Here is a 70,544-nt window from a genome sequence, read left to right on the forward strand (position 1 = left end):
GACTTCGGTGATACTGCTACCTGGAACAAAGAGTTTACTGCTGCTTGTTCAGAGAAGAATTGCCAGGACCAGTGTGTTACAAGAAAGCATCGGCAAAGGTCAGTTTGGAAATGTTTGGCAAGACAAATGCTGGGGAGAAATTGCTGTGAAGATTTTCTCTTCTAGGGAAGAACGTTCATGGTCCCGAGAGACAGATATTTATCAGACTGTGATTGCTCCAAACCACAGAGGAGGCACAAAAAAAAAAAAAAAAAAAAAAAAAAAAAAAAATCTAAAGGGAACACCATGATCATGACTAACAGTGACTTTGAAATCTTCAAAAGGATGATGGAACTCCACAATGATGATGCCACATGGACTATGGTAAAGCCATTAACACCATGGAAAGATCGACTTTGGACTACAAACTGCTCAGGACAATTTCGAGATGACTGGCTGAGATGATACAGCCTGCCAGACTACTTGAACAAGGACTTGAAACAAGCCCTGCACTTTATCATTATGCAGCGGCTGGACAAATGATACAGGACTTGACAATTAACCCAAAAATTTTCTTTTCAGGATCCCCTAAAGATGGAAGTAATTTTAAAAAAACAACACCCACATCCCAAAAAGGTGGGATGGGAGGTTTTTGGTTGTTTAATGAGTTTTGGATATTGTCATTGTTTATGATGATTGGTTACAAGTTGTTAATTGTTAATGGTCAGGAAAAAAGCTGAACATGAAGATTAGATTCAGAGGTTTTATTTAAAAAAGAAAAGGAAAAAGGAAAAAGGAGAATATAGGTATGAGGTAGATCACTGAATCTACTCTGAGAAAAAAGATGAAGAAATAATAGGATAAATGGGTAGATCACTGAATCTACTCTAAAAAGAAAAAGAAGATATAAAAATGACAAAAGGTAGATTACTGAATCTGTTATGAAAACAAATACATTTAAAAAGGAACCACTTGTTTTAAATAGGGTAAGTACTGAAATTTTTTTTGTCTGAGTTTATCAAATGTTACTGGACTGGACATTGTTTTATATATAATGGAGTTTTTCTCCTGAATCTGTTAAATGTTAATGGACTAGACATCATTAATGTAATCTTGACTGTGTATATTGTATATACTTATTGGATACGATTTTTCTTGTGTTAGTTATAAGCTTTTTAAAATTTTAGACAAAAACAGGGAAATGTGGTGGGTATTGTGTTCCCTGAAATATTGTGTGTTCCCCGAAATAAACATATCTGGGGTCAGAGAACAGACAGCCACTAGAACAAAGCCAAAAATGGTGGCTAGAAAATAGGAAGAGTAAGCCCTAACAGAAGTTGGGCGGTGGTGGTATACACCTTTAATCCCAGCACTTGGGAGGCAGAGCCAGGTGGATCTCTGAGTTCAAGGCCACTTTAGAAACAGCTAAGCATGGTGACCCACGCCTTTAATCCCAGAAACCCAACCTTTAATCCCAAGGAGTGGGGGCAGAAAGAGAAAAGTATATAAGGCATGAGGACCAGGAATTAGAGGAGAGAAAAGCATGTATTTAGTTAAGCATTTGGCTAGAGAAGCGTTCAGGCTTGGGAGCAACACAGTTCAGCTGAGAGCCATTGGGAGGAGGACTCAGAAGCCTCCAGTCTGACCAAACAAAACCAGCTGAGGGACTGGCGAGGTGAGGAAACTGTGGCTTGTTCTGTGTCTCTGATCTTCCAGCATTCACCCCAATAACTGGCCTCGGGTTTTTGTTCTTTATTAATAAGAACGCTTTAAGATTCATGTCACAGGAGAGACGAGAGGCGCTATGATGAAGCAGGAGAGAAAGAATGTGTGGCCACCACCAGGGCCCCGTGATCGGTTATTCCAGGGTTCCTTTCTCTAATCAGTCTCCCATGTCCAGACCAGGCAGGTGGTCACTCTGAAAGTTTCCGCTTCAGGGACATGCTTTGGAACCATGCAGGGGAGGCAAATTAAACAGGATAGCAAATACCACCTTCCTCTGCCAACGTGCAATAAGGGCTAAAAGGTTCCCTTCAAGTTGTTACTTGGAGAAGGAATTAAGTCATAAAGAAGCACCATAGATGCCAGACAGGATGGTACATGTCTGTAATCCCAGCCTTCAGCAGGCTGAGGAAGGATGGCCAGAGCTTCCGGGCCAGCCTGGCATACACAGCAAGTTCAGTGACCACCTGGATTACACAGTGAGACTCGGTCTCTGAAAAATAAACAGACAAATAGAAATGTGTCTGTAAGCATGGGGTGGGGGGAGAAAGCCCTGCTGATGCACCCGTGCCCACTAAAGAGGATAAAAATCCCACCTAGGTAAACAGAATCAGGGTCTGAATGCAAAGGTACACGAGACCATTAAAGGGTGCCAGGTCAGAAACACGTTCCCAAGAAAAGCAGTTCTGGGATCGATGCCCTGGAGGTGGAGGCCAGATATTTCCTTTTCAAATTTTTTAAATTGATTTATTGTGTGTTTAAATGTGTGTAGGGGTGTGTGTGTGTGTGTGTGTGTGTGTGTGTGTGTGTGTGTGTGTGTGTACGTACAAGGCATGGTGCATGCAAGAAGGTCAGAGGACAATGTGTGGAATTTGGTTCTCTTCACCATGTGAGTCCAGGGTATCAAACTCAGGTCATTAGGCTTGGTGGCAAGCTCCTTTTAACCACTGAGCCATCTCCGTGCCCCATAGATATTTCTTGACTACAAGATGCATTTTAAAAATCCACAAGTGAATGAATAAGACTGTGACAATGTGCTAAAAAATAGACCTCAAAAGGAAAACTAGTCTTTGCCCTTCAAATTCTGCGGAGGGACCTGGAGGGCATGCTGAAATGCAGCCTGACCCACTGGAAGCAATATTTGGAATGAGCGGAGTGCGTCTTCCAGCAAACCAGGTCTATCTCTGCAGCTTGGGAAAGATGCACTTCACAAATGTACCCCAATGGTCTCTAGACCGGAACCAAGCTCCCTCCCGCCTTTCGGGATCTCTTCAGGGAAAAAAATAATAATTTCCCTGCCCATGAGGCCAGCATAGGAAAACAAGGCTATATAAAACATGCCTGTGAGGGAAAGAGCAAGCCAAAAACAATAAGCTCACCTCTCATGTACCTCAGCTTTCCTCTCAATGGTGTTGGGGGGAGGGGAGGAGCGGGACCAGCCTAGCAACCCTCTGGCCCTTGCCAGACCAGAGGCCCTCACAGGCATGGAGTCAAAAAAGGAAAAGAAAAAAATAAAAAAAAAAAACTTTGCTGAAGCTGATTACCAAGAATGGAACGAAGTACATGGAGCACATGTGAGCAGCTCCTCGTTCCCAATTCAGGACTGTCAGATGGGTGATTAATGACTAACAGCCACAGAGCAGCCTTGATTGCCAAGTGCCGTATTGTTAAGTCTGACATTTAATGAGGCCGGACACAACTCCAGCACAATTCCACACCATCATCTGCAAATAGTGCTCGACGGACTTAATTGGTTAAGTATTTGTGTGTGTGTGTGTGTGTGTGTGTGTGTGTGTGTGTGTGTGTGTGTGTGTAGCGTATGTGCGTAGCGGGGGCAAGCTGTCACAGTGTGAAGTTGCCTTCTGTGGGCAGTGTGTTTCTCTATTTTACTGTGCAGGGCTGGGGTTATCACTGTAAGGGTTGGTGTTGGATTGGCCTATCTATACACTTTAACCTTTGACCCCAGATGGGATGAAACCTTCTGTGAGCTGCTCCCCACCACACTGCTCTCCCTGCCTGCAGTCTCTGATGCGGGCAGCTGGGAGCTGGCGTGTTTGGGAAGTCTAACACATGAAAAGAAATTGAAAGGAGTCGCCCAGAAGCCGGCCAGGATCCAGGGTTCCTGAGGAGCCACTTGTCACTGACTCAGATCAATGGTGCCTTGGCCTGCCTCACTGGGCAGTTCCTCCTTTGCCAAAAGAAAACTATGTCACCCCCATTCCGGAACTCGGGGCTCTCTTGGGAGACGGGTTGAATCCATCTTATTGTTCTAGAAACAATATCCCAGTAAAGCGGGGGGGGGGGGGGGGGGGGGGGGGGGGGGGAGACGAGCCTGGCATAGATTCTTGGGGCCAATTGAGCAAGGTGGCATGGGGCTTAGGAGAGAAGATGTTGGCTCCCAAGGGCGGATCAAATCTGGGAACCAACGTCTACAAAGTGCTGGCTCTCCCTCCAGTCTCATGTCTTACAAGGACAGATGGAAATTAGTGGCCCACGAGGAACTAGCCATCTTTGGGGGGAGGGATAACAAGCAGACATGTGGAACAGTCTAGACAAAGAACACTAAGGAGCACAAAGATGGTAAGAGCCACAAGGGTGTTCACAGAGGCCAGCCGGTAAGGGCTGGAAAAAAATCCAGAAAAGCAGAGTGTGTGTAAGCAATCTGCAAGGTTGGAGCATCAGGAGAGCATTGAGAAGGCCATCTTCCAGGGGATGACTTGGGGAGCACTAATCCCTATTCATTCATCCCCGTTCACTACCTTCCAGGCTTGTGCCCCCCCCCCCCCCCCCCCCCGATTTTAGAAAATCTCCGGCATCCACACGGCCTGGGAGCTTGTTGTAATACGGACCCTAGGACACTACTCTAGAGCTACAGGTGTAATTTCACTTGAACCCCTAAGTAACCCTGAGCACATGGCAGATGAGAGATGTTCTCAGAGTGCTGGCCAAGAAGCTGCGCTGAACAGCTAGCCTGGTGCAAAGACACGATGCCTGGCAGTCCCCTGATAGGAACTCACTGTTCTTCTACATTGAAACAACAACAAAAACAAACACCACCTCTGTGGACCAGATGTGGCGGTGCTTGCCTGTAACCCCAGCCTTGGTGGGGCTGAAGCTAGAGGAATGCCGGTTACGGGATAGCCTGAGCTACATGGGAAAGGAAAGGAAAAGGGGGAGAAGAAGGGAGGTGAGTGGAAGGGAGGGAGGCTGGGAGAAAAGAGTTGGAGAGGAGGAGAGAAAACTTGGTCCCCGTCCTCTGGCTACAGTGAGAATACACTGAGAAACTTTGTAAGGCACCCGTCACCCTGCACACCGAAGGGCTCAGGTCAGGAGCAGGGGCAGATGACCTTCTCCGGTAGGTGTCCCAGCTCTGGTCTTTGTTCCTGTCCAGTGGTTGGGACCTAAGGACCCCACGCTGAGGAATTCAGCTCATTACTGAGGCCTGGTGTAATTACTGCCAGCTAATGTTCAGCCTGTTAGGCATTCCTGGCCTCCCTGATTGCCCTGCTCCTGCCCTTCCAACTGTGGGAGGGCTGTGCGCCTCAGAAAACAAGAATTAGCAGTTAGCATTTTTCCAACTGTGGCTTGCCTAGGGGTGCCCCTGCCGGGGCTCAAGCCCCGCCCCGCCGCCATGCCTTCTCACCTCAGCCTCTGCTCTCAGAAACAACCGCACATGCACTGTTAGCGCCTCTACCCACTTGGCACCTGCTTGTCTCCCTGCGATCCAGAATGTTCCTATAACTTCCGTCCTACAGCGTGAAATCAAGAGTCCTGGGTTCTAGTTCTGACTGCGTTCCAAGTGAGCAGGCCCCATTACTGGCCTCCCTCCTTGTAGAACGTTGTGATTTGATCGAAATGTCCCCCATAGACTCATGGTTCGAGTGGCAGGATTTGGGGAGGCTGCCTGCCCCCTTTAGGAAGTGAGCCCTAGGAGGTCACACCGAATAGGCCCCTGAGAGATACGGCCCGGGCGCCTACTTCTGGCTAGTTTCGGTTTCTTGATCAGCTAGTATGTGAACAGTCTGGCCACACACTCCTGCTGCAACGCTTTCCCTGCCAAATCCTTAGCCAAAAGAAGTCTCTCTTCCCTTAGGTGGTTCCCATCAGGTGTTTGGGTCACAGCTACACAAAAGTAGCTAATCCTTATATGTAGGCCACGGGATTGCATGTGACGGTGAATTTTCAACATCCTTTCAACAGTGACACGGATTTTATTAGAGAACGGTTTTAAGGACGACAGAAACGAGAGATGGCAAAATCCACTAAAGCGTCTGTTCTTTTTCACGCTTCATTTTCATTTTATGAGGAGTGGTGTTTTGCCTGCATGTGTGTCTATTGGATCCTCTAGAACTGGAGTTACAACTACTGTGAGCAGCTGTGTGGGTGCTGGGGATTGAACCCATGTCCTCCGGGTGCTCTTAACTGCTGAGCCATCTGTCCAGCCCCCACTAAAGCACTTTAAAGATTATTAGCACCTGGACCTACAGAGATGCTGCTGCTCGCTGGAGTCCCCTCCAGCACATGGCTAGAAGGGTCCTGTTGTTTGCACAGACCTATTTCCCTTCCCAGAAGGGAGGGAACATGGGAGGGAAGATGGAAGTTTCCATGTGACTAACACCCCCAGGAGCCACCCTCCAGCCTTTTATTCACTTAAATGGAGTTTTTAGAGGCTTAACAGAAAAGTGGTTACAAAGTAAAACCACTCTCGTGAGTGTGTGTGTGTGTGTGTGTGTGTGTGTGTGTGTGTGTGTGTGTGGCATCTCTGGAAGAAGACAAAATTAGTTTAGCCCTCAGCATTAGCTGGAGTTGAGCCAGGCTGGTGTGTGTGCACACTGGCAATCACACTACTTGGAACTGGTGCTGGAAAAATACAAACTCAAAGCCCGCCGGAGTGAGATCCTGTCATTAGAAAGGGCGGTGTGATGCCTCGGTGGCTAAATTGTTCGCCTGCCGTAAACTGGCAAACTAAGTTTGATTCCCACTTAGAAAGGAGGAAGGAGCCGGGAGTTGGTGGCGCATGCCTTTGCTCCCAGCACTCGGGAGGCAGAGGCAGGCGGATCTCTGTGAGTTCGAGGCCAGCCTGGTCTACAGAGTGAGATCCAGGAAAGGCGCAAAGCTACGCAGAGAAACCCTGTCTTGAAAAACAAAGAAAGGGGGAAGGAGAGGACCAGTCCTGCAAAGTTGGCCTCTGACTTACACAACACGCAAATACATACACTAGCAATACACTAAAATAAATGTTTTTAAAATTATCTTTCAAACCCATAGACTGGTGATACTCACCCTTGGCCAGGGAGGGCATCTTTCCGAAGTTGCTGAGAATTCGGTATTGAGCACTCAGCTCTAAAGAGGACATGTATATCAACCCCGGAAAGGCTCAGGGGATATGGTAGCAGAATGGAAATGTGCCACGAAATGCTATCTTCTAGACATCACGTGGCCGGTGCTGTCACAGACCCACTGCACTATAGTTACCTGCACGAGGGCAGGCCAGTGAGATCAGTGAACATCCCTGTACACAAAACCAACTGGACCCAAGAGAGTTACAAAATGAAAGGGAGGACTCCTGAAATTGGGTGAGGGGTGTGTTGAGAGGTTCCTGAAGGAGAGCTGGGAGGGAAGAGTTGGGGGCAAATATGATCAAAATACATTTTGTGCATGCATGAGATTGTAAAATAATAAATAAAAGGCATTAAAAATATTTTGGCTCGCAGAAACAATTTTAAAGCTTTATTCAGACATCCAAATGGAATTTCTAATACTGCCTTGCAAATTACCACCACACTAACATGCCCACAGTTTAACTCCACTCCCCAGGTTCTTATTGAGTGTGCTATGTGCCAAGCTCTGGCTCAGCAGTAAGGGGAACACAGAAGCGACAATGTCACATGACAGTTTGTTTGCGACAAGGTCTCACTCTGAAGTCCAGGCTGGCCTCCAATGTACTGTATAGCTGAGGTTGGCCTTGAACTCTCTCCACCCTCCTCCTCCCCGCACCTCCCAAAGGCTGCCCTTACAGGTGTGCACAGCAGGATTTAGCAAAATAAATGCTGCCCATTCCAAACGGCCACTTTGAAGGCCGTGTGTTTATTGCACTGTGTTGCCTTGCTCAAATGCATCTTTGAAAGCTTGTGGCTTTCTGTGTTGACTGTGACAAATCTTTGTGTACTGATGTAGGTTTGGGGGGTGGGGGTTAGTCAGTTTTCAATCACTGTGATAAAATACTTAACATAAATTAGCTTATGAAGAAGAAGGATTTGGCCCCTAGTTTCAGAGGCTCTAGTCCTGTCGCTTAGGTCTGTGGTGCATAGTATATCATTGCAGGAATGTACGACAGAGGCAGCCTGGTTACTGTGTCAGCTGTGAAACAGAGGAAAGAGGCTAGTTTCTCAGCATCCCCTCACAGGGCATACCCTCAGTGACATAAGTTCTTCCTACTGGGTCCCACCTCAGTGTTTCAGCCACCTCCTCGTAGCCCCACAGGCTGAAGACCAAGGCCTCAACACGTGGGATTTTAGGGAGCATGTCAGGTCCAAACTATAGCAAATGGGAGTATCTGCTGAAAACAACCCTAGATGTTGAGATTTTCCTAGTCAGACCCAAATCTAAACCAAGGGTCAGAGAGATGGCTCAGTGGATAAGAGCAGCCTGGCAAGCAGCACACAACTGCCTGTAACTCCAGGTCCAGGGGACCCAACACCCTCTTTTGAGCCCCACTGGGTACCTGACTATACAAGGTGCAGATACACTCACAGAGATGTACACACACACACACACACACACACACACACACACACACACAACTTTTTTTTTTAAATCTAAGTGACATGTATCTTATAATGGAGCCCTGATGAACATGTAGTTCATACCTGTAACCTCAATACTGAGGAGGCTGAGGCAGGAGCATTCCAAGAGTTCTAGGCCAGCCTGTGCTACACAAGGAGCTCTGGGTAAGCATGAGCCACAAAGTAAAAACCACACCTCAAAAAAAGAGAATATGAGTGCTCCAAAAGTCAGATTTCATTGAGTTGCCTAAGTTCTGCATGTTTGCAAAACAAAACAAAACAAAAACATAGGGACTGGGGTACAACTCAGCGGTAGAGCACTTGCCTAGCATGCATGAGTCCCTGGCAACAGTTTCTAGCATAAACATGCATGCATGCACACACACACACACACACACACACGTGCGCACGCATGCACGCGCACACACACACACACAATCAGCCTCTGTCTTGGTCTTATTCTATACCTCCAAACCCCTTTTCGTCTATCATCAATTTAATAGCCAAAGAGCGCTTTGAATACCACAAGTGAGATCATGCCACTCACTGGTTAGAAACCTCAGAGTAAAGGCCAAGGTCCCCATAGTGGCTTCTGAGGCCACGCATGACTCAACACCCTGTCCCTTCTCCAATTTCTCTCCCTTGGTCTTCTCCGTTGGCTTGGCTACCAGCCACATGGTCTCCTTGCTGTTCCTCAAACATGCTAGGCACGCTCAGACTCGGGGCCTTCTCTTCTGAGTATCCACTTGACCACTTCTTTATTTCCTAGGCTGACCTCCTATTTACTACCTTGAGGAACGATTGCTTCTACTTCATACATTCCATTAATTACTATGCCAACACACACACACACACACACACACACACACACACACCCTCACCTACACGCTCACATTATACTATATAATTTGTCTCCGTGTTAGCCATCATGGTCCTGTTGCCCATGTCTCCCTCCCTATAAGAATCTATGCTCAGCTCGGGGGGGGGGGGGGGGGGGGTCCTGCACAGGAGGGGGGAGGAAGGATCAGAGGAACCAGAGGGGTCAGGTACACCAAGAGAACATGGCCCACGGAATCAATTGACCGGCACTCATGGGGGCCTGAAAAGATCAGGGAGCCTGTAGGGGTCTGACGTAGGTCCTCTGCATGTATGTTATGACTGCATAGCTTGGTGTTCTTGTAGGATTCCTAACAGAGCGAGCAGGGACAGTCACTGATTCTTTTGCCTATTAATGAGACCCTTTTCCTCTTACTGAGCTGCCTCATCCAGCCTTGACATGATGGTATGTAGCTGGTCTTATCATAACGTATTATGCTATGTTTGGTGGATGTCCCTGGGAGGCCTACTCTTTTCTGAGGGAAGATGGAGGGGGCTTGGATCTGGGGGGAGAAAGGAGATGGGAGATAACGAATGTGGAGAGAAGAGAAAATGCAGTTGGGATGTAATATATGACAGAAAATTAAAAAAAAAATACTTTATGCTCAGAAGGGCCAATATCTTTGTCCATTTAGTAGACTCACAAAAGCCTAGAACTGGCACATAATAGGCACTTAATAAGTATATGCCAAATTGGACTGGATTGGATTACATCAGATTGATTTGCATTGTATTGAATTGTGTAACACAGTGGACAGCCCCTGCTTTTCCGTTTTTACACAGTTGATTAAGAGACCTAGAGACACCCATTAGTTTCAAGCCCTGAAGGGGCTCCTGGACAGCCTATAGCACTTGGCTAGGGAGATTCACGGTGCCGCTGCGCGTACCTAGGAAGGATCGGTTCAGGATGAAGGAGGACAGAGGACTTAAGCTAACTTCATCAATCATGCTCCGGTCCCTAGCACATGCCCGAACATCCCAGCTCCTGCTCACTCCCACTGCTGTTCCGTGGGCTGTGGCACCTATCCTAACTCTTCTCATCCGCCAGTGCTCAGCCCCAACTGCCTCTCTCCATGTGATATTCCTGGTTCGCTCGTTACTTCTTTCCTCTCCCAGCTCTGTAGCACCTACACAGTTTCAAACCAAGCCCTAAAGTAAAAGTCACATGGGAAAAAAATGAGTATATGGGGGCTGGAAGGTGGCTCAGAAATTAAGAGCACATACTACTCTTTCAGAGGACCTGAGTTCTAATCCCAGCATGCTCACGAGGTGACTCACTACTGCCTGTCACTCTTGCTCCAAAAGGATTTGACATCTCGGGCCTCTGCAGTCATTGATGCTCATGTACGCAACCCCACGCACAACCCACATACATATATATTATTTAAAATAATAAACAAGTCTCTTTAAGATGTGTGTGTTGTGCGCATTATTTACCCAGCTAAGAACCATACTTTTTGTTTCTTCTTTTCTGTAAATAGAAACAAGAACGCTGTGGGCAGTGGCTTTAATGAGTTACCAGGCAAAGAAAAAGAGGAGATATTCCAGGGGAGGTGATCCCTAGCATGAGAGGACAGAGAGAAGGTAAGGGAAAGGGAGAGAGAATTAAAGTATGTATGGTATGTATGTATGTATGTGGGAATGGAAATAAGATCCAGACATCAGTATATTTTCCAACTTCCCCAAAGTGGCTTTGATGTGTAGCTGGGGTTAAGAACAACCAAAGGTTTAGAGGAAATGAGAAAACATAAGGGGCGAAAGAAATGAGAGTGGGCAAGGAATGGGGAAGTGGGCCTGAAGTACTACAGTCCACCTCACCTGCCTCTCCATTTTACTCTTGGCAGAGGAAGCTCTAGGGGGTCAACGGTGGACAGAAGCCACAGTCCTCTTCCTAATGCTCTGAGGAGTAGCAAGAAGTCAGTTCAGAACAGAGCAGAGGCTGGGCGGTGGCGGCGCACACCTTTAATCCCAGCCCTCGGGAGGCAGAGGCAGGCGGATCTCTGTGAGTTCGAGGCCAGCCTGGGCTACAAAGTGAGTTCCAGGAAAAGGTGCAAAGCTACACAGAGAAACCCTGTCTCGAAACCCCCACCCCCCAAAAAAAAAACCAGAGCAGACCAACTAACGCAGCCAAGGCCCCAGTCAGTGAGGAACTCCAGGCCACAGGAAAGTGTGGGGAAGTGGAGGGCTATTTCCAGCCACTGGAAACTGTGTCGCAATCTCTCATCTTGGCATTACCTATCAGTTTACTCTCCAGTGCCTGCCAGCAGAGCCCGAGCGTGGTAGCTACATGAGGCCGCTGTTTCAGAACATCTTGGCTAACCCCCGAACCCCTCTTTCCCGCTACCTGCTGTGAAACTGAGCAGAATGTCCAATGTCCTCCTTCCTAGTGGCAACTTGGTCCAAGTGCCCTGAAGCTCCTGCAAGGAACCGTAAGAACCAGGCAGTCTCCTAGATGACCCACAAGGATTCTCTGCACTCTGCTTTCCTCCTCTGGTCCCTTTCTCTGTGAGTATAACCCAGAGGGACAGAGCATGTAGCCAAGCTGCTTTCCTTGTGAGACTTCAGGGGCCCTACACACCTCCATTCCCCCTCCACCACCACTCCCCCACACACTTTCCCCTCTCACACACCAAACATCACTTTTCACCATATGCCCCTACCCAGAATGAAGTTGGAAACAACAGGGCCTCTGGGGATGGAAAAGATGGAGATGAAGGTTTTCTGAGAACAGATTCTGCTTATTTGGGAGTGGCGGGTCTAGGAAAGGAACATCAAAGAAAGTATGCTGGCATTCGGTGGCCAAAGACCAGGAGAAGGTGTGCCAGAGGACCAGGGGGGTATGGAAAGGTGGCCTAGAGAACTGATGACAATCTGCCAGATCTCATGGCTGCCAAGGGCACAAGGCAGGCTCTGGAGGCCACCCCCTTTCAACTTCCTCCTTCCCCTCTGATCCTTGTGTGCAGAGTCACCGTCGGGCTTAAAGACGCTGACCATCCTGTGGCTTCACTACGCTGAAAGGGACCCTGGAAAAGCCACGGGAGAAGAGGCCAGGGTGTAACAGGGAACACGCATCTACCCAGAGGTAACTCTAAACTCCAGTGGGCCAGAGGAGGGGGGTAAGGGAGAGGGGGGTGAAGTTTTTCCACTTCCATTCGCAACTGTCAGGCGGGTGATTAATGACCAACAGGTTTGGAATCGCCTTTATTGCCAGATCAGTATTGTTGCCCGTGACAGCTAATGAGGTTGGACAGGCTTCTCCACACTGAGCTTTATGGAGCCCGCTCCCTCCCCTGCAGAGCTCACGAGCCTTGCCAGCTTTTGTGCACTGGAATGTTCAAGACCTACCCCCTCCACACACACTTCATTCCTCCAACACTACCTCCCCCAACTGCCCAACCACCATCTCATTCAGAACCTCACCCATCTACAAAGGAAGCTGGGTGATGGAGAGCTGGCTTGTCCTGCTGGAGATACCCATCTGGGGGGCGTCAATCCCCAAGGCCCCTTCCCCACTCACCCAGGAGCTTGAGCAGTCAGACTAGAAGGAGGAAGAGGGATGGAGACAAGCATCATAGCCTAGGCGGCGGAGACAAGGCAAACGATTGTCTGAAGGCTCGCTCTCGACAGCTGCATCCGGGTCCATCACCCTTGACAACCACTCCTGTCAGCTGTAAATCTCAAGACTGATTTTACATACTTACCGCCGTGTCAGTCTGCGATGTGTTAGGGGGGGGGGGTGATGGGGGGGATGGAGAAGCAATTGGAGAAAGAAAGCTTAAAACCATTAATAAAGATTTCTGAAGTAGGAGGCCTGCTTCAGCTAGTACGTTGGGTACTGGCTTAGTAACATGAACAAGTCCTTGGGTACCACCCCAAGAACTGATGAGGGGGGAGGGGGTGATCAAAAACCTATTTTAACCCTCGCCTTAATGTAGGTCCACAAAGCCAAGCTTAAGTTCAGAAATCAAGATGGCCCTCGTCTGAGGGTTAAGACGTTAAGGAAACACTGGTTCTGTTTTCTTTGCTCTTACAAATAATATTTACCTTTGTGCTAGTCCACATCTTGATACGGTTAAGCACATGCTTGCCTGTGGTTTAATATTTGAAGGAGTTGGAGCAATGTAATAAGCAAACAGCTTAAGAGGGCCAGAAAGACCCCCTCAGCTTAGAAATCTATTACTTTTCAGTGTGATATAAATGCATTTTGCTTCTGCTTACAGCAATTTCCTAGTTTGCTCTTATTAAACCAGGAGACGGCTTAGCAGAGTTCTTGATTTATGAAACACATACTAGATTCATTAAAACCTTAAAAGATTTAATACATTTTATCAGGACATTAAATCTGTGCAGGCTTTTTAAATCAAATACCTGCCATATTTCATTGCCCACGCCCTGCACACTTACTTAAGAACACTGAAATGTGGACTGACAATATTATGGGCCTGATTTCCAAGTGCATTAAAGTCTTCCCTCCCAGGATTTACAGCCCAACCTCTCCCCAAGCTTGATCTTCCCAAGGAGCAAGTGATTCGTCTCTTTGGAATTTGGTCCAGTAGGATGGGCTGGACATATGTCCTACATCACACAAATGCTCTATTTTACCCATCACCAATCAGCAACCAGTGCTTCTTAACCTTCCTAATGCTGTGATCCTTTAATACAGTTCCTCAGGTTGTGGTGATCCCCAACCATAAAATTAGTTTTGTTGTTACTTCATAACTGTAATTTTGCTATTGTTATGAATCATAGTGTAAATACCTCCTGAAGTTTCCACCACTGCCTGATAATACCACAGGTTAGACCACGCCACAGCACACCAGTCTTTGGATGACACTCAAGATCAAAACTGGAAAAAGTAATACCACAGGTTAGACCATGCCACAGCACACCAGTCTTTGGATCAAGATCAAAACGGTAAGAAACAGGAAAAGGACATAATGCTGTTCCCAGAAACCCCCTCTCCTGATCTCTGGTGTGCTTCCTGGTTGACCCACTTATCAAAGCGAGCATGCTAGGGGCTGGAGAGATGGCTCAGAGGTTAAGAGCTCTGACTGCTCTTCCAGAGGTCCTGAGTTCAATTCCCAGCACCCACATGGTGGCTCACAACCATCTGTAATGAGATCTGGTGCCCTCTTCTGGCCTGTAGACATACATGCAGTCGGAACACTGTATACATAATGAATAAATAAAATCTTTAAAAAAAGAAAAGTGAGCATGCTCTCCCAAGAGAGAGCCAACCTCTTTCCCAACTAGAGCTCATTTTAAAAGTCACCCCCAGTCAAACTCCAAAGGGCCAGGGGCCCTTCACAGTCTTGGCTTTAGTTCTTTTACATCACAAAAGTAGAAATTGCTAGAAAAAGGTTTTGTCCAAGTTAGGTATTTCTTTCTGTAGACTCTGAAAGAGAGAGTAGAAGTCATCTTTCGGAATGTTTGGTCCCCTAGTCAAGATTTGGGTGAATATTGCTGAAAATCTAGACGCTACGGGTTGGGTGTCAGTATGCTTAGCATGCATGAGACCCTGGGCTGTATCCCATTACTGCAAAATAATTTTCTTTATTATTATTATTATTATTATTATTATTATTATTTATTATTATAATCATCATCATCATCATTTGGATTTTAGAGACAGGGTTTCTCTGTGTAGCCCTGGTTGTCCTGGAACTTGCTCTGTAGACCAGGCTGGCCTCGAACTCACAGAGATCCACCTGCCTCTGCCTCCCAAGTGCTGGGATCAAAAGTATGCACCACCACCACCACCTGGTATGACTATTTTTATACTTAAACATGCAATAATAGGTTCTCCACAGAAAAAACTTTAAATCTTTTATGTCATCCTACAGACTTTTTTAATGTGATCCCCTCCCTACACCTCCAGCTTTTTTGATATCTGTGTGTGTGTGTGTGTGTGTGTGTGTGTGTGTGTGTGTTGCTAACCAACTCTTATTAGCCTTTGAAGCTCTTCCTAACATTCTTCTTTGCCCAAAGCATCTTAGGCATACTTCAGGGTCTTGGGCAGAATCTCTCAATTCTAAATCCAATACTTTCTCCTGTACACCTGTAACTTGGAAGCGTGTCACGGTATCAGGATAGAAATCTGGTTTAATTCAACAAACATTCATTGAAACAAGCACTAGCTATAAGCTACAATTTGACTGTGACACTAGACTGAACCTTGAGCCTGCTGATGGCCTGGTGTCGTGTCGGCTATACGGCTTACTTGAGTAAGTTAAAACCAGATGCTAATAACCATGGACTCTCACCAGTGACCAGCAAGTTACCACACATTCTAGCTGCCCAGGTGAATCCAGACTGCTTTCGTCTGATTTAGGTGCCATAGTGATGCTGTGAACTGTAGTTTCACTATAATGATGGAAAAACACAGTCACCGGTGTGGCAGATTTGACCATACCCATGCCCAGAACTGGAGAAGAAAAGAAGTAAGTTCCCTGACCCCTGGAACTCCCCTTTGTTCTCCATGAAAATCTCCATGAGAACAATGTGGGTACCACACCCCTCACAACCTACTCCTAGTAAAAATCCAGTCCTAGACCTCAGAGGGAGGATGCATTTACAGCCTGGGCTCTTCTCCATTCATTGACCATTGAGTAAAATTTCCAGCCTACTCCAGAACTGTTTGGGTATTTGCAGATGGTGATGTGTAGGAAACTAGCTGGTTCTAAAATAAATGATGGAAGCACATTAGGAACAAGGAGCCCCCGATACCTGTCACTAGGTTTTGACTCCTTCGTATCCTCCTAAGTTTCCATGTTTAGAGGTTGATGTGGGATGTTCTGTATGCTGTGAATCTACGTTGCTCTAATTGGTTGATAAATAAAATGCTGATTGGCCAGTAGCCAGGCAGGAAGTATAGGCAGGATAAGCAGACAAGGAGAATTCTGGGAAGAGGAAGGCTGAGTCAGGAGACATCAGCCTGCCTCTGCCCAGGAAGCAGCATGTAATGGCACACGGGTAAAGCCAGGGAACACATGGCGACATCGAGATTAACAGAAATGGGCCAAGTTTAAGTGTAAGAGCTAGTCAGTGGTAGGCCTGAGCTAATGGCTGAGCAGTTTTAATTAATATAAGCCTCTGTGTGTTTACCTGGGTCTGAGCGGCTGCAGACTGGGCGGGACACAGGAAAACTTTCAGCTTCAAGAGGTGGGAGCCTTTGGGAGGTGAATGGACCATGTGGGCTCTGATATAATCAATGGTTCAGCTCACTGACAGGATCACAGATGAATGGGTTTGGGAGAAGGGGCTTTGCACTTGCTGCTCCTGACCACCATGATGAGCTGAGCAGCTTTGCCCCACTGTGTGATGCCATGATAACCCATGGAGCTAGTGACCCTGGGCAGAGACCTCTGAGACCATGAGTCCAAGTGAAATATTTTCCTCTCCTTATAAGTTGATCATCTTAGGCGTTTTTGTTACAGTAATAGAAGACTGATGAACACACTTGCTATGATACTGTGGCAGTTTTCAGTCTCCACATGGTTGTCATTTTAGGCCAGGTAATCCTTACTCTCCCTTCCCCTCCTCCTGACAAGTATAGAGCAGGGAACGCTCCTGTGCAGTGTAAGGTGACGAGAGGGAGCTCCGGTGTCTGTCTCTAGGGGCTGGTAGCATTCTGCCTCACCCAGTTTGTGACAGAAAATGTGTTTCAGGTGTGGCCAAATGTTCGTCTCCACCCCTGTGTATTGTCACAGACGTGTCCCAGCTGAGCGGCACCAGTGTGAGGTTGTAAAAGTGAGGGATTGCTGGGATTAAAGGGGAGACCTTGTCTTGGAGGAGGTGGGAATGGGGGGAGGACTGGGGGGGAAGTCTGGGGTGTGGGAGGAGGGAGGACAGGGGAATCTGTGTCTAATATGTAAAATTAAATTAATTATGAAATAAAGTTTAAAAAATTGATGGGCAGTGGTGGCACAAGCCTGTAATCCCAGCACTTGGGAGGCAGAGGCAGGCGGATCTCTTTGAGTTCGGGGACAGCCTGGTCTACAAAGCGAGTTCCAGGACAGCCTCCAAAGCTACAGAGAAACCCTGTCTCGAAAAACCAAAAAAAAAAAAAAATTAAAAAAATAAATAAGAGTGAGGGATTAAGAACAAGAAGGCATCCTCTTGCAGGCTTCCCAAGTATGATATGTTGTACTGCTGTGGCTTTTCATGGGCCATATCACAAGAGCTGAGAATGGCTGAGATGTGGACCTGGGTTTGGGAAGGAATGTATCAGCTTTCCACCATGGTGATAAAAAAAAAATACCTAAGGTAAAGAATTCAAAAGAGCGAAGGTTTATTTTGGTTTGTGGCATCAAAGTTTTCATCTGTGATTGCTGGGCCACATTGCTTTTGGTCTGGTAGGTACAATATGTCATGGCAGGGATGTGTGGTGGGAGGAGATTAATGTGCCTCGTGCTGACTGGGAAGAAGCCAGAGAGGAGAGAAGAGAGCAAGGAACCAGGGCTCTAATAACCCTTCTGAGAGCATTTCTCTAGTGACCTAACTTCCAAGAGGCCCAGTGCCCCAATGGTTTCCCCATGCCCCAAGCTGGTGACTGCCTTTGGGGGCATACTGAAGATCCAAATCCACAGAGCCCATGAGGAATTGAGAGGAAGGTGGCTGATAGGAAGGGTGAATTCCTACAGAACTCAGGAATCCAGCAGTTTCCAATCTGTGAGTTGTGACCCCTTTGGCAAACTTGTCCGATGCGGGTACGTCAGAACCCATCTCCAGAGCCAGCTTTTTACAGCCTATGACAACGTATTGGCATCATCTAAGTCAACAAGGCATTGTTTAATAAAACTGAATGCAGTAGTTCATGCTGGACAGGATACTCAGTCTGGAGTCCAGTGACAAGTAGATAGACCAGAAGCAGCTATCCTTTTCCTCCCTATGGAGCTGTCCAAATGGATCTTACCGCTTGGGTCTGATGGGGATCTTGGTCCCAGGAGATCTTGATGACGGCAGGGCCATCTCTTCCTTCCTACCCCTCAGATGATGTCCATTGGGGGTTCCTTTGTGAAAGGCTTGGACCTGCTGTGCAAGGGGCATGCATGGAGAAGCTGCTTTGCCAACGTCCTTTCCTCTGGGCAGGTTGAAAGGGTTAACTATGGTACATCCCTTGGTTGCTCAGGAGATGGAGGATGCTTTCACAGTCCAGACGTGATGATCACTTCCTTACACTCCTCCTGGTTCTTAGGTTGTGGTTCAAGTCATCATCCGTAGGGGAGTGAAGACAACTACCTTGGTGGTATGGCCCACGATTTCTTCACAGCTTGCCTTTGCCTAGGCCTTCTAGAGAAAGCTTCTTGAGCTGTCCATCCTTTCCCCCACCTCCACTATCCCCTGATGTGTTTTCATTCTCTTCTCCAACTCCTGCTCCTAAGTACTTTATTTGTTTGTTTGTTTATTATGTATACAGTGTTCTGCCTGCACCAGATCTCATTTTAGATGGTGGTGAGCCACCATGGGGTTGCTGGGAATTGAACTCAGGACCTCTCGAAGAGCAGGCAGTGCTCTTAGCCTCTGAGCCATCTCTTCAGCCCCTCCTAAGTACTTTTTAAAATCTGTTGCCTTGCAGGAAGTACACCAGGCACAGTAAGTGTGCCCTTGGCTTAACCACAAGTCTATATCTTCAGTCTCTTCCTCAGCGTTCACATACGAAAATGTCATGAAGTCAGTGGGGACAACAAAGCAATAAGTATCTGTTTTCGGAATGAGATCCCCAGACTCTCGCGCTGCACACCAAACAGCAAGCAAGGCCTGTGAAGTCCGAAAGGACCGCAAAGCAGAGGCAGATGAACTGCAACAAGTTCAAAGCACCAGGACTTGGTCCCAGAATTCTTGAAGCTGAGCCCTTCTCGGCCAAGAAGCCACCTCGTCAGGTTTTGATTCGCAAACGGATAAATGAATGGAGGACTCACAGAGATCCACCTGCCTCTGCCTCCCGAGTGCTGGGATTACAGGCGTGCGCCAACACCGCCTGGTCTACAGAGCTAGTCCAGGACAGGCTCCAAAGCTACAGAGAAACCCTGTCTCAAAAAAAAAAACCAACAACAAGGAAGGAAGGAAGGAAGGAAGGAAGGAAGGAAGGAAGGAAGGAAGGAAGGAAAAGAAATCACATCTTAGTAATTTAAGAGGAAGGTCTTTCTAAGTCAAGGCTGTCTAAAGGAAAGTGCTGTCACCTCTGTCAGAATAACCTCCACATTTCATTACCTTCTCCTCCGATGCCATCCAGGCACAAATGCTGTATGTTTCCCCCTCAAGAAAGTGTTTTAATCACCTGGTAAATTTTTCCTTCCATAAGACACAGTTCACATAAAATCTTCAGAGACCTTTACTTAAGGACCAGAGAGACGGCTCAGGGGCTGGGAGGATGGGGGTGGCAGGCTTACTAGACAGGCCCGACAACCTGAGTTTGATCCCCTAACCCCACAGTGGAAGGAGAGGGGACGGGAAACGCTAACTATTTGCCAGTTCATCGAAGACATTTTTGTTGAGGGCCTGCAAGATGGTTGATTGGAACCTGACAAATTTAGGCTAGCAGTTTTGGTTGTCAAGGGGATATCAGGGCCGGATCAACATCTAACTTGAGGCCCCATTTGTTTGAAAACTTTTTTAAAGCACGCCAAAGGACTGTCTTTGGGAACAGAGGGACTATTGCCCATGTTTGTAGGTCTAAAAATGGGTCAAGGCCAGTTGCCTGGTCTGGAATGTCCTCCAGGGACAGAAGTTTCACTGGACTGAAATTCCCGAGAGTCTCCAGAGACAAGAACAAATGGGCTCCTGAAGCGGAGTCAAACAAACAATCGTTACCCACATGCGTGCTAAGAGGGAGAATAGCTGATGTTGGGTGTGGGTCTAGAAATAGCAAGGGGGGACCTCTGGGGTACTAGAGGTCTCCTCGGAGGGTAAGAACAAGAAAGCTTACCAATTCTGCCAACACGGACTTCAGACTAAAGCCCCTACTCCACTCACATAGCAATGAGGCTGCCAGGCATGATGGCCCCAGATGGGTGCCGACTCCAGGTGGGGACCCACTGTTTAGCCTTAGTAAGCGCTAAGGGTGAAGTGGTACTTGGAAGAAACAGTTGAGAGTGGAGATAGGGGGATAGGTTAGAGGTGAAGAAAGGGTCCTGTAGGGCTGTAACACCCTGGAAGCCCTTCCTGGATTTCGGTACCGTTATGTAAGAATATATAGTAATTGCTTGTAAGGAGAAACAAAAGCTGAGAATTTAGACAACCACAAACAGCTGAAGCAGGTTTTGTTGTTTTTTTTTTTTAACGTCAGAGAAATGTCTTCTCAAACTGTGACCACACCCTGATCAGGACACAAGACCCAGTCACTCAGTGACCAGAGTTGAGAAGAATGCAGATTACATGCCTCAAACTGGGGGATTATAGTTAAGAGTAGGGGAGCGGGGCTCATTAGGGGCAGAATTCCAAGTCAGCCAGTTCCCTTAGACAAGCTGTTTTTGAAACTACAGGGTCTGTTGTTTGCTTTTGCAGCCACTGAGTGTCTGGGGTGGGGGCAGATGCTTGTCTTCTGCTGTCCCCAAACATCTGGCTTCCCAGAACTTGGAATTCGGTTTCAGTGCCTTGGCTTCGGGGAGAGGATAAAGAGATCCCTTCACTTTCCTCTTTCCGAGTCCTCAAATCGTCTGACTTCGTCGACAAGTGATGTCTACGGTATGGAAATGTTTTCTCATTTACTGAAAGTTAGTATTAAAGTGGGCACTTCCCGGTCTGCAAACAAAATGACTTCAGTGGCTGGTTCAGAAATTCCCCACCCCCTAAAAAAGTAGCTTGGGGCTAGAGGGGGACCACAAAGCCCTTGGTTCCACCTCCAGGACAAAACCAAAGAAAAGGCTCAAAAAGAATGTCCCAGCCGGGCGGTGGTGGCGCACTTTAATCCCAGCACTCGGGAGGCAGAGGCAGGCGGATCTCTGTGAGTTCGAGGCCAGCCTGGGCTACAGAGTGAGTTCCAGGAAAGGCTCCAAAGCTACACAGAGAAACTCTGTCTCAAAAAAAAAAAAAAAAAAAAAAAAAAAAAAAAAAAAAAGATCAGGACAATAATTCCTTGTTAATTACTTTATGTTGCTGTGGGGACCTCAAGGCTAAACAAAGCTCTCAGAAAAGTACAAAGAGCAATTCAGATTGGGACTGTTGACTAGGGACGTCATCATCTGCACGTCTGGAAGTGTTTTCATGCGGCTGGTGCGGCAGGAAAGCAGCGAGTCGAGGACGAGAACGAAGAAAAGGAAAAGAAATCCAACTCGACTTGAATCGAAGGAGAATCTCTACCCATCTCCAAAGCCAGAACCTCGGAAGGTGATACCAGAGTCGCGGGAGTCTCCCAGAGTCTCCCAGCTCTGGGCACTTGCGCGGTGGGCATCCCGGGACCTGCAATCCCAGGTCCGTCTGCAGCCGCCGGGTCGGCTCGCGGGCGCCCCCTGGAGGCACCGCCGAACACTGCCTCGAGGGGCGGGGCGGGCGGACAAGCCGGGAGGGGGAGGGAGAGGGAGGGGCGGGGTCTTTTGCGCGGATTGATGTCGTCATCGAAGCGACCGGCCCGGAAGGAAGTCGCTGGCGGAGGGGTGTGGCGGTTTCTGCGGTTGCACGGGGGTTCAGACGTGTACGGAGCGCCTGGAGGGACAGCCTGGTACGCGGCCCCCGCCCCTCAGTGCACGTTCGGCCTCGCTGCGGCTCGGGCATGGAGCTGACCCTGGCGGAGCTCCGGAGCTCTGGTCCCCCGCCGCCGCTCACCCTCAGTCCGCGCACCCGGGAGCGGAGAGAACCCCTGTCTGTCCGGTCTCCCGCCCACGGGTCCTTCCACGGGTCCGAGCCGATGCTCTCGGACGTGCCTGCCTCGCGGAGGAGGGCGGGGAAAGGGCGCGAGGTGGAGCAGGGTGGTGGTGAGGGCATTTGCAGAGAGGACGCTGCGGCTGCTGGGTAGCTAGCTGGAGGCCGCCACGGTAAAAATAATAAGTTAGACCTGAGAGTTGGAATCCGCGCCCTGTGCCAATGGGCCGGCCCGTCACCATAGTTTTTCCAGACAGACGCTCGATCGCATCTCGGTGCCTGGACGTGTGGGGCCCTCCAGGAGTCCAGAGCATCCCAGCCTTGAGGCACTCCCAGTTTCCTATAACCACGGGGCTTGGCGGGCAAAGGCTGTGGGAGGGTGTGGTTTCAGTTTTGTTAAGAGAGCTGTCCCATTTAAGTCCAAAGGAATAACTGGAGAGATGGCTGACAGGCCAGAGAATCGTACCTCGGAACTCAGCTGCCTGCTGTCTGTCTCTCTCCCCAGAGTCCCAAGGGAATGACTGATGGTTTCCTTCGAAATGGCAGGCATTAGACATAGGAGGCTCTGGCCAGAAATACATAGCCACAGCTGCCTGTCATTCGACATCCTCTGTAATTTGGGCCAACACACTGCAGCTGCCTCCCTTCCCTTCCTTCTAAGTGGCTTCAGTGACAACATATTAATGAGAAGTGAAGAGAAGGCTGCGTTTTAAACCCTGCCTAATTGGCACCGGATCTCCCTTAGGTACGGCAGGCAGTATCTGGAGCACTTAGTGCCTCTCCGCTGCAGTGGTCATTATACATCCCACAATTAAGGAACGGGATGTTGACGGAGAACAAGGATGAAATGAGCTGTAGATCTGGCTAGCACTGTGTTTCCCCTACCACAGGCTGCCTGTGAATCACTCACTTTCCATGAGCTGCAGCTTGGTGAGCTACGCTCGGTGGTGCGGCCTTTTTCCTGTATGTCAGGCCATGCATTGTCCCTTATCTTATCTCTAGGTACAGGTTCACTGATGGCTCAGTTGGGAGCAGTTGTGGCTGTGGCTTCCAGTTTCTTTTGCGCGTCTCTCTTCTCAGCTGTGCACAAGATCGAAGAGGGACATATTGGAGTATATTACAGGTAAGGCAAGAGACAGGTAGCTCCTTTCCCTTGTCACTGGCTAGCAGACCCTGCTAACGTCTGTACATAGTGTTAAGTAGGGGAGCCCTTTTCAGGTGGAGTTTCTAAGTCAGTGGCCATGGGTAAGGGTGTGTGTGAGTGTGTGTATTTATTTAAATTTAAAATTGTCTTTAGTATGTACTGCTGATATTTATAGGATTAAAGGTAAAAAATCTCAAGGAATCACTGCTCTTTCAAGATCATCTCTCAGATACTGTTTTCTCTCACATCCCTTGAAGAATCTTGTCTCCACACTGCCAGGCTACCTCTCCAAAAGCTGACAGAGTCCCAATTCTTGATGGCAACTTAAAAAGTATACTCTGCTAACTTGAGAGTTTGTTTTGTGTTGTTGGGTCTGTTTATTGGGTTTGGGGTTTTTTTGTTTTTCTTTTTAGCCCTGGCTATCCTGGAACTCACTCTGTAGACCAGTCTGGCCTTGAACTCAGAGATTCACCTGCCTCTGCCACCCGAGTACTGGGATTAAAGGCATGTGCCACCAGGCCTGGCTTGAGAGTCTGTTTTGAAGTGAATATTTAAAAAAAGTGTCTATGCTTGATTTTTATCAACCAAGGCAACTTTGGGAGTGACTCTTTAAATAATCTTGAGTCACTTTTCCATGGGCTTCTTTGGCCAAGGTTTTCATTTGAGGTTTTAGAAGGGGGAAATTTGCTTGGTTTGTGGTGTTGAGGATCAAACTCCTGCATGTTGAGCTCTCGCTCTCCCACTGAACTACAGCCCTAGCCTTGCTGTAAGCCTTTCCGACAGCGCCCCCTTTTTGAGACAGGGTCCCACTGTGCAGCTCCAGCTAGTCCTGAACACTCTATGTGGACCAGATTGACTTGAACTCACAGAGATCCACCTGCCCCTGCTTCTCGAGTACTAGGATTAAATGCATGCATCAACATGTTCAGCTTGACCCCTCCTTTTATATTTAGTGCTTAGGGTCTTATTTAGTGCTTTTTTATGGAATAGCAAGCTCTAAAATGTTTATTGAGGGTTGGGGATTTAGCTCAGTGGTAGAGCGCTTGCCTAGCAAGCGTAAGGCCCTGGGTTCGATCCTCAGCTCAAAAAAAATGTTTGTTGAATTAGAGTTGTAGCTCAGTGGTGCTTTGGACTAACATACTCATGACCCTTAGTTAAAAAATAATAATATTATTAAGGTTTTAAGCTTAATATTAAAATATTAATAATAAATAGGTTTAAGCTTTTGTTGAGTTCCCACACATATCTTCTTTAGTAATTTATCTCTGCTGTCTGCTTTCATGGTCCCCCAAAGCTTTTAATTTTGTCACTTATATACAACTTGACTAGAAATATATATGTCAGAATATATATCATATATTTAATATGTGTTGAAGTGACTTTAAAATTATTCTTGAACTAAGTATGATGGCTCAACCCCTGTAATTCCACCACTTGGTCAAGGGCAGAGGCAAGAGGTCTACTATAGTTTCAGGCCATCCTGGGCTATAGTAGGTGCTGTGAAATCAGAGCTGTTTAGCAAGCTCTGTCTCAAAAATGGTGCTCTATCGTATGTAAGTCCATGGATGCTTCTGGAACATGTTCAGGTAAAGGCAAGTGAATTACCCTCCTGCTCTAAGTTGGACTAAAACTTTGGTTAAGATCCTCTCCCTTCCTCCGTTAATTAAATCTCACTTGCCTCCTCTGTCATGGAGGATGCCACTTCCTATTAAAGTGTATTTAAGGAGCAGGGTGTAGCTTGTAGCAGTAGAGTACTTTACTGGACTGTGATGCCCTGGGTTCAGCCCTAGCACTGGATTCTTTTAATGGCCTGTGTCACTGGACTCTCAGCCGTAATGCTGCTCGTTGATAACTAGTACTGGGTTTGACATTCTGGAGATTACCACAGGCTCAGCAGCTGTGACAATTCCCTCTTGTCCTGGGTGTAGCCAGGGATTCTGCTGTCTTTGTTTTTTAGTCTACATACTTCTCTGATGTTTTGTTTTCCTATCAGGCTTCCTAGAATGTTCGAGTTGAGACAGAAGGAAGAAAGGGAGAAGGGATGGGCATGCCACTGGCATGTGTCACTCTACATTAAAGTTTTAGGAGTAGAGAGATGGTTGGCCCGTAAGTCTTGATCTGAGGCAGTGGTTCTCAACCCTCCTATTGCTATGACCCTTTAATACAGTTCTTTATGTTGTGGTGACCCCAACCATAAAATTATTTTCATTGCTACTTCATAACTGTAATTTTGCTACCATTATGAATCATAATGTAAATATCTTTTTTTTTTTTTTTTCTGGAGCTGAGGACCAAACGCAGGGCCTTGCTCTTGCTAGGCAGGCACTCTACTACTGAGCTAAATCCCCAATCCTTAAATATCTTTTTTTAATGGTCTTAGGTGACCCCTGTGAAACGGTTGTTCAACCCCCCCTCCAAAGGGGTCATGTCGCACAGATTGAGAACCACTGCTTTAAGGGATCTTGGGATATTGAACCTCCCTTTCTCCCTCCTCTACAGAGGTGGTGCCCTGCTGACCTCCACCAGTGGCCCCGGTTTCCATCTCATGCTCCCATTCATCACATCCTATAAGTCTGTACAGGTATATGATATGTGGCTTGTGTGGTGTGGTTGGATCCCTGTGAAGTTGGGTTGTTGACTGATTTGAAATTAGTTAGCTGTTAGATGAATAAAATGCCTTTTCAGGGACTTACTTAAGGATCTCTCTCTCACACACTTACCCGGAGAGAGACAGACAGAGGCAGGGGCTCTTATAATATTACTTGATCATTGAAATACCTGAATGGAGCCATTGCTTTGCCTTGGCCTGTCAGCCCCAAGTGGAAATTATTTCCTCACTTGTGAAGTGGCACTGAAGAAGAAAAGTCGAGTATGTGTGTATGTTAAACCACGGGTTACCGTGACAGATGGAAATAAAGCATGGAATTTGGTTGTACCTGTTTGAACCATTGCATGAGGAGGGAATTTGGTTGGGGAAGGGCCAATGCAGGTCAAATGGGGTAAGGCTAGTTGTAGCCAGCCTCCTCCTGGCTGAAGGAGACTAAGTCTCTAAAGTCCGTCCAACCAAGAAAACTCAGCCAACCCAGCAAGGGCTGGGGGTGTCACAGAGAGCCAGGAGCTAACATACACCAGGCTCTGTGCTCTCAGTTCCCAGCACGAAGGAGGGAGATGGAGGGAGAAAATGAAATTCGCCCAGCAGAGTGTCCACCTTCCCTATGAGCATCTTCTCCTGCCTTTGCCTTGCTGTGTGGACTCACGGCGCTTTGGGAACTTTTGTCTGAGTCTCACAGTAATGCAGAGCAGGCCCTGTATTCTGAAACCAGTCAGAAAGGGAGTCTGCTGCTTCAGCACTCGGAAATACACTCCAAATTCAGTGTCCTGTCCTTTATGGTCCTGCCCCTCCATATGTGTTTCACATACAGCAACACCAGAGTAGGTGCTTCTGCTTGATTTCAAATCTCAGCCTGTAAAGGGGCTTAAGTGGGACAGTCATGCTTAGCAAGGGTGACGCCCAGTCCAAACAAGCAGTCAGTTACAAAGGCTTTGGGGCTTCCAAATAGTAGGTTGGTCTCTGTCGTTGCCGTTTTACATTATCTGATGTTTCCCTGTCTCCAGACCACTCTCCAAACAGATGAAGTGAAGAACGTACCATGTGGGACCAGGTAAGGTGCCAAGAGTAAAAGGCAGCGCCGAGCTGAATTGATGGGGAGGCCAGGGTGAGAGACGAACTCTGGGCACCCGGTGTGTGTGCTCTGAAGCCTGTCAATGCTCTGTTCCTTGCACATAGTCAGTTGCTTTGATCAAAAGATACTAGCGATGCCAAAGATAGGAAGTGCCTTTCCTTCCTGCCGCTGCAAAGGTCCTGCTGTCTCCTTGTGCAGGTTATAAGCTCCGCACCTCCCCTCCTGCTTGGAGGTGTGAGCTGCTGCCTTACGTCCCATGAACACTGAACTCCTGTCCTCCCAGTCACTAGGAGATGTCACCAGATCCCAGAGCTCCCTGCTAACTTGTCACTTCTCCCTCAAATAGTGGTGGTGTGATGATCTACTTTGACAGAATTGAGGTGGTGAACTTCCTAGTCCCAAATGCAGGTACGTGTTCCAGCTCGTCCATACGCGTGCACCACAAGGGTTGAGAAACGAGGAAGCTGAGAATGTTTGGAGAGGGTTGAAGTCTTGGATTTGTCTTATGCTGAGCCCGCCCTCTCCTTCCCACAGTGTATGATATAGTGAAGAACTATACTGCAGACTATGACAAGGCCCTCATCTTCAACAAGATCCATCATGAGCTCAACCAGTTCTGCAGCGTGCATACGCTCCAGGAAGTCTACATCGAGCTGTTTGGTAAGAACCTGGTGGTCATCATCGTCGATGCCACCCCATCCCCTCCCTAAGGCACGCCAGGCTTCCGCAGTCCTCTGTCTGTTTCTGAGCCACCACACCATAGGATGGGGGTACAGGGATCCAGTCACCAAGAGAGTTCCAGACAACTCCGAGACAACCAAGCATGGTGGTCCATACCTGTAATCCTAGCACTCAGGAGGCTGGGGCAGGAGGAAAGCAAGTTCAAGGCCAGCCTGGGTTACAAACTAAGACTTTCCCTAAATAAATAACTCCCCCAAAAGAAAAGGTAAGATGGGCAGATCCTTGGAGTAGTCAGACATAGCACTGGAGTAAGAGTGTCGTAAAGGAGTCCCTGCTGGCCTGGAGAGGACCAGGACAGAAATGTCCTCGCTGTCCTCAGGATACTGTTCTTGGATGAGAATGCAGTGATTTCTGGAAGAGCCTGGCAAGGCCATGTAGCCTAACAGACTCATTTTCAAATAAGCACACTGGGGCCAAGAGCAGGGAGGTGAGAGAGCTGTCGCTGGTAGACAGCACAGCTGCCCCAGACCCTCCTCCCCGCTGTCACTTCAGTGTTTTTCCCACCGAGTGCAGGGCTCCAGGGATGTGTGGTGAGGACGATGGTCAGTCTGCTTCATTCCACAAGTAATGAAAGAAGGGTGGCTGTTTGCACTTTCTGGAACCTTTGTGGCATCCTCCCTCCCCTAGAGAGGTGACTAGGAAGCACTGAGTTAAAAGGATCCACAGGCGTAAGTGGAGCTTGTCTTTTTCACCTGGTCAAAGGAAATGCAGCCTTGATTTCTGTAGCAGAAGCATCCCAGTTAGTGTCATGGTTCCCTAGTGGTATTCTGTTTGAATTCACTTCTAGAAGCTTCCTAGTAGCCATTGCTAAATGCAGATGGCCTCTTCTTGACACTGGGACTGAGCGATGACTTTCTCCAGGAGCACTTAGAAAACAGGTTTTCTGTCAGTGCTGGGGCTGGAAGCCATGTCCCCACAGCGTGCTAGGCAAGTAGTCTACCATTCAGCTGCATCCTCATCACATGAGTACTTTCTAGAAGTAAAAGGAAACACATCAGAGTTGGCTGTGATCATAATTAACCAAGTGTCCAGGTGTGGTGACACAAACCTTTACTCCAGCACTCAGGAGGCAGAGGCAGGAGATCTCAGTGACTGTGAGGCCAGCCTGGGCTACAGAGTGAGTTCCAGGACAACCAAGACTACACAGTGGCTCAAAATAGTAATAAAAATAATAATAATAACTCAAATGGTTAGTTGTTTTATTATACTTTTACACTGAGATTGAGGAAATCATCCAAATCACTTTCAGTTTTCCATAGTGGAAATGAACCTAAATTCACTTTAAGAGTTTGTACTCTTTTGTTGGTTTTTGATTCATTATATTTTAAAAAATGAAAAATCTACTCTATCTTTTTATGTCACGCTAATAGAATTTAATGAAATATTAATTTTCCAGCCATTGTTTTAGGGCTTGTACCATTAATGAACAGTTCAAGACATATGAAACATCAAAAGACAAAGGATCTCTAATGTTCCTGGAAGGAAATTAAAATAGATCGTTTTGTATTTGAAAAGTCTTGATGTCCAAACAGATACACTTAACTACTTATTTACTGTTGCTTTCGTACAGTGGAGCTGGGAAAAAGTCTGCCTTAAAAGTCTTTTCTTTTACGGGCTGGTATCCTACGATAAAGCCCCTGACCAAAAGCAGCTTGGGGAGGAACGGGTTTAAATGCCTTACGCTTCCACATCGAGGTCCATCTGCGGGAAGTCAGGGCAGGAACCTGCAGGCAGGAACTGAAGTAAAGACCATGGAGGAGTGCTGCTTACTGGCTTGCTTCCATGCTTCACTTAGCTTGCATTTTTATACAGCCCGGGAGTGCCATGGCACACAGTGATCTGGACCCCCACATCAGTCATTGCTCAAGAACATGCCCCATAACATGCCCATCAGTTAGTCTGAGGGGAGCAGTTCTTCTTCCCTTTCCCAATTGTCTCTAGTCTGTGTCATGTTGACAAAAAGAAAGCAGCATGGCATTTATTTCTTCTTGTCCTCTTAAGCCCGTATCAGATGGGAGGTGCTGCCTTTATGCCTTCTCTCCCTCAATACTGAGAGGCATGTGAGAACGTATTCAAATATAGAAACATCACAAGTCCTTGCCTACTCATGGGACAGCTGAGAATGCAGTTTAACATAACAATCAAAGGAGATAACTAATCAGGTGATTCTCTCCCTCCCCCGTGTGTGTGTGTGTGTGTGTGTGTGTGTGTGTGTGTGTGTGTGTGTGTGTAATCAAGGGCCTGCCTTATGCATGCCCAGCAAGTGCTCTACCACTGTTCCACTCCCCACCCCACGCCACCCCCAAACCAAAAGGCTCACATCTTGGTTGCTAGCTAGCTTCCATAAGCTTCAGTTTGAGCATCTATAAAAAAGAAAAGACCTGCTATTCTTCAGAGGCTATCACTTGGGTGCAGCTGACTAACACAGATGGCAGCTGACAGTAACAGCAGTGATCCTGCTTCAATATCCCAGCCTGGTCCTATTGACTCTCTTTCCAGGATCTCAGTGAGATCTAAGGAAAAGAAGGTGCAGGCCAGAGAGGCAGCTTTAGTGTTTCTGTTCTTAGAGTGGGTCAGTGAGAGCCTTTCCCACACTTGCCTCTGAAACAACTCACATTGGAATTCCAGACTAGGAACTGGAACCAGAGCAAATGTATGAAAAGACATGGCTGGACTGGAGAGATAGCTAGTAAAGTGCTCGCCTCAGAAGTGTAAGGATCTGAGACTGAGCCCCAGAACCCAAAGCATTGGAGTGTTAGAGCACGGGGGAGACCGACTGGAGACTCAAAGAAAGTAGTATCTCTAAGGATGACATCCTGGTGGTCCCCTGACCCCTGTGCACACATCCTCAAATCATGTGAGCGCACAACAAACATTAGAAAAAAGAGAGGCTGGTTTTCAGAACATGAAATTTCCTTTTCTCCCTGTGTTGATAGAATTCAGAATGAAAGCAATATGAGGCTCTCCTGAACATCAGCCCAGGGGGTTGTTTTGTTTTCTTTTGTGTGTGTCTGCATGTGTGTGGGTGCATGAGTGGGTACTATGTGTGATGGGTGGAGAAGTGTCTACAGAGGCCAGAGAGGATGTCAGGTCTTTAGGAGCTGGAATTACAGGTGGTTCTGTGTGGTAAATGGGGCTGGTAACTGACCTTGGGTCATCTGGAAGATGTGGTGTTTGTTTTTGCTACAGGGTCTTATACTATAGCTCAGGCTGGCTCAGAACTCACTGTAACCCAGACTGTTCTCAAATTTATGACACTCCTGCCTCAGCTTCCTTAATGCAGGAGTTACACACATGAGCCCCTCTGTACCTCCAAAATTAAGTCTTGATTTGATAATACCTATACTACTGCAGCAAGTGCTCTTAACCACTGAGCTATCTCTCGGCCCCTTGTTTTGTTTTTTAACTAATAAAATGACTAGATTTAAGAACTACCTGTTGGTGACAAGACCTCATAGTGCAGCCCAGGCCAGCCCTGTGGTTTCCCTCCTTCAGTTTCCCAGGCGCTGGTTACAGGTGTGTGCCTCCATGCCCAGCTCAACTTGCTTCTTGTCTGAAAAGCTGACATAGCCGTTGTTCTGCCCTCCTCCAAGGAACCATGGTTCTGCCTTCTCTTGATGCCGGTTGGGAAAGGCTGCTCAAGGAATGTTTTAAAAATGTTCTTTGTTTCTTAAGCTCAGGCCCCCTGGAAGGTATGGCTGATGTTTTAGACAATGAAGGAGGCTTTATTTTGAGGCCAACGTGAGAGGTTACACTTAGCTCTCACTTCCATGGAGGGCTACTCCAGGGTCTCACCTTATGTTCACTGTTTTGGAAAGACAAGTCAGTGGGCTAATGCTTTTGCTTGTACTTTTCCCACATTCTTCTCTCCTCACCTAGACAGTCTAACAGCTCCATTTGTGTCTCCCTTGGTTCCAGATCAAATTGATGAAAACCTCAAGTTGGCCTTACAACAGGACCTGACCTCCATGGCCCCGGGGCTTGTTATCCAGGTGAGCGTCGCCTCAGTGGGGAGCACTTGACACTGCATGCTCTCTCCTGAGGGAAGCTCCTTTAGCACAGGGACACAGGAGCCCACTGGAGCTACGTCATTTTCATTGTTTGTGCCCTTCTCCAGGCTGTACGAGTGACAAAGCCCAATATTCCTGAGGCCATCCGCAGGAACTATGAGCTGATGTGAGTATGCCCTGAACCTAAGCTGCCCGCCATGAGCTTCCCGCAACCCATCCCAGAGTGGCAAGCTCTGATTTTTCCCTTCCTCGGACTTCTGTTAGTCTGTTGTGCTGTAAGGTTGTGTAGACATGTCAGCACTCGGGGCCACAGAGGAGCCCTGGAGAGTAGTGATGCTTTTAAAAGGTGAGAGATTGATAGAGGAAGTGGAGAAAACCGGAACAGACAAGTACGTTTGCTGGCAGGTCTGTTTGATTCAAGTAGACTAGTTCCTGTTTTATTTTCCTCCGACGGGGCCTTGTTTAGTGTCCAGGCTAGCCTCAAGCTCCTGTGCCTCAGCTTCCCGAGTAGCGGGGACCACAGGCATGCACCCAGGCATTGGGTTGTATTTCTCACAAAGGAAGCCTTATATCAGATAGTAAAGGCTGGCCCCTGAACAGCCCTGTGCAGGAGAGCAAAGGCGCCCTGGTGTGCCTCTCCTCAGGATTCTCCGGGAGCTGCCTCACGGCTCTGTGCTTTTCCTTCCAGGGAAAGCGAGAAGACGAAGCTTCTCATTGCGGCCCAGAAGCAGAAGGTGGTGGAAAAGGAGGCGGAAACAGAGAGGAAGAAGGCCCTCATTGGTCTGCACATGGTTCTCTAATCCTCTAGGGAAGAAGGGTTGGGGCTGGCAGATGATGGAAGGAAGGAAGTCCAGGGCATGGTTAAATCCTTCAAAATGCTTCCTGTGTGCTGGGGTGGCATTCTTATCCCCAGGAGCCAAGTGGGAATTGTCCGACTATGGATACAGGTAGTGAGTCTTGAGTTTTTCTCCATCTCTGAAATGGAAGGAGCTCTTTTCTTAACAGGAATAGGTTAATAGGAATAACCACCTCATTTACTAAGAACTAAGACAGTGTGAAATAACTCCATTGTCATAGCACCACCAGAGGAAAGTCATTTGCTTGGACTCTTGTTAGTTTGGTTTCCTAAATTTTAGTGTGTGTGTGTGTGTGTGTGTGTGTGTGTGTGTGTGTGTGTGTGTGTGAGAGAGAGAGAGGGGGGGGGGGAGTGCTAGTAAGTAGGAGCTCACATGCCATGGCACAGTTGTGGAGGAGGCCAGAGCCCAGCTCTGGGGAATGGTGCACTCCTTGCACCGTGTGCTCAGGCTGCCAGGCTTGTCTGGCAAGCACTTTGACCCACTCAGCCATCTTGAGGTGTTTGCTTTGTTTTGCTGAACTCAGAGATTAGTAAACATGTCCCAGGTCATGTGGTAAATCAGAGGAAGCACTGGGGCTCTGCTCCAGATCTCTGGTCCCAGCGATTGACCGAGATAATCCCCAAGTGAGTGTCAGGTGAAACTTAGTCTTTAAAGGGTTGGCTTGGGAGAGAAATTAGGTTGTACCCTGACTTCCCGGAAGCATGCTTTTCTCCTGGGTCAGCGTCTTGGGAGAGAAGCTAGGTTGTACCCTGACTTCCCGGAAGCATGCTTTTCTCCTGGGTCAGCGTCTCTGGTTACTGTTTCGTGTTGATGTCGTGCTCCTGTGCTCACTGGGCCATTCATCTCCCAGGTGTGCCTATTGCAGCTGCCCTCTGTGGACTTGGCTTTGTGAGCATACCCATGCAGGTATTAGGGCACTCAGGTCAGGGGAAGGCACAGTCAATCAAGGTTACTGTCTGTGTGCGAGTGTATGGGCACATGCATGCCATGATTGCTTATGTGGAGGCTAGCAGACAGCCTGTGGGAACCAGCTCTCTCCTTCCACCGTGTGGCCCTGGGATTGAACTCGCATCATCAGGCTTGGCAGCAGGCACCCTTACCCACTGAGCCATCTCATTACCAAGCTTTTGACATGTCAGCACTAAATCGTTTCTCAACTTCATTTACTCAGAGGCAGAAAAAGTGGCTCAGGTTGCAGAAATCACCTATGGGCAGAAGGTGATGGAAAAAGAGACGGAGAAGAAGATTTCAGAAATTGAAGGTGAGCAGACGAGCTGTCGTGCCTGATGGAACGCAGTGACTGAGATATTGTCTGGGGTCGTGGTGTCTCTGAAATACTAGCTCTCCTCTGCTTAGACCCAGGTTTAGAACTTTGAACTGGCCCTGCATAGTAAGCAGATTTTCACAGAACAATTACTCAGCAGGTGTCGGTTGCGTTGATTATTAACTGAGCATTTCGTTAGGAATGAAAAAGAGAAACCAAGGGCCAGTGACATGGCTCATTGGCTAAAGTGTTTGCTGCCAAATGTGAGGACCTGAGTTCCATACCCAGAACCCTCATGGTGGAGGGAGTCAGTTGGTTGCATTATTTGCATCTCAAGAGTTTGCTCTCTAGGTCCATGCAGGCATTGCACTAACCTTGAAGACACGTTTCAGCTCCAGCAGCTCTAGAACTGAGGAGAAGAGTTCTTGCTGGCCTTCTGACCACTGCTCACCTTCAATTCCCCCTCTGGGGCCCCCACTTCCCCACTACCCACCCTCCCTTTGCTTCAGGTAGGGCTTCTGTCAAAGACTTCCAGGACCAAAGTTGATCCACCTGGAAGCTTCAGGCCAGTGTTCTGTGTAATTACAGAGTCATTGTGCAGCCTGCAGGATTTGCAGGGACCCGCTGAAGAGCTGATTAGGATGTCACAGATCTGTGGTCCCTCACCAGGGAGCTCTCAAACAGTGCTTTCCTTTCCTATAAATACTTGTCATGGGCTGAGAGGCGCAGCAGCTACCAGAGTTTTCTCGCAGAGGAGCTGAGTTGAGTGCCAATGCCCCCCATTGTGCAGGGCACAGCCACCTCTAAATCCCACTCCAGAAGTATTTGACACCTCGGGATCCACAGGCAGCTGCACTTACATGTGCATAATCCTACACAGATTCACATAATTAAAAATAAATAAATCTTTAGTAAAACATGCCATTCTGGGGTGCAGTAAGATACCCCAAAGTTGGGCTCAGAGGTTAAGAGCACTGGCTAATCTAACAGAGATCCTGAGTTCAATTCCCAGCATCCACATGGTGCTTCACAACCATCTACAATGAGATCTGGTGCCCTCTTCTGGCCTGCAGGCAGAACACTGTATACATAATAAAGAAATAAATATATTTTAAATTAAAAAAAAAAAAAAAAAAGATATCCCAAAGTGTAGCTCAGAGTCTAACATACTTGCCTACTAAGTTCAAAGTCTTGGATTCAGCAGACAGCACTAAAAAAGTAAGGACTTCAATTTGCCTACTATGGGCACACCTGCAATCCTATGACTTAGAGGTGGAACATGAGGATTTAGCATTCCAAGCCATCTGTCTCCAAAGCACCAGCAGGCCAGCCAGATGGCTCTGCTGGTAAAAGCACTCTGCTGAGCCTGACAGCCTGAGTCTGAGTGTGGCCAAAAGAGAGAACTAATTCCCCAAGTTGTCCTCTGATCTTCACACGTGCGCCATGGTGTGCATGCCCCACCCCCGCCCCCAATGAATATAAATAGTAAGTGTAATAATAAAAAGATTCTAATTTGTTAAAGGGATGAAAGGAAACAGCAACAACCACAAAACAGCATCCCCAGAGGGTGACCTTCATCCCTGAATATTTTGATACAAATGTGACTGGAATGAGGCTGGCGCATTCCCAGGGGCCTCAGTGTTGAGCAGTGCATCAGTGCCCAGCAGGGAGGTGCCCTGCTGCACGATGAGATGAAGCAGGTCTGAATCTAAACAGTGTTCCTCTGCACCGCCGTACGTAATTCTAGAATTAGCCAGCTTCGTCACTGTTAGAAACTTTGGGGAAATGAAGTTGGAAAGAGAACTGATCTATTTTTCATTTGTGCTATTCAGTCTTAGGGGAGACCCATGACAGGCATGGCAGTGCTTGTCTGTAAAGCACTGAGGAGACTGAGGCAGGAGGATGCCATAGTAGAGGTTTTCCTTTTTGCATTAAACTGAAACTCTTGCTACACTGTCTTAAAGATGTTCGGTTCCTTTCCTTTAGAGAAATGCTTTCCCTGTGCTAACAGGAAGGCTATGTAGTCCAGCACTAGCATGAGCTATAAGGTGAGACCATTGCAAAAATAAAACACAAAGCAGTCTCATCAAGGTCATAGAGACCAGGAAATGTCTTTGTTGGGTTTTGTTTTCTGAAGTGCCAGTAATGGAACCTGGGGCTTTGTGTGTGCTGGGCAAGTGCTCTCCCCCGAGCTATAGTTGCCAGCCCCCAGGGCACAGGCTTCTGCACCAGCCCTTGGTGTTTTTCCCCTGATTCGGTTCCCTGCACCCTTCCCCCTTAGATGCTGCGTTTCTGGCCCGGGAGAAGGCGAAGGCTGACGCCGAGTGCTACACTGCTCTGAAGATAGCAGAGGCCAATAAGGTAAAGGGCGACCCACTGTACTGAGGGTGTGGGTCTGCTGCCCTACCCAGAGTCCTCACAGCAGTGCTGAGGAGCCTGTGCTGTGCGAGACAGGCACTTCTCAGGTGGGAAGCCTCAGCGGAAGTTTCATTTTTGTGTTAAACACGGAAACTCTTGAAACTGTTGCTAATCTGTTGTAAGACCTTAGATTCCTTTCTCTTAGAAAAAATGGTTTCTGGGTAACAGGAAGACCATGAAAAGTAGAAGGAGCATGTCTGCTTGGCATAGACCCTCTCCAGTTGAAAGGGCACCACCAAATGCTTCTCTAATGTCCTCGCTCCTCAGCTTCCTTCACTTTTGTGTTCCAGCTCAAGCTGACCCCGGAATATCTGCAGCTGATGAAGTACAAGGCCATTGCTTCCAACAGCAAGATTTACTTTGGCAAAGACATCCCCAACATGTTTATGGACTCCGCAGGTGGTCTGGGCAAGCAGTTTGAGGGGCTGACTGACAGGCTGGGCCTCAGCTTGGAAGATGAGCCCCTAGAGGCCACCACAAAGGATGATTGAAAAAAAATTGTATACAACCTCTGATGTGACGCTTAGAGAGAGCTTTATTTTTATGATGGAATAGGACGCCCCTCCTTTCCACACTACCTTCTTTGACTCTTCAAGTTACTGTGGTAAGGAAGAAGAATCTACCCCCTTCTGGGAAGGGAGAGCAGATGGAGAATGGTTTTTTGGTTTTATTTTTAATTCAGGTAAGTAGGTTATATGACTTCTGGAAAGGTGTGTACACCATAGATTTGACCCTTGACCTGCAGGCACCAACTTTGTCCCTTTGAAGCTGGCTTAACTGGGGATACTGTCGGGAAGAAGTTAGATGTGTGGCTGCTGCTTCCTCGTGGTTTGATTTCCTTCCACGGTTGTCTCCCTGGCCCAGGCATCTGTGGAACATCAGCTGCAGAGAGCAGCGGCCTGCTGCTTTTTAACAGTGGGAGTGGGTTACCCTGGAGTTAAGCTGGGACCCTGGGTCCTCCTTAGGAAGAACCTGGTGCTAGGTTTTTGCAAGATTTTCTATACACTATACTCTTGCCCTCATGTTTCCTGACAGTGTCTCACCGCAGCAGGGCCCAGTCACCCCACACGTTCCTTTTTCAGAATTTCCACCTGCTCTGTGATTTGAGTTCTTGAATAATCTATCCCCTGGTTCCGCTCAGCGTCAAACAATGTCATACTAGCTGATGAAGTAGGCTCCTCATACCCGTTAGGCACTGTGGTGCTGTTTGGCTACTCACATGTATACTTTTATCGTTGTGGAGATTCTTCATTGAAGAGCTCTTGACCCTGGAGAAGGGGCAGCCAGTCGACATCCAAGTAGCAGGCTGCGGCCCAGGCTGGGGATTTATCTGACACGCTGATAAAGGGATCTTTCAAACCCAGAGAACAGGCAGCTGCTGGGAGTCAACTCCAGAGCAGCTGCATAGATGGAAGTCAGAGTTGATGCCCATGCCTCATGGGTTTCACTGCTAGTTAGGAAAACAGTGAGTCACCCTGGAGATGTAGGACGGGAAGAACAATAGGAAAGAAAGTGATTTCTTAGGTCCTGGAACTGGCTCGGGCGGGGCAGGGCTGCAGCTTGTATGGCCTGTGAGTGCTGCACACTGGAAGGCAACTGCAGAGTTCCTGTTCCGCCATGGTGGTGCCTGTGTAACCATGCTTGGCCTTGTTAGCTGCACCCCTCACCCTAACACTCCCCACACAAAGCACCTACTGTTCTTTTTTAGGTGAAGACTATAAATGAATTGCTGGCATCAGTCCTCATTGTTGGTTTTATAAGTCAGGCCAATTTTGCTCCGAAGTGGCACCAGGCTTGTCGGGGCTGTGGGTATCGTTTAGCCTGCCTAGAAGGCAGCACAGTGTCAGTTCTGCTTACTTCAGATGTCGCCCTTCTCTGTTCTGACCCCTCATACTGAGAGCTCTCAAGCCACTGGTCCTGGTCACACTTCGTACAGACTACAGAATGTTCCTGGAAAGGATAGATGTTAATGTGCTCAAAAGTTCTTGTGAAAGTGGGTTCTTTTGGGGGGGGTGGCGTAAAAAAAGTGGGTTCTTTCTTCCCCAAGACTCACTCATCTTCCCACTTGCTGCTGTTAATCGCTTGTTGAGAGCAGCATGCTGTACCCAGCGTCCCCTCTTCCTCCTCAGGCTCAACACTATTTCCCTGGAGTCACTGTAAGGGTGTGTCACCAAATAGCGCCCTCTTAGTCTAAAAGTCAGTCTGCTGCTGACGTCCGATGGCTCGTCCCTTGATCACGGAGAGCCTCAGTACAGCCCTGCTGCCAGTGCTGCCTCCCCACCCTTGATGTCACTTGACAAAACACATGAACGTGCCCATGTCATAACAGAATTCACTAGTTGTTGGTATCTGTCCCCGCAGTGAAATCATGGAATTCAGCTGTCTTTTCAGCATGGGATACTAGTCCATCTGTCGGTATGACTTTGTTTTTTGTAATACTAGAAAATCTGATTGTAAAGCACTTAAATTCAAAACATATAAAATGTGATAAGCCTGCAGTTTTGTAGGCAGTGAAGTCATGGCTGCTATTTATATCGAGAACTTCTATCAAAATAAGTAACTGTTAAATTCAGTTTTGTAGGATTTTCCCAAGGCACAACCACCTTGGTAGAATGTTTCTCACTCACTAAACTTGCAGAAGCAATTCATATTCAGAACAGTTTTTAATCACTTTTCAATATTTGGTCAGAATGTTTGTAAGGAAACCTAAGTTTAATAACTTTTTTATAACTAAAAACAGATGTAAAGAGTCAGTATGGTTGCTGAGTTGAGGAGGAGGGAACCACTGAATGAGGATGAGTAATACAGTGATATAAAAAAGGGAGATGTTTCATAAATGATTTGTGGGTCTATATGTGTCTTGTAAAGTCAGAGAGCCATATATTATAGACCTGGTCTGTAGTAAGTGGAATTTGATAAACTGTACATTGACAAATAGCTCCTCTGTCTGTAAACTTCACCGATTTTGTTGTCTACAGTGGGATTCTAACCTCTTTGTTTCCTTATAAAAGCTGTAATGGGCAATCAGGTGTCTGTACTTCCATCCCTTTCTATCTCTACTTCTTTGTAAACTCGTGAGCAATTGTTTCAATGTGCCCCGAGGGCATTAGTGAGCCTTTGTAACTGAAAAATGATTCTTGTTACATTAATCATTCCATAAATGATACTACATTAATTACCTTGGGTTAATAGCTCCAGGAATTGTTTAGAAACACAAAAGGTCTCATGTGAATATACTTACATCTTGGATTTAATTTCAGTCTTGCTAAATAAAATGTCTTTGTCTTTACTTTTTTTTTATTAAAATAAAATTTACCAGCCAGGCAGTGGTGGCGCATGCCTTTAATCCCAGCACTCGGGAAGCAGAGCCAGGTGGATTTCTGTGAGTTCAAGTCCAGCCTGGACTACAGAGTGGGTTCCAGGACAGGCTCTAAAACAATAAAAATAAATAAAATTTTAAAAAATTACCTAATACTAGGATAGGTGATAGAGATATAACTTCCTTGTTAGGCTTTCCCTGAGATCGCTCTTCCCAGCAGTCAGCCTGGTCTGCATAGTGAGACCCTGTTGAAAACAAGCAGAATGAACATATTGTGGCACTTCTCCGAAAGATAAAGGCATTCCCAGTTGGTCCAAACCCCACATGACAGCAGGTAGCTCCCAGGCTGGACTCTGGCAAACTGCCTGGCCTAGTGTCGACAGGTAAATGTGAATGTCAGTTAATTTTACAACTCTCTCTCATCCCAAATAGTGCACAAAATCTACTTTTATAGGATATTTGCTCTTTATCTGAAATTCATGTTTAACTGGGCATTTTAAATAAGCTTCAGTTTTTTTGTGTGTGTGTTTTGTTTGGTTGGTTGGTTGGTTTTTGGAGACAGGGTTTCTCTGTGTAGCTTTGCACCTGTCCTGGAACTCACTCTGTAGACCAGGCTGGCCTCAAACTCAGAAAGATCCTCCTGGCTCTGCATCCCAAGTGCTGGGATTAAAGGCGTATGCTACCACCACCCACCCAAAGTTTCAGTTTTTTATGTGTATAGTGCAAGGTGTTTTGCCTGCATTGTATATCTGTGTACCACATGCATACCTGGCCCCTATGGAGGCCAGAAGAGGATATGGAGTCCCTGGACCAGAGTTCAAGCAGTTGTGAGCTGCATGTAGGTCCTGGGAATCAAGCAGGGTCCTCCTCAAGAGCAGCCAGTGCTCTTAACTTCTGAGCCATCTCTCCAGCCCTCCGGGAGTAGTCTTACTTCTTTTTGAAGGTGGTTGTTTCTGCTGACAGTGGTGGTGCACACCTTTAATCCCTTCACTCAGGAGGCAGAGGCAGGCAGATCTCTTTGAGTTCAAGGCTAGCCTGGTCTGCAGAGTGAGTTCCAGGATAGGCAGGACTACACAAAGAAACCCTGTCTCAAAAAAACAACACACACACACCACACACACCAAAAAATAAATAGATTCACAATTTGTACTTTGATCGTATCCCCCCACATCATCCTCTTAGTCTCCCCAGCCCCCCAAACCTTTTCTCCCCAAGTCCCCTTACTACTTTGGGTTGTTTGTGTGAGCCTGAGTGAGGAGTAACTTGAGCAAGGGAACACCGCTGAGAAATAAGACCCCTCCCTCTCCCCCAGCAACACAACTGCCTAAACTCCCCAAAGACCGGTGGGGCCTCACAGGCTCCTTCCTTGTCCACAATGGAATGTTGATGGATCTAGTCTTGTCCAGTTGACCACCATTGCTATTCTTAAGGGATGCAAGAGCCATGACATCCCCAGAAGGACAGCATTTCACAGCTCTCCTCCCTAGCCTCTGGCTATTACATCTTTTCCCATCCCTCTCTTCCAAGATGTTCTTTGAGCCTTGGTGGGTGTGTTTTGAGCACTTTGACCAGTTGGAACTGATCAAAGTTGTGACAGTGTTAATCATTATTCATTATACAAAAAAATAGCTTCTCTGACCAAGGCTGAAGTCAGTACTAATCTATGGCTATAAGTGGATACCATGTCCACTAGCAAAACCATAGTAGGTTATCCATTAGGGCCTATGACCTCTCCATCCGTGAGCTTTTGGCCACGTTTACAGTAGTAGGCCTGAATCCCTCCTATGGAGTGGGCCTCAAATCCAGTCAAAGAGCAATTAGTTGCTCCCATAATAGTCATAGCACTATTGTACATCTTGCTCAGCAGGTTGATTTTGTAGCTCATGAGGTTCAATGCTAAGTGCTACTGATGAGTTTTCTCTCTCAGTAGCCTGCATAACACCTTCTGGCATTACCAAAATTAACCATCAAGGAGGAAGCTTCCAGCTCAGTTCTAGCCTGATTTCTCTATGTCCTGCAACCAAAGAGTATGGTATCTTAAGCAGTAGGGCCTCATCATCTAGTTAGGCAACCAAAAACAGAAGCAATAGCCTGTATTGTTGGTCTCCCTGACCAACAATTTTTAAAGAGAGATCCCACACTCAGGGATTTTCTTTTAATAATCTAAACAGCATTATCCACCCATGCCTAGTGTCTCTGTTACATTTGACAATACCAGTTAGGCTTGCTCGGCGATTTTGTATTGTTTTTTAGTGTTTGGGGTCACTCTAGGCCAGACTGACCTCAAATTCAAAGTAATCCTGCTTCACCTTCCCAAGTGGTAGGATTACAGGCATGAGCCACCAAAGCCCTGCTTTCTTGGGGTTTTTAATGGTGTTCCCTAATCTTGGTGTTGACTTGAGAACATGATACACAAGTAATATGAATTTACAACTTAAGAATATAGTTAAGTGGAATTGGACTGCCAAGATCCATGCCCTTATCACTTGTAGATATGTGGTTTTGAGCTTACTTTCTGGTTCTACCCAAAGCTTTGTGCATGCTAGGCAAGTGCACTCGGCCAATAAACTCCAATCCCAGCCCTTAGAGTTTTTTAAGACTTTAAAATTTATATGTCTCTTTAGTAGGTTTACTAAATTCTCACTGTAGTTCAGTTCTGATCTTAAAACTCACTATGTAGAGGCTGGGTGGTGATGGCGCACATCTGTAATCCCAGCACTCAGGAGGCAGAGGCAGGTGGATCTCTGTGAGTTCGAGGCCAGCCTGGTCTACAGAGTGAGATCCAGGACAGGCTCCAAAAGCTACAGAGAAACCCTGTCTCGAAAAACCAAAAAAACAAACAAACAAAAAAAAATACCTCACTATGTAGCAACCCAAACTGACCTTTATTTAGTTCATGGCCTTGGTGAGATAATCTTTTTGTATACTATGAAGGTGTGGCTCTGCCAAGGCACTTTCTGATTGGTTTAATAAAGAGTTGAATGGCCAATAGCTAGGCAGAAGAGGATTGGCGGGACTTCTGGGGAGAGAGAGGAACTCTGGGGAGAATCTGAGACACAGGGAATTCACCACAGGAAGTGGGATGTACAATATGGAGGAGAGGTAACGAGCCATGTGGCAGATGCAGATTAATGTGAACAGGTTAAGTGTTTTTTTTTTGTTTTTGTTTTCAGACCTGAGGACTGAACCCAGGGCTTTGTGCTTGTTAGGCAAGCGCTCTACCATTGAGCTAAATCCCCAACCCCCAGATTAAGTTTTAAGAGCTAGTTGAGAACAAGCCTAAGCTATAGACCAAGCTTTCATAATAAGTCTGCTGGGTGGTGGTGGCAGCACACACCTTTAATCCCAGCACTCAGGAGGCAGAGCCAGGTGGATCTCTGTGAGTTCGAGGCCAGCCTGCTCTACAGAGTGAGTTCCAGGAAAGGTGCAAAGCTACCAAAAAAAAAGTCTCCATGTCATTATTTGGGAGCTGGCAGTCCAAAGAAAGTTCAAAGACTTTCTGCCTCCAGTACACACAACTATGCTCAACTTAAATTAGTGTTTTAACCTCGCTAAGCCTCAGCATCTGTGTATAAAATGGATTGAGTAAACTATGAGATGCATAGTGTGGTGGTTTGAAAATGGTTCCCATGGGCTCAGAGGGAGTGGCCTTGCTGGAGGAAGCATGTCTCTAGGGGCAGACTTTGAAGTTTTGGAAGCTAAAGTCAGGCCCAGTGTCACTCTCTCTTCCTGCTGCCTGCAGATCTGGATGTAGAACTCTCAGCTACCTCTCTAGCACCATGTCTGCCTGTGTGCTGCCATGATGACAATGGACTAAACCTCTGAACTGTAAGCTAGACCTAATCAAATGTTTTCCTTTGTAAGAGTTGTCATGGGCATAGTATCTCTTCACAGCAATAGAAACCCAAACTAAGGTACATAGGAACTATTTTTAGCACAGTGCCTAGCATTTATAACTTCAAAAGAAACTTATTTTGAAGCTAAGGGAGAGCTCAGGAAAGTACTTGCCTCACAAAGATGAGGACCTGAGTTCAAGCCTCAGAACCCATATAAAACTACAAGACATGATGGTGTGCACTTGTAATCCCATTGCTAAAAAGGTAGAGACACCAGAATCCCAAAGGCTCAGTGACCTGCCAGTCCAGTCTCATTTGTGAGGTTCTATGGCCATACCACCCTGGTGCCAGTAAGGCTTCTAAACACACAACCAAAAATTAATTAAATTAATTAATTAAAGTCAGATTTGTAATTAATTTGTGCTCGCTCGTGGTGATTCGCAACTTCACTGCAGCACTGGCTGTGAACACACAATGTGCACTTTGTACTACATAGCAGTCACACCATACACTATGAATGCTGCCTGAACCACCTCTGCTCAGATTCAAGACTTTCCTATGTTATAAATTCCAGTGTTGTCACTGTACAGAACTTTCTCCTCTTAAAAACGTAATTGCTGCTGGGCGGTGGTGGCGCAGGCCTTTAATCCCAGCACTTGGGAGGCAGAGGCAGGCAGATCTTTTTGAGTCCTCGGAGCCAGATCCAGGAAAGGCGCAAAGCTACACAGAGAAACCCTGTCTCGAAAAACCAAAATAAAATAAAATAAAATAAAGTAATTGCTTTATTACAGAAAACAAAGAATATTTTCCTATCATGCTTCAGCATTAGTATCAATTTTATCTTACACGCCTTTAATCCCAGCACTCGGGAGGCAGAGCCAAGAGGATCTCTGAGTTCCAGGCCATCCTGGGCTACTGAGAGAGATTCAGGTCAGGCTTCAAAACTACAGAGAGAAAGCCTGTCTCGAAAAAAACAAAACAACAAAAATGTGGGTGCTAAAAAGATGGATCAGTGGTTAAGAGCACCTGTTGCAAAGGACCCCGCCTTCATTTCCCAGCCACCCACATGATGGCTCACAACCATACTCTCTTCTGGCCACCGCGGACACCATGACGAACAGACGTACGAAGGCAAAACAGTCAATACACATAAAATAAAAATTAAGAATATTTAAAAAAAAAAAAGTTTGTTTATTATCCCGGGCACGGCTCGGGACTTGATCGGCGATCGGGCTCTCAGCGGGGATAGCCTCCGACTCCCTCAAGATGGCTCCATCCTCTGCGGCCCGCCTCCATTGGGGGCGGTGGCTGGATGCTGAGCAGTGATTGGGCCTGGCAGGGAGGGGGCGTGACCGGAAGTCACTCTCCGCAGGTCGCGGGTTCTCCTCGGGGCATCCTCCGGGGAATGTGGAGAGCCGGCAGCATGTCGACGGAGCTGGGAGTCGGCTTGGCGCTGCGGGCCGTAAAGGAGCGCGTCCAGCAGAGTGTGGCCCGGCGGCCGCGGGTGAGGACGGGCCGCAGGGGACGGGGGGCGGGCGGCGAGGGGGCGACCCCCGCGTGGGACCTCAGGTGTCACGGTGACGCAGAAGGGGCTCCCTCCCGGAGGAGCTGGGGCTGGCGGGGCTGGCGAGGGGTCCTCAGCGGCCCGGCCTTGAGGCTCGGGGCTTCCTGGAGGTTGGCTTGGTTGGAGGGAAAGTGACTCGTGTCCAGGGGTGTCTCTTCCATGTGCCGATTCTCGTCGCCACGGAGCTAGAGCCCTCAGAGGGCCACATTCACCCACGATCACGTGCGTGGGGGCGGCGGTGGCCCTTGGTCCAAGGTGCGAAAGAACTGACAAGGTTTTACTCTGACCTCCACAGAGTAGAGGGCAGCTGTCAGGTGCCCAGTCACAAGCATTTTTAATTTTGGTATTGGTTGTTTTTTTCCCCTTTTGGACTTAGGAGACCAGGGTCAGTGTCTGCTTTTCTCCGTGCAAATTAAGCTGTGCTGTGTGGTGAGAGAGGAGGGAATATAAAAGTCCTCTCGGGTCTAGTGTTTATGGTCCCAGATTTCAGAATGATGCCCGAAGACAGTCTTTTCTTAACTGATGTCTAGACGGTACCTTGAACAAGTCCCGTTAACCTCTCTAGCCTCCGCTTGGTTCATCAACGTGAGGCTAGGAAACACAGTCCGTGAGACACTCATCACACGGTCCTCAGAAGGAAGCAACAGGCGACTGTGTGGTAATGGATGTGGTGGTTCTGTGAAAGTCCCAGAAATGGTGGGGTACACGCAGACAGCAACGGGAGGACCCGGCTGCAGCTGGAAGCAGGGAATCCCTGCATTTTATGTAACAGATGTGGGGAAGAGTGTAGATGAATCTAATCCTGAGTACAGAATTGTGGGTGTGCCCGTTGTCATCTCCACCATTGGTTGGTTGAGTCATAGACTGAACAATACATTGTCTTTATCCCAATACAGCTCCTTTCAGAGTGAATGGAAGTGTTATTAATAATTTCATCAGGCCCGAAATTAGTTTCTAAACTGTTTACTTGTGGTGTGAGAACCCAGAAGTGAACTCTCTGCTCAATAGGATGCTGCCTTCCCTTAATGAACTGATTCTGGGTGGTGATGGCACATGCTTTTAATCCCAGCACTCACTCAGGAGGCTGAGCCAGGCGGATCTCTGTGAGTTCAAGGCCAACCTGGTCAACAGAGTGAGATCCAGGACAAGCACCAAAACTAAAGGGGAAACCCTGCCCCAAAAACAAACAAACAAACAAACAAACAAAAAAAACCCTGATTCTGATGGGTTTGGTATTTTCTTTTGTTTGTATGTTTTGGGAGCTGGAAATACAACTCAGACCTCCACGATGCTAACCAGACACTGTCACTGTACCCTCAATCCAATAAAGTGATTCGTGTACTCGTGTTATATGCATGTGTGTGCAAGTGGGGCACGTGTGCGTGGGTGGTATAATCATATTTGCAAATGTGCATGCCCATTCATGCATGTGTGGAAGCCAGAGGTCAATGTCAGTCATCTGTCCCCTAGCATTCTCCACTTTATATTTTGAGTCCTTGAACCTGGAGTGAGCTAGCCCGAAAGCCCCAAGGATCCACCTATCTCGACCCCCAGTACTGGGATTACAGACAGGTGACTTTATATGGGGCCACAGCTTCCCTTTATATGGAGGTTGGGGTCTAAGCCCAGGCATTCATGCTCCTATGGCTAGCATGTTACCCACTGAGCCACCTTCTCTGCCTCAGATCCTTAAACTTCCCGCACTGTTTTTTATGAATCGTCTGGAACACTGTTCATAAGGCAGTCAGCAGGCAGGGTGGTAGCTCTGGTGAAACACTTTCTTGGTGTTCCCAAAACCCAGGGTTCTATATCCAGTACCACAAAACAAAAGAATGGGGAGAATGGATCTTACCAAGTTACCAAGTGTATCTTTTTGTTTTGTTTTTGTTTGTTTTTCAAGACAGGGTTTCTCTGTGTAGTCCTGGCTGTCCTGGAACTCACTTTGTAGACCAGGCTGGCCTCGATCTCACAGAGATCCACCTTCCTCTGCCTCCCAAGTACTGAAATTAAAGGAGTGTGCCACCACCACCTGGCACTACAGGGTGTATCTTATTGGAGCAATATTTTCACCCATTCACTCATGTGGCCCTTTCTTTCTTGGCAGGATCTCCCAGCCATCCAACCCCGGCTAGTAGCGGTCAGCAAAACTAAACCTGCAGACATGGTGATTGAGGCCTATGGTCATGGCCAGCGCACTTTTGGAGAGAACTATGTAAGATACCTCTTTCAAAGAGCCTTTGGAAGAATTTGACTACCATGTTTCTGACGCACTCTGTTCTTGCTCTTTAGGTTCAGGAACTACTAGAAAAGGCATCAAACCCTAAGGTGTGTAGACATGGGAAGTGTTGGTTTCAAATAGAAGTCTTAGCTCTCAGCTGAAAGTTAGACCCACGTTGGTGATGGACTTTTAGAGCAGAACGCTGGGCTAGGGATGGGAATTACCCTTGAGCCCCAAATAATTCTCAACTACCTTTTCTGTCTTTATTCAGACTTTAATATTCTCTTTTGTGGCTGTTTGTTTGTAAAAAATGATTTTTGGAGCTAGCTGAATCTTTGGAGATTTGAAAGCATAAATCAAGGGTATAGGATGCAGTTCACTGGTAGAGCACTTGCCTTCAGAACAAACCATTTCTGTCTCTAATGAGTAGTATTTGAAAAATACAGTGAGTTGATGGGAACAGGGAAGGGAAACAGCATTAGGCTTAGATGATGCTCTGAGTTTCCTTGTGTCTCAGTGGGAGACTGGCTGAAGACAGTGATGGGGATGTCTCTCTGTCAAGGGAGAGCACAGGAGTAAAGGCTGCTGACAGGGCCTCCATGGCATCCGTATCAAATGGTTCCCTTTTTCTCTTCAGATTCTGTCTTCGTGTCCTGAGATCAAATGGCACTTCATTGGTCATTTACAGAAACAAAATGTCAACAAATTGATGGGTAAGACAAAACTCTAAATAATGCCTTCTCTTCTCTGTGATTGTATGGTTTCTACCCCTTTCAGAGTAAGCAGCTTTGAGAACATTCCTAGCTCACCATTTATGTTGTGGGATTTCTTAAAATAAAATAAAAGGATTTCTTTGAAAACAAAAAAATAGTAAGTTAAAAATAAGAATGAGCTGGGCGGTGGTGGCACTCAGGACGCAGAGTTAGGTGGATCTTTGTGAGTTCAAGGCCAGCCTGCTCTACAGGAGAGAAACCCTGTCTTGGGAATGAATGAATGAATGAATGAATGAATGAATAAATAAATAAATAAATAAATAAATAAATAAGTGGAAAGGATTGGGGGGTGTGGCTAAGCAAGAGAGTGCTCCTAACATTTACAAGGCCCTAAATTAATCCTCAGCATCATAAAAAATAATTACTAACTACAGAAATATTTAACCATTTGACATGTGAAGATTTCAAAGAACTTCTCTCAAGATGTCAAAATTTAAGAAACCTGTTTTGTTGTTGTTTTGTTTTTGGTCCTTTTTTTTGAGGGAGGTAGGACAAGGACAATTGTGTCTGTAGAGGTCAGAGGACAACACAGAGGAGTTGGTTCTCTCTTTCCATCGTGTGGATCCCAGGGATTGAACTCAGGTTGTCAGGCTTGGCGGCAGGTACCTTTACACAGTAAACCATGTTTCCGCCTCTGGTTTTTGTTTTGTTTTGTTTTTGTTTTTGTTTTTTCCTAACAGCTTTATCAGAATACAGTTGAAAAAAGCATATCCAACTACAATAAACTGCATAGATTAAAAGTATCTGATTTGATAAATTTTGACATAGGATAATAACCATGAAACTAGTATAGGAATTACAATAGTGGGCATCCTTCCCCAGAGGATCCTTCCTGTCATCTTTCCCAAGTGTTCCTTGTCCCTTTTGCTGCTGTAAATTCTACATTTTAGGATTTTGTGTAAATGGAATTATAAAAACACGTATCTAATTTCTATCAATCATCAAGCATTTGACCTTTCACGTGTATGTGGCTCCTTCCTCTTCTTACTCAACCAACATATCACAATTCCTCCATTCACATTGATGAATGTTGAGTTTACTTCTAGTTTTGAAGTATTACAAATAAGCTCCTCTGCCTGATGTGGTGCCAGAATTCCCAGCATTCGGGATTAATAAATACATGTAATAAAAAATAAAAGAAAAATTGGGACCATTGTTTCTTCACACTTTGTCCTTTCCAGTTCCTTACTATACTATTTCAGAGTCCACTGTTTTCATTTCTCCTGCAGAGGCTGGCAGATCTGTGTTAGAGGCCACTGGTCTACATAGAGACTTTCAGGCTAACCTGCCTCAATAAAATAAATTAAAGGGGATGGAGAGGTGGCTCAAGGGTTAAGAGCACTTGCTGCTCTTCTAGAGGACCTGGGTTTGATTACCCAACATCCACTTGGCAAACAGTTCACAACGTCTCTAACTCAAGTTTCAGGGGATCCAACACCCTCTTGTGGTCTTGGTTTTTCGAGGCAGGGTTTCTCTGTGTAGTTTTTGGTGCCTGTACAAGATCTCACTGTGTAGACCACAGAGATCCTCCTGTCTCTGCCTCCCGAGTGCTGGGATTAAAGTCGTGCGCCACCACCACCACCCAGCCTTGAATTGTTTTATTTTGTTGAGACAAGACCTGGCTGTGTGGGATAGGATGGCCTTGAGCTCCCCTTCTTCCTGCCATGCCTTCCAAATGCTGGGGTTTTGGGTATGTGCCACGCCGATCTTGAATTAATTGTTTAACTATAATAACCATGTAGTCTGAGGTTTAAGCATGGAGTATATGTGCTGACTCTGATGCTCGAGAGAAGTTCCAGATCTTGGATCTTCAGTTTTTATACTAGAAATTCTAAGGCCACCATAGAAGTAACACAACAAGGCATTACGGCTAATAAAAGCATAAAATGAGAACCATTATAGAATTAGTCCCAAAGGCAGAGAAACAGTAAGAAAAGTAAGGCAAGAAAAATTAAACAACTTGCCCAAGATAAAGCACTAAAAGGTGGCAGCCAGAATCCCACCACACCCATCAAGGTCCCAGCTCACTGCACATCTTTGGACTGGGGTCCTTGTTTGCTTTTGCTGCTGTGATAAAGACCATGACCAAAAGCAACTTGGGAAGAAAGGGTTTCTTTGACTTACACTTCCACATCACTGTCCATCACTGAGGGAAGTCAAGGCAGGAACTGAAGCACATACCATGGAGGAATGTTGCTTACTGGCTTGCTCCCCGTGACTTCCTCAGCCTACTGCCTTATACAGCCCAGGACCTTCTGCCCAGGGGTGGCACACATCAGTGAGCTGTGCCTTCCCACATCAGTGATTTGAGTTTGGTATCTGATACATTGTAGTTTGGGGGAGGGGTGTTGGTTTCCGCTTCAAGTTTGAGTCATTTTAGATACATGGGAGAAATAACCTACTTTTTTTCATTTTCTTTGTTTTGGACCAGTTTTAGCCAATGTAACTTCTCATTATTCACTGTCCTGAGAGTAATTGCTTTTCACATTGCTGGTTTGGTTGTCTTCATTTGTTTGTTTGTTTTTGAGACAGAGTCTGACTAACCCAGCCTGATCTAGGTAGGAACTGTGGTAATCTTCCTGTCTCATCCTGAATGCTGGGACTGCAGGCATGAGCCACCAGCACACCCAGGAAGATGCCTGACAGTTTTGTTTGGATTTCAGACATGAATTGTATCTTGCTCAGTTCTAGCTATTTTTATATTCCTATAAATATTCTTCTGCTTTGTTCTGGAGCATAGTTTACATTTTATTGGAACAATTTGATCCCTTTAGGGTTTTGGGTTTTGTTTGGTTGTTGGTTGGTTTTCCATAACAGGGTTTCTCTGTGTAGCCTTGGCTGTCCTGAAACTCACTCTGTAGACCAGGTTGACCTCAAACAGATCTGCCTCTGCCTCCCAGCACTGGGGTTAAAGTTGTATACCACCAATACCTTGCTTTGGTTCTTGTTCTTAATATCTGTTGGTGTATAGCCAGGCCAAAGCTGAGTTTAGAATTATTTGCACTACCAAGGCATAGCCATCCTTTACATACTAGTGTCTCCATCTCGACCTGTATTCCACGTCCTTTGTGAACCTCGGGGTGTGTTTCTCCTAACTGTAACTTCTTCACATGTGTGCACGCTTCAGTACCCACGTAAACACTCTGGCCCATTAAGATCACCAGTTCACAGCGTGCAGTTCTGTCCTCACTCACATTCTGCAGAGTGGACTCTTGGGCCTGCCACCTTCACAGCTCAAGGTCGTCTCCCAGTGCCCTCTTGGAGAAAGTCCCCAAGCTAGAAGCCAGGGCATCTGTGGGGCTCACTTCATTTGTTCCCCACTCTCAGAGATCATGGTCTTTTTTTTTTGGTTTTTCGAGACAGGGTTTCTCTGTGTAGCTTTGCGCCTTTCCTGGAACTCACTCTGTAGCCCAGGCTGGCCTCGAACTCACAGAGATCCACCTGTCTCTGCCTCCCAAGTGCTGGGATTAAAGGTGTGTGCCACCACCGCCCAGCTTGAGATCATGATCTTTTATTCCATGATATTTGTTCCCTATAAATTGTTGCTTGAGGGATGTGTAGTCCCCTCCCGCTTTGTGCTAGTTTAAAGAAGAGGAAGGTTGACCAGATGGCTCGGTGAAGGAAAGCACCTTCTGAACAAGCCTGATGATCCTACGTTTGATCCTCCAATTTCCTCAGGGAAGAACCACAAGCTGTCCCCTGACCTCCACACATGTCATACATACAAAAATGACAATACAATTTGATTCCTGTACTTTCTCTCCTCCCCGTGCTGGGGACTGAACCTAGGGCCTCTCTCATGCTAGTCAAATTGTCCACCACTAAACTATATCCCAGTCCCTTTTAAAATTCTGAGTCAGGCCAGGTATCACTAAGTTACTTAGGCTAGATTTGTACTCACTGTGTAGCCCACGTAGGCATTGAACTTGTGATCCTCTTCCCTTATCCTCCCAAGCAGGTGAATTTTACAAGCCTGTACTGCCAAGGCTGGCTGAGAAGTCTAATATGTGTTTTTGGTGGAGAGTCTTATTTTGCCCTGTTTGGCCCCAATCTCACTGTATAACTGAAGGTGACCTGGGGTTTCTGATTCTCCTGCCTCTACTTTTTTTTTTTTTAAAGATTGTATGTATGTATGTATGTATGTATGTATGTATGTATGTATGTATGTATACAGTGTAATGTCTGCATGTATCCTTGTAGGCCAGAAGAGGGCACCAGATCTCATTACAGTTGGTTGTGAGCCACCATGTGGTTGCTGGGAATTGAACTCAGGACCTCTGGAAGAACAGCCAGTGTTCTTAACCTCTGAGACATCTCTCCAGCCCCTGCCTCTACTTAAGTGCTAGGGATTTCCAACATGCACCACCACACTGGGTTATGTGGTGCCTCAGATGGCATTCTTGCTGACTGGGCCACATCCTCAGCCCCACCCTCACCTCCACCCTTTCTTAAAAAGAAAAGGCAAATACTAAGAACAAGGAATTTTCAAATAGGAAAATATACAAAGGTTCATCATCTGAATAATGCTCATAGATATACAGAATAATAAATTCGTCTTTCTAATCAGATTTGTTTTTTGGGTTTTTTTTAAAATATGGAAGATTGCTAACATCCACTGTTTCCAGACCACAAATAGATCAGCACTCTTAGGTTTTCACAAGGATGCCTGTGTGGTAGGGTCCTGCTAGAGTGTCACTCCAGCGTGTGAGACTCCCAGGTTACCCCCCAACAGCTCATTTCATAAAGAGAGCATGAAGGCCATTTGCATTGGTTCGCATCACAAGCTTCATTGCTGTTGATTTTGTAAACTTGGTTAACCTTTTGTTGTTCTGCACTCCGTTTTCCCTCTCTGTAGATAATTGTGTTCTTCACCTGTGGTTAAAAATTACACAGACATAGCTGGGCAGTGGTGGTGCACGCCTGTAATCCCAGCACTCGGGAGGCAGAGGCAGGTGGATCTCAGGAGTTCGAGGCCAGCCTGGTCTACAGAGCTAGTCCAGGACAGGCTCCAAAGCTACAGAGAAACCCTGTCTCAAAAAAACCAAAAAAAAAAAAAAAAGAAATACTTCTGGTCAAGCATAGTAGCCCATGCCTGGAGTTAGAATTACAGCTCTTCAGGAAACTGGTACAAAAAAAAAAAGTCTAGTGAGGCCCTGTATCAATTACTTTTCTGTTTCTGTGATAAAATGCAAAGAACAAAAGCAATTTAAGGAAGAAAGTTTATATTGGCTTGTAGTTCCCGAAAATAGAATCCATGTGGAAGAGGAAGAAAGGAGGGGCAGAGGGCAGGGAAGATAGTTAGCCAATGATGCCTGGAGGATTTCTGTGCTCAGTACAAGTAAGCTGGTGGGTTGCATCACGGCCCTTTGTCTGTGGCAGGTCATTGTCCATCTTCATACAAGATGGCTTTGATGGCCTTTCTGTCTGACTGAGCATCTAGTATGAACTGTTCTGGTGTCCTTGTCAAATAAGACCCATCCCAGAAGGTTTAAGAGCATGATGCTATCCTTCCAGGCTAGCAGTGCCTTTGGGTAGCCTCTCTTTGTCATTTGGCCCATTTCACCCAGTTTGAACTAAGACACAGTTAGATCAGGCCTGCTACTCAGAATCTCAATCACCAGCTTCTCGCAATTCCCCCTTCTGTCCATCCGCAGTCTGATTGTGGCATTTTAGTGTTTCCCTTACCCATCTTTGCCGGTGAGATGGGGCTTGTCTGCCTTTGAATTTCCTATCTAATAAACTCCCATGTTTGTCTTCTTGGCCAGTCGTAACATTTAACTTCTCCTGGAGTACTTCTCCCTCTGTAGATCAAAGTTTATTGCCTGTGTCCTCCAGCAACAGGGAGAATGGAGGCTGTTACTTTCCCTCTTTCCCATTACAGCCGTCCCCAACCTCTTCATGCTGGAAACGGTGGACTCTGTGAAGTTGGCAGACAAGGTGAACAGTTCCTGGCAGAAGAAGGGTTCTCCTGAACGACTCAAGGTTATGGTCCAGATCAACACCAGTGGAGAGGAGAGTAAGTGACCAGACCTGCGCCCACTGTCAAGGGCGTGGTGAGGATTCATTGCGGTGATGCAGAACCCTGGATGCCTCGCTCGCTTGCTTGTTGTTGAGAGTGAATGCCAGGCATTTGCTTCCAGCCCTCTTCTAACCGCTCACATGTAGCAGATCTTGGCATGAAGGAGCTCAGCATGTTTTCCAGATGTGCACTAGAGTCAGGCTCTGGGTTCAGACCTCAGGTTCACAGTTCTAGTCGTGTAATCTTAAAAGGGACTTAGCCTCCCTGCCTCAGTTTCCTTGGAGACTGGTAACTAGTAAGAGGACTCACAGTTACTGTATGAAATGAAGTCTTAGGGCTGGCACAGTGTTTAATAGATTTTAGAGGTTACCATTATTATGTTTTATGAATGCTCCCTGGCTGGCTACATTACATATGAGTAGATACAAAATTGACTCCAGAGTCTCTTTATTACACTTCTTGACAATTAGCTATAATATGCCCTAATTCAATAACAGTGAAAATTCCTGCCAACTCCATTTAATAAATGGGGGCAAAGGCAAAGCAATATTAATAGTTCTTTTTTTGTTTTTTGTTTTTTTGAGACAGGGTTTCTCTGTATAATAGTCCTGGCTGTCCTGGAACTTACTTTGTAGACCAGGTTGGCCTTGAACTCACTGAAATCTGCCTGCCTCTGCCTCGTAGGTGCTGGGATTAAAGGCATGCACCACCACTGCCCAGTTTAATAGTTCTTAAACTACATAACAAATAACCCATCTGTGGCAGTTCCCCCAACTAGTAAGTTAAACTTAGCAAATAGAGAGCCTCAATTTTATTATGTATATATAATTTACTTTTTGCATGTAGTAACAAATTGATAAAACCATAAAGATGCCAGGTTTAGGAAAAAATCCCGAGACTCTTCTAGGACTTTGTCAATGTGACTCCCCTACTGGACAAAGACATGCATACATTAGTTCCGTTTCTGTTTCTGTGATAAAGCACCATGGCCAAGGCTACTTGCAGAAGGCAGGGTTTATTTTGTTTACCTTCCAGAGGAAAGGTCGGAGGCAGGGGAGCATGGCAGCCGGGACAGAGGCTGAGGGTTCACATCTTGAACCTCAGCACAGAGTAGGGGGAGAGCGAGGAGTGATTCATGGCTTTGAAACGTCACAGCTGGCACCCACGACATACTTTGTGCAGGGCCACATCTGGACCTAGCCAAACAGTGCCGGTAACTGGGGACGAAGCGTTCAAACTTGTGAGCCTACAGGGCACATTCTCATTGAAGCCACCACATACTTTTCCTTTTCTGTTTCCCCAGCCATGCTCAGCTAAAACCCGGTGGGCGTGGCTTAATGGGGGGAGCCTATGTGTGAAGAACCGTGGCTTCGGTCTCTGGCACTAAAAATAAAAAGTAGAGGGGTTGGGGATTTGGCTCAGTCAGTGGTAGGGTGCTTGCCTAGCAAGCGCAAGGCCCTAGGTTTGGTCCTCGGCTCCAAAAAATATAAAAATAAAAAAGTGCAGAAAATAAAAAGTAGAATCGGGGAAGGAATAAAGAGAATCTGGTCTAACCGTAGCCCCTGAGTGGAAAAGGGGCAGGCATGAAGAGCCTCACATACACAGTCACTCTTTAGGCTTAGGGTAAGAGTCACCTCTGTTGTAAGGAAGGGATGGGAGTGTAGCCTTCTTCTGGCTGTTAAGACATGTTGGCATAATGGGTTGGGGATTTAGCTCAGTGGTAGAGCGTTTGCCTAGCAAGCACAAGGCCCTGGGTTCGATCCTCAGCTCAAAAAAAAAAAAAAAAAGACATGTTGGCATACCCATCTTCTGTTTCTTTTTTGTGAAGGTAAACATGGCCTCCCGCCTTCAGAGACCATAGCCGTGGTGGAACACATCAAGGCCAATTGTCCCAGCCTGGAGTTTGTGGGGCTCATGACCATAGGAAGCTTTGGACATGATCTTAGTCAAGGACCAAACCCAGACTTCCAGGTACTGGGGTGGGGTGATGCTCTCGGGCCAGAGAAGCATCGTGGGGCTGTGGGTGTGGCCACCAGGAGGGTGTATTGAGCATGGGCAGCCCCTGTGCTTGACCCAGCCCTAGTGGGCTGCAGCAGCTTGCAGGGCTGGCATGTGGTACTTCAGGGACCGCTCAGAACATAGCCTGCCTCTTCTGAAATCGTCTGAGAAGGGGAAGGGAAGCCTAGGCTCCCAGACACACACACTTCTTCCTTAACTCAGTTTTCGCTTGGCTAAAACAATTTTTCGAGCAAGCTTTTCCTTCCTTTTGAGTGACTGGTTGCATTTTTGTTGCCGTGGGTTTGTTTTGTTTCTCTTGGAAGGTGGTGCTGGGTTTTTTCTCCACTGCTTGGGGTAGAACCTGGAGTCTGGAACATACTATGAAAGCATTCTACCGCTGAGCCACACCCCTGGCCCTGGTAGTTTTCTTGAAAGTAGGGACTGTGGCTAACATACTTATAATAACTTCTGATAATCATGACACACCTCAAAATCATGAAGAATAGAATCATCAGAAATATTTTGGTTTAATGACTTTCCTTTTGTTTTCATTGATGGGTTTCGCTTTCTGTTTTGTTCTGGTTTAGTTTGGCTGGGCTTGCTTTGTTTTGGAGACAAATTTCACTACCTGTGTAGCCCAGGCTAGTCTTGAACTCAGGATTCTCCTGCCTATTCCCAAGCATTACAGGCAAGCAGCACTGTGCCCAGCAGATTTGGTCATCTTTTGACACCGTAGGAAACAACTGGAATAATCTGGTTAACACTTATGTTTTGGTCAGATGTTGCTGTCCCTGCGGCAGGAGCTGTGTGACAAGCTGAGCATCCCTGTGGACCGGGTGGAGCTGAGCATGGGCATGTCCGGGGACTTCCAGCATGCTGTAAGTGGCAGAAGGAGTCAGGGGGTGGGGGGTGGGGTGTCTTTTAAATGCCTCATCCTAGTAACCAGTCACAGTGATTCATCTATTTTAACATTGATACAAAATTACAACCAGCCGGGCAGTGGTGGCACTTGGGAGGCAGAGGCAGGTGGATCTCTGTGAGTTCAAGGCCAGCCTGGTCTACAGAGCTAGTCCAGGACAGGCTCCAAAGCTACAGAGAAACCCTGTCTCGAAAAAACAAAAAAAAAATTACAACCGAGTACTTCAAACTCCATAATCCACTCCATGTAATCTGGAAAAGGCTGAGGTGTAATTTAGAGCTTAATGAATGTGTTATAACATGGGTTTGCTCTCCCGGAACCAAAAAAGAAATTTAAAACTGATTTTTTTTTTGAGCTGAGGATCAAACCCAGGGCCTTGCGCTTGCTAGGCAAGTGCTCTACCACTGAGCTAAATCCCCAACCCTAAAACTGGTTTTTAAAGGCATTTCATACATAAGTCCTAGGCCTTAGCTGTGTGACAGTAAGTATGAACTGAAGCAAAGTTCTGTGTTAGCAATTCACATACATGAATGAATTTCTAAGATAGTTAATACCTGGGTACCGTGGCACACTCCTGTAGTCCTGGCACTTGGAAATCAGAATCAAGAGGACTGTTGTTAAGTTTCAAGCCAGCCTGGTCTACCCCACAAGTTCCATGCCAGCCAAGGCTACATAGTGAGACCCTGCTTTAAAAATAAATAAGCCGGGTGGCTGTGGTACACGCCTTTAATCCCAGCACTCTAGAGGCAGAGGCAGGCAGATCTCTGAGTTCCAGGAAAGGCGCAGAGCTACACAGAGAAACCCTGTCTCCATAAACCAAAATAAATAAGTTCAGAGTTCTAAAAAAAATTGAAGTATAAAATTGCATTTTGGAATATCACATAGATTAAAACAGTATGAAAAATCTAAACAGGAGTTTGAGTCTGTGTTTAGGTAACTACAGGTTTTCCTCCATTTGTTCAACCATGGCTCTTTGGTCATGGGCCGAGGGCAGCTCTTTGCTGGGCCGCTCCGTCCCACACACCTCAGTCTCTACCATCCCTTGTCCCCACGTCGATAACTGCCATTGAATTGCCTTTCTCTTGACCACCTGCTCCAGGGACACCAGAGCACCTGGCCGCCTTCAGCTGCAGCTCGGTTCTTTCTTATGCAGCCTCTGGGCATCCAAACTTAAGTGCAGCCTCGGCACCAGCTACACTTGAGTGTCTGCAGCTCTCTTGCTCTCTTCTTTCCCACAGATTGAAGTAGGATCAACAAATGTCCGGATAGGAAGCACCATTTTTGGAGAGCGAGATTACTCCAAGAAACCCACCCTAGACAAGACAACAACAGACCTGAAGGCCTCAGTGCCATTGGCGCAAGGACAGTGAGTGAGGCCAGGACAGCTGACAAGATCAACTCTGCACCGGCCTAGGTTTTCATTTCGGTGTTCCGCATGTTCCCAAGCACACTTTCCGTGGCATGTGTAGAGCGCTGAGGATCACATGTGTTGATGGAGACCACCTGCGCTTCACCTCTGCCTAGGACACTCCATCTGAGCAGTGGCTTAGGCTTGAATTGGAGGAGTCCTGAGACTCCAGAACTGACACCAAATCAGTAGCCAGGAACTGAGATCAACTGAACACTGCCAGGAACACCCAACCCTCCATGACTGCCTTTCCCCGGGCATCTTCTGGGTCTCTGGTGTCTATAATTGAGAAAGTCAGAGAGATTCCCATTTGCCATCCCACTCTAATAGAACGTTGTTCCTACAAGTCCCCACTGAACACTCACTACTCTGCAACGAGGTGACTTTTGCTCCCAGTTTCTACCCTGGCCCGTAGATGTCTGTAGTCACAGCTCCCCTGTGGCGCTGACCTGAAATTCCAGGGAAACTTGTAAAACAGTGCTTGGGCTTTTCTGACACCTTGCTGAAAAGGAGGGATGTGGAACTTTCTCCTTGGGGACCATAGTGATGGAAAGTGGGTGTCAGGATTTCTTCTCTATCCTAACCCTTTTTTGGTTTTAGCACAGACTGTCCCCCCACTTGGAGACAGAAGCCCTTCAGAACTATTTCAGGTGCATGGTTTGAACAAGGCCTCATTTGCTTTCTCTTTTCTGGGGCAGTATTTCCCAGGTGTACTTACAGCCACCCCCCAATACACACACCATATTTACAAGCCAGATTTTTGTAGCTCTTGATGGTTTAGATGTAGCAAGAGTACAGGAGCACCTGCCTGTAACTCCAGCTTTCAGGAGGTACGGGCAGAAGGAACAGGAGCTGGAGGCCAGACAAGGCGGAATGAGACCCTGTCTTAAACAAACAACAAACTAGGTAGCACAATTCTCCGGGAACCACAGCAGAGCTTTGGTGTGGGCCGTTTACTTCCCGACAGCTTTTCCTCGTGTTTACTCCAGCCCTTGTCCTTTGTTTACCTAATAACTTCAGAACCTGCTGCTGCTGCTGAATGTCATTTCCTAAACTTCAACCACTGTGGTTCCTGTTCTGTTTCAAGCAAAGCTAGCGTGGCATCTCAGAGTCCGATAATACAAATGTGAGCTTGAATTATACCATCTGTGCCAACTCCAAAGCAATTAAAGGTTTATTTTTATGATCTGGTGTAATGAGTGAGTGTAACAAAGGGGGCATTGGAGCTGCTAGGAAGCAGCTGCGTTCCTTGTCTGGCATCATGCCAGCCTAGCTCTGGAAAGGCCTACCCTTGAGTCAAAGATGCCACCAAGGCCATGCCATATATACAAGAAGAGTTCTGGACTTCATGAGCAAGAAAACGTAGTGCTTAATGACATGCCTGTAGACAACACACAATGGAGCCTAGTGACATGTCTACAGACACATCACACAATGGAGTCTAGTGACATGCCTGCAGATACATCACATGATGGAATCTAGTGACATGTCTGTAGACAACACACAATGGAGTCTAGTGTCATGCCTGCAGACACATCACATGATGGAGCCTAGTGACATGTGTGCAGACAACACACAATGGAGCCTAGTGACATGCCTGCAGACAACACACAATGGAGCCTAGTGACATGCCTGCAGACAACACACAATGGAGCCTAGTGACATGCCTGCAGACACATCACATGATGGAGCCTACTGACATGCAGACAACACACCTTGGTGGCAAGTTCTAGACCATCCAGGCCTACATACTGCCTAGGCGGTGTATTGAGACCCTGTCTCAAAAAGAAAATGAAGTGTTGGGGGGAGTTAAAAAGGAGCCCGCCTCCGGCTGCATGAAGCTCTTTGGATTGCCTCTAGATGGCGACGTCGGCTGGCCCGGGGAGCATGCAGACTTCGACATTGGCTAACCTGGAGAACACACATACTTGGCTCCCTCAGCAGTTTATCCGACCAGGGACCATACAGTTTTACTTGCTTTATGAGTAGAAATGGAGGACATGTTCTCCCAGGTGACACACTCACACACACTCAAGGGCGCTTTTGGCAATCTCACTCCCATGCTGACTTGGTTAAAGGACCTGAAGATGACTCTGGAAGCTTCGGGAAAAGTGGAGTGGTTAAGCAATATGAGGTCTCCCTGGCTCGTGCCTAGAGAAAAGAACACAGCAGAGGAGAAGCCAGGAGAGGCGTTAGTCCAGACGAAGGAAGCGAGACTACATCCAGTGCACCCGCAGCAGGATGACTGTCTTGAGGACATTCAGCCAGGCTATGAAACAACTGTCTTTGTCTCCTCCCGCGAGGCAGCTGGCAGGGTTACTCCCATGTTTTTATAGCAGCTGTGACAGCATCATGGCAAGTTTAGAGTCCGACCCACCCATCCACCCATGCAATATTAGCCATCTTTCCCTGACAGCCCCTGTCCTGGGTTTTGATTGGGAGTGTGTGTGTGTGTGTGTGTGTGTGTGTGTGTGTGTGTGTGTGTGTAACCCCTGTATTAGAGTTCTCTAAGGAACAGAACAGATATGTGTATACACATACATACACACACACACACACACACACACACACACACACACACACACACACAGTCTTGGAAAGAATCCAGTAGCTGCTCTGTCCACAAGACAGACTATCCCACCAGTCCAGGTGGTCCTAGGGAGCTGCCCGTTTTCAGTCCACATTGGAATCCCAGAAGGAAGGTTTTGAACACTGGCGAAGGAAAGGCTCAGGACAGATGAGCTTGCCAGTGAGAGCCGGGGCAAGCAGAGAGAAAGCACAAGCCTCCTTCTTCTGCGTTGTCTTTTTATGTGGGACGCCACCAGAAGGCGTGGCCCAGATTCAGGGTGGGTCTTCTGACCTCAAAAGATCTGGACTTAAGTGGTTCTTCCCACTTCAAATAGCCAACCAAGAAAAATCCATCACAGGTGTGTCCAGCTGCTTGGGTCTCAGTTACTTCCAAATGCTGTCGAGTTGACAACCCGGATTAGCCAACGCCTATCTCTGGAAGCCAGCATCAGGTTTGAGAGGCTCAGGAGGCACCAGCAATCTAATCAAGGATTTGGGAAATCTCTTGAGAAGAGACCCACCATACACACAGACACATCACCTATAGCACTGGTGTGGTCTGTAAGTCCTTTCTCTTTCTCTCTAAAACATTTAAGCTTTTTTTGTTTTATGTGTATGTGTGCTACGTGTGCCTGATGTTCATGGAGATCAAAAGAGGCTGTCGGGTAGATGAATGGTTGGGAGCCACCGTGTGGGTACTGGGAAGTGAACCTGGGTCCTCTCAAAGAGCAAGAAATGCTGTTAACTGCTAAGCCATCTCTCCAGCCCCCACACCTTTTAAAAATATTTTATGAGTATTGGTGTCTTGCCTGCATGTGTGTCCGTGCTCTGCATTTGTACAGTTCCCATAGAGGCCAGAAGAGGGCGTCAGGTCCCCTGGAACTGGAGTTATGTTAGCTACCATGTGGGTGCTGAGACTCAAACCCAGTTCCTCTGCAAGAACAGCCAGTGTTCTTAACTCTTCCTCTTTTTAATCTCTCTCTCTCTCTCTCTCTTCCTCCCTTCCTCCCTCCTTCCCTCCCTCCCTCTGTCGTGTGTGTGTGTGTGTGTGTGTGTGTGTGTGTGTGTGTGTGTGTGTGTGTATACACATTCATGTGAGTTAGCTGGGGCATGCCCTTGCTACTGCACATGTGTGGAGATAAGAGAACAACCTTAGGCGTGTGGCGTCCAGTCCTCACCTTGTTTGAGACAGGATCACTTTGTTGTTCATAGCTGTGTATGCCAGACTAGCGGATCCACAAACTTTCAGGGACTTTTCAGTCTCTACATCCCATCTTGCAGTAGAAACACTGGGGTTACAAAGGCATGCTACTACACTGGGTGGCAGGCGGCGGTGGCACACGCCTTTAATCCCAGCACTTGGGAGGCAGAGCCATGAGGATCTCTGTGAGTTTGAGGCCAGCCTGGTCTACAGAGAGAGATCCAGGACAGGCGCCAAAACTACACAGAGAAACCCTGTCTTGAAAAACAAAAACAATAAACAAATGGATGCTACTGTGCCTGGCTTTACATGGGCTCTGGGGATTTGAACTCGGGTCTTCATGCTTGCATCATCTTCATTTATCCAGTAAACCATCTCCCCAGCCCTGGAGTCTCTCATGACAGCTCATCAGGTATTCAGGCTATCTATAAGCATCCCTCTTTTGGATTCAGCACTGAAGCTGGGAGTGGGGACATAGACATAACCTTGTCTAAGGTCAGAAAAAACTGGAGGCAGGGCAAGAAGGAAATTTACAACTGGTATGACTATCATTGGCTGCTATTATTATTATTATTATTATTATTATTATTATTATCATTATTATCATTATTATTATTATTTATTTGGCAGTGCTAAGATTGGCCCTGGGGATTTTCTGCAGACGGTCTACCACCAAGTCCCATTTGCATTTGGTCTCCATTGCTAACTTCAACCAGTGATAAGCAGCAGTGTATTAGATTTGCAGCTATAACCTCAGAAAGCGATATTGCTGTGAAAGAAACGCTCATTTTTTTCAGTACATCATGCTGATGTATATTAATACAGAACAAAGTCTGAAACCACAAACACAGGGGGTGAGAAGGAAGGAGAATTAAGCCCAGACACGAGGAGAATCAGCTTCCCATTATCCCGTTTCCCTGGCTTGCACATTCCTCCTCTGGATCAGTTTTCACACAGGCTACAGGGCTCCAAGTGTACAAGACTGCCCCCGCCCAACTCCTGTTACCCAAGGCTAGACAGGGAAGGAGTGAGGTTTGGCATCCACTTTGTACTTTGGAAAGCAAGTAACTCTTACGCTTCTCACCAAAGCTTCGGGGGAAGGACCGTTCCTGAAAGGGGGCTGTATGGGGTGTTGCCAGGGTGCAGTTGGAAACGGTTTACTCTGAGAACTGTGACTGTCCTTACCATGAAATCAGTTGGATGCTCTTACATCATCCTCATGACTAAGGGCCAAGGAATCCAAACCACCACCATCCTCCCAAATGTTTTACTAGTCTGCCTTCTCTGGAGAAGCACAAAGAAAGAGGATTTTTTTTTTTTTGGCTTTGTTCTAGGATCTAACCCAGACCCTAGCACATGCTAAGCAAGGATACTACCACTGAACCACATCCCCAGCCCAAGAAAATGATACTCTTTCCCGAGTGTTTTATATCAACTTGTGCATACCATGGTTCTAGTCGGCATTTGTTTCTTAAATATTTATAATTACGGTGTGTGTGCATGGCTTGCTTGGGCACAGGTGTGTATATGGAGACCAGAGGACAACTTGCTGGAATCGGTCTCCTTCCATCCTGACCCGGGACTCGAACTCGGGTCCTCGAGTTTGCACAGCCATTTCTCCAGCACTTGTGTAGACATTTACAAGGTGCTTACACCTAAGTTCCCCTTTAATGACTTAAGCATCCCGCGGGGCCTCAGAACTAACCCTTTCTTCCCTATAAAGGATTGGACAGGCCAACTGAGGGAGCATTTGGAAGGGACCAGAGCAATGAGACGGCACCTTCCTTATATTTAATTTCTACAGGCTTGAACTCGGAGATGCCTCAGCAGCAGATGGCGCGATTTGGGCACTGAAGTGCTTCTCAGCTGTTAATGAGTTAGGCTACCCGGTGCCCGTTGCATGCCAGGTTTGCCCTCCCCCCCCCCATTGCCATCCAACAGTGGCCTGCTTCTGCAGCCTCGGAGCTCAGCTTGACTGGGCTGCCAATTTCCAAAATAAAATCAACGTGTGACCTTATTCAGCAGATGTACCAAAGAAACAAACGCAGACCAGGGCCAATTCTGAAGCCAAAAAGGGAGATGAGAAGAGAGGGGGGGGAGAGAGAGAAAGAGGAAGGGAGAGGAACTTGGCTGGACATGAAAGGTGTCTTGTCTGTCTGTTCCCCATTAGACGCAATTCTCTCGCAATCTGCAGCCTCAACATAATTCTCTTGACCAGAAACTCTCCCGAGAGATAGTGTCAGAAGGAAAAACAAACATCAGTGGTCCATCTTCTGACAGCAAAGTCGCTTAAAAACCTATTTGGGGGAAGGGAGAAGAGAAGAGATGTGACTATATCAGGGGAGGGTACTCTCCAAAGCTGGCTACATGTTGACTATGCAAGACAGGAAGAGGGGCCCAGGCAGGGCTGATGAGCAAGGCTACAGCTATCCAAGGAAGCTAGCCCCCAAGTCTTTTTAACCTGCTAGCCACTCTGATACCTCAGGATCTGCCGTGCATGGCTTTTCTGGTTCCCATGAGAGCTGAGGCTTGTAGCTAGGTGATAGGAGTTCTTGACCTGGCATGCACAAGGCTCAAGGTTCCATCCCCGGGCCATGAAAAACAAACTGAAAGAATAAAACACCATGGAGCTAGGCTTTTTCACCGGCCTGAAACATGGAGCGGAGCTCAAGAGTGTCTGGAAGAAAGGGGCTCCACTTTCCAACAGTACCAGTGGCCAAAAGCCAAGAACTGAGCTCTCCCTGGAAACCGCTGCCAGTTCCCCAGACACCTATGGCCCTCTTCTCCAGCAAGCCCCTTTGACTTGCCTTTGAGCTAAACAGCCTAGCGTTAGGGAAGCAGGGCTCACTCCACCCATAGGAACCCAGGGGAAGGTTCTGGAGGGGCAGGGCAGGGCAGGGCCAGACCAGGCCACCTTCTGTGCTCAAGTTTCTAGGCCAGGCATCCTGTTATAGGAGAGGCCCTCTTTAAAGGAAGAAAAACTAATCAGTAGAAAGAAGCAAGGCTCTCCCCTGCCTTTAGGACTTGTTTATTACTAGGATATCTGATTTCAGCAAAGGAAGCCAGCTCCAAAGCAAGGTTTTTATTGGCCACGAGCAAGAGGAATCCAGGGTTTGCTTTTGATTTGGCTTCCCCCTGAACCCGAAGCACTGAAGGGTCCTGCTTTGATGGGACAGCTTGGTTGGGGGTGGCGGGGCTGATGCACTCGGCATCAGCGAAAGTTCCCTATGGAGGATGAGTGCAGAGCCCGGGTCCGAATGGGAAGCTGGCCTCTAAAGATGTCAGAGATAACAGGCCTGCATCTGGAACACAGTGACGGCCTGCCCCTCTTCCCTGTTGAGTGGGGGAATGCAGGCGGCCCCTTCGCTGGCTAAAATCACAGCATTCGGAGAATACCCAACTGTGAGGCCTCTGCAGTCCGGCCTGCGCTTGATGGTTTCAATGTGTTAGGAAGATAAAGCCAGAGATTGGAGAGTTGGCCTCTGCCAACTGCACTCCCCAACTAGAATCACAGCTAGGGTTCAGGGGAGGGAGGCTCCTGCTGGGCCACAGACTCCCCAGACAATGGGAGAGCTGCTGTGCAGGGTCTGCAGCACCAGACATCCCTATCTCATCCTGGTCCTGCATTGCCATCTTGTTTCCTAAGTCTTCACAGGAAACACCGCCCACGCTGCAGGAAAATGGAAAGTGCCTCACCACTTTGGGGTCCTTGGATGAACCTAGCTATCTCTTTATATGCTTTCTCAATCCGCATCTCTCTCCGATTCCCATGGTTTCTTCACACACACACACACACACACACACACACACACACACACACACGGCTCTGATATTACTTCACTACTTAGACCAGCACTCTTGAATGTGTACTGGGACTTGAGTCTCAGACTGAGATTATGGTAGGCAGCTCCTTGAGAAGCATACGGTAGGGGATGGCTCTCTTCCTGGTCTAAGTCTGTGACTGGAAGCGGTAGGTCTATGGAGACAGCCATTCTTTCCCCCTTCAGATCTATGTGGTGTCCTTCCAGGGTCTGTGTGTGCCTCCTTATGCACGTCCATAGGCACTTTTTTATCTTGGAGATGAAGTCAGTACCCTGTTCTGGTGTTTGCTGTCTGGAGCATGCCAGTACTCACCTGTGAGGCCCCCGGGCCACTTTGGCAGCCAGTGGGCCATTTAGCTCTCTAAGCTGAGGCCCAGAAGGGGAAGGGGAACAGGGCTCTCACTGTGTCCACTTCAAGGAGCCCAGTCATCAAAAGGACTTTGTACAGAGAGTTGAGAACATACCCCAAGAGGAGCTACAGGAATAGAAAAGACATCCTTGCCAAGTGGGGAGTTGCTACACACACACACACACACACACACACACACACACACACACACACACATGTGCAGTCTATGCTCAGACATGCACACACAGCCATAAGCACACGTCATACCATATGTGCCTACAACCACAAGCACACTATAGCACACACACACACACACACACACACACACACACACACACACACATGCTTACAGCCATGAATGTATGTGCATGCACACACAAGCCCATATGCACACAGCTACACACATGTCCAAGCACAGTCACAGACACACACAAGTTGCAGTGGTTGCTGGGAGACTGATGTCACTATGTTTGAGTTTAAACAGCAAATCTGTTCTTTACCAAACAAATAACCTTTAGGCCAAATTCTTCCTGACAAGGGGTGTTTAGTGTCCTTATCTCCAAGTAGGGGCTAACGTCCCAAGCCACATGGCATTGCTGTGACAATGACATATGACCAGATCCTGGCACGTACTGGAAGGCAAGGTGGCGCCCACCCCACTGTCTCTGTCCCTCCCTCCTTGGGATCTGCAAGGAGTCATAGAAGGAGAGCTTTGATGGATGGAGCAGATAAGGACCTGGGGGAATAGCCTGCCTGCCTGCTTGCCTGCTTGCCTGCCTTCCTAACTGAAACCTGACACTGTAAGGCTCAGTGAGGAGGCAGCTAAAGCTTCACATGCTGAACAGCCTCCCAGCGTGGGTCACTCCTGGATGACCACTGACATAACCAGCTGGGACAAGGGGGTGGAAAGGCCCTGAGTCTGCTTAGCTGCTGCCCAAATATGGGCATCCAAGCCTTCCCCTTGGTCCCTCCAGCTTAACGCAGAAAGTCCGAAGGACTGGGACATAGGGCTGGTGGTGTAGCTCAGTGTCCATGCAGCTCAGTGTCCATGCTCAGCACAGCAAAACAAAATCAACAAAAAGCCTCACCACCTGGACACAGACACAGCAAAATCAGCCTGGAGCAAAACGCAATGCCGACCTCTAGACTCCAACAGACACTCCAACCTTTCCGTTGCAATGCCCAGGCTGGGGAGAGAAGTGATAACAGATTCCACATGGACGTGGATTTTCACACCAAATTGAAAAATCCAAGCTCCCAGGCTGCCAACCCACTAGGACCGACCGTGTGTTAATGGAGGTGTCTGTCTGAGCCTCAAGCAGTAACTCAGAGAAAACTCGTCCGCACATGGAGGGAACTCCAGCTCTCAGAGAGGTGTAGCCTGGTGGGGCGCTGAGGCGTGAAAGCTGGATTTGAAACAAAAACAAAAACAAAAACCACCTGTGGTATTGTGTTCCCCCGAAATATTGTATGTTCCCCGAAATAAATTTATCTGGGGTCAGAGAACAGACAGCCACTAGAACAGAGCCAGAAATGGTGGCTAGAAAATGGGTCAGAGGAGGCCTTAGCAGAAGTTGGGCGGTGGTGGTGCACGCCTTTAATCCCAGCACTTGGGAGGTAGAGCCTGGTGGATCTCTGTGAGTTCAAGGCCACTTTAGAAACAGCTAGGCATGGTGACACACGCCTTTAATCCCAGAAACCCAGCCTTTAATCCCAGGGAGTGACGCAGAAAGTAGAAAGGTATATAAGACGTGAAAACCAGGCACCAGAGTTAGTTTAGCATTTAGTTAGTTAAACATTTGGCTGGTTTAGCATTCAGGAGCAGCACAGTTCAGCTGAGAGCCTTTGGAATTCAGAAGCTTCCAGCCTGAGGAAACAGGATCAGCTGAGGAACTGGCAAGGTGAGGTAGCTGTGGCTTGTTCTGCTTCTCTGATCTTCCAGCGTTCACCCCAATAACTGGCCTCAGGTTTGATTTTATTAATAAGAACTTTTAAGATTCATACTACAACCACCAAACCACCAAGCAGTGTCCTGGCTAGTTTTAGGTCAACTGAGAGGAGGGAACCGCAATTGAGAAGATGCCTTCATAAGATGGGGCTGTGGGCAAGCCTGTAGGACATTTTCTTAGTTAGTGATTGATGTGGGAGAACACAGCCCATTGTGAAGCGCTACCATTCTTGGGCTGGCGGTCCAGGGATCTATAAGAAAGCAGGAAGAGAAAGCTGTGAGGAGCAAGCCAGTAGGCAACTCCCCTCCATGGCCTCTGCATCAGCTCCTGACTCCAGGTCCCTGCCCCTTTTGGGTTCCTGTCCTGACTTCTTTCAGTGATGAACAGTGATGTGGAAGTGTAAATCAAATTAACCTTTTCCTCCCCAAGTTGCTTTGGGTCACGATGTCTCGTCCCGGCAGTAGAAATGTAACTCAGACAGACAGGTATCTGGATCCCTTTAGTGGCTGTTTCAACATAGAGAGGAATGAAAAGCAGGATCAGCTCCAAGTGTCAGTCTCTAGGGATCAGGATGGAGAGGGAACTGTTGCTTTAACCTCTAGGATCTTCTGCACTAGTTCAATTCAAATCTGCGGTGGGAGCCGGAAGCGGGTTTAGCGACAGACAAGCTTTTCAGATTTATGTCAACCTCGGCTCTCCACATACACCTCAAAAAGAAAAATCCACTCCTCACTCTTCCCAGCCCCACCCTGCCTGGGCCAGCGTCCCAGGGCATCTTCGGACACTCTAGGCTTCTTGTGTTCTCTCTCCAACTTCAAGTCTGAGATAAAGCCTACAGCTTTCTCCTCTCTTCTGTGACTTTTCCTAGAAAAACTGAACAAATCTCCGTTCACCCCAGATACGGCACTGATGGTTCATTCCAAGTCGAACTTAGTGAACCAGGGAGCTTGTTGGAGAAGCATGGGCAGCTTTATCATCAAAAAGCCGACCCCAGTATGGGTGATAACTCATGAAAGCTGTCTACCTAGAGTTCCTTGACCAACTTCCGGGTGCTGGTTGGTTCTTGCCCACTCAACACAGGCTATAGTTGTCTGAGAAAACAGGTGAGAAAATGCCTTGGAAGACTGGCCTACAGGCAAGCCTGTGGGGTATTTTCTTAGTTAGTTATTGATGTGGATGGTTCAGTCCATTGTGATGGGGGTGACGCCCTTGGGCAGGTGGTCCCTCGTGGTATTAAAAAGTAGGCTGAACAAGCTGTGGGGAGCAGTACTCCTCCGTGGTCTCTGCTTCAGTTCCTGTCTCCAGGTTCCTGCCCTGACTTCTTCACTGAGGACAGTTACCTGCAAGTGGAAGCTGAAACAAGCCCTTCCTTCCTCAAACTGCTTTGGCCGTGGTGTTTTATCATAGCAATGGAAATCATAACTGAGATACCCAGCATTTATGTACTTCTTACATTTTTTTTGTTCTCAAGGAATGGCTTCACAAATCTTAGAATTTTCTGAGCTTCTGGAGCCTGTGTGTTTTGTGAACTTTTGGGATCTGTCTTGGTTAGGGTTTCTATTGCTGTGAAGAAACACTATGACCATGGCAACTCTTACAAAGAAAAACATTTCACTGGGGTGGCTTACCTTTTCAGAGGTTTAGTCCATTATTATCATAGTGGGACATGGTGGCATGCAGGCAGACATGGTGCTGGAGAAGTAGCCAAGCATCCTATGTCTTCACTCGCAGGCAACAGGAAGCGGTCTGAGACACTAGGAGTGACTTGAGCTTATATGAGACCTCAAAGCCCGCCCCCACAGTGAAACACTTCCTCCGAAAAGGCCACACCTACTCCAACAAGACCACACCTCCCAATAATGCCACTCCCTTTGGGGCTCATTTTCTTTCAAACCACCACAGGGTCTGACTCTTCTTTTTCTCCCTAGAAGGGGATGTTTCAATTCCCAGGAAGTAGTTGCATAACCTACTGAACAGCCTTTAAAAAACATCATTAGCCGGGTGCATGCCTTTAATCCCAGCACTCAGGAGGCAGAGCCAGGTAGATCTCTGGGAATTTGAGGCCAGCCTGGTCTACAGAGCGAGATCCAGGACAGGGACCAAAAATACACAGAGAAACCCTGTCTTGAATAAATCAGACAAACAAACAAACAAATCATTATACATAGAGCAGGTTAGCCTAGAAATCATGGTCCTCTTGTCCCAACCTCCCAAGTGTTTTTTATTGGTTTATTTGTTGTGGTATATGTGTAGAAAAATACAAGGCCTCACATGGTAGGTAAGTACTCTAACCCTGAGCCAAACATGCAGCTCTCTCACTTAGTG

General features: G+C 47.2%; 2 protein-coding genes across 10 annotated transcripts; both read left to right on the plus strand.

Moving 5' to 3' along the window:
* The first annotated feature begins 21,581 nt into the window (after positions 1-21,581).
* Positions 21,582-39,566, plus strand: Erlin2 (ER lipid raft associated 2). 9 transcript variants are annotated; one of them, XM_036166460.1, is made up of 13 exons: positions 22,203-22,333; positions 22,666-22,905; positions 23,163-23,283; positions 25,804-25,885; positions 26,920-26,966; positions 27,334-27,395; positions 27,522-27,647; positions 31,647-31,720; positions 31,846-31,904; positions 32,427-32,518; positions 33,767-33,856; positions 36,141-36,220; positions 36,568-39,566. In XM_036166460.1, the coding sequence occupies exons 3-13, from the start codon at positions 23,177-23,179 to the stop codon at positions 36,766-36,768; spliced, it is 1,020 nt and encodes a 339-aa protein (XP_036022353.1). In that variant the 5' UTR covers positions 22,203-22,333; positions 22,666-22,905; positions 23,163-23,176; the 3' UTR covers positions 36,769-39,566. The 9 variants fall into 9 exon arrangements, with proteins under 9 accessions (XP_036022348.1, XP_036022357.1, XP_036022356.1 ...); XM_036166464.1 differs by lacking the exons at positions 22,203-22,333; positions 22,666-22,905 and adding an exon at positions 21,668-21,689; XM_036166463.1 differs by lacking the exons at positions 22,203-22,333; positions 22,666-22,905 and adding an exon at positions 21,712-21,773.
* A 5,214-nt stretch (positions 39,567-44,780) lies between these two features.
* On the plus strand, positions 44,781-59,517 carry LOC118569118 (pyridoxal phosphate binding protein). The gene is made up of 8 exons (XM_036166849.1): positions 44,781-44,936; positions 47,101-47,208; positions 47,286-47,321; positions 47,852-47,927; positions 53,869-54,003; positions 55,835-55,977; positions 56,784-56,882; positions 58,162-59,517. Exons 1-8 carry the CDS (start codon positions 44,838-44,840, stop codon positions 58,291-58,293), a joined length of 828 nt encoding a protein of 275 aa, XP_036022742.1. The 5' UTR covers positions 44,781-44,837; the 3' UTR covers positions 58,294-59,517.
* The last annotated feature ends 11,027 nt before the right edge of the window (positions 59,518-70,544 follow it).

This window comes from Onychomys torridus, chromosome 17, assembly GCF_903995425.1.
Source record: "Onychomys torridus chromosome 17, mOncTor1.1, whole genome shotgun sequence".
Taxonomy (NCBI): domain Eukaryota; kingdom Metazoa; phylum Chordata; class Mammalia; order Rodentia; family Cricetidae; genus Onychomys; species Onychomys torridus.

Excerpts from the sequence above, each read along its gene's own strand:
- LOC118569118 (XM_036166849.1), top strand. The coding sequence starts at position 44,838 with ATGTGGAGAGCCGGCAGCATGTCGACGGAGCTGGGAGTCGGCTTGGCG. Across the intron at positions 54,004-55,834 it reads CAACACCAGTGGAGAGGAGA|GTAAACATGGCCTCCCGCCT; the intron begins GTAAGTGACCAG and ends TTTTTTGTGAAG. Across the intron at positions 55,978-56,783 it reads GACCAAACCCAGACTTCCAG|ATGTTGCTGTCCCTGCGGCA; the intron begins GTACTGGGGTGG and ends TGTTTTGGTCAG.
- Erlin2 (XM_036166457.1), top strand. The coding sequence starts at position 22,072 with ATGGAGCTGACCCTGGCGGAGCTCCGGAGCTCTGGTCCCCCGCCGCCG. Across the intron at positions 23,284-26,919 it reads CATATTGGAGTATATTACAG|ACCACTCTCCAAACAGATGA; the intron begins GTAAGGCAAGAG and ends CCCTGTCTCCAG. Across the intron at positions 26,967-27,333 it reads AACGTACCATGTGGGACCAG|TGGTGGTGTGATGATCTACT; the intron begins GTAAGGTGCCAA and ends TCCCTCAAATAG.